Genomic DNA, 72,089 nt, shown 5'->3' with positions numbered 1-72,089 from the left:
GCCACAAATTCATTTGAAGACTATCAACGGTAACAACATATTTTGGGAATTGACTTGTAAAAGGTTGAAGTTCACTGGAATTAGTTCAAGCAGCCAGGGATTGGTACAAAATTTTAACACCCTGGGTGGTTTCTGCATTTGCTCCCACTTTACTCACAACACAGGTGGTAGCAATACCAAACCAAATTAATCACATACAATGACAGAGTATGATAGAGGGAAACAAAATGTTAATCACTATTTCGGTTTCAGATATAAGATCTCAAGAACTGAACTGGAGCAAATATTTCTAACCTGATTGGTGAATTCAAGCTAAGGATTAGTACTATCAGGAGAAAAATTAGTAGTAGGATGTGGGGACTTGGGGTCAGGATGATCCGAATTAATACCAGTACACTGTAACATACTGCTTCAGTGACTCCCTTTAGAAACCAGGACCTTGCCTTCTGGGCTGTATCACTGAACATTTCCAGTATGTAGTCTGTCCTCCAAATTTAACACAAAGCTAATTCCTTTTTTGAAGCCTTTCTGTTTCCCACAGCCAGAAACAGTTCCTCTCTCCCTTATCTCCCGAAGCATTTTTTCCAACTTTCTTACGGCATTTAGCAGTTTATACTATGTATTCTGGTTCTGTATGTGCATCCCTCACTTCTTCCATTAATCTGAGAGCTCATAAAAATTACACCATTTGCATTCACCACAGGGCTTGGCCATGGACTTGCATATCATTGCTGAGAGAAGTCTCAATAGCAGCTTAAGTACTATTGAGGACCTCAAGATGACAAATTTTCTCCATCTCTTCTAAGGCTGAATTGTCATATGCAATGTGCTTTATGACTATGCTTTAGTGAGTGTTACAGAATTTAGAATTTGTACTACTATATATATGCACTAAATATATACTATTATTTCCATTATATTATTTAAGGGAGTGGAGAAGGTTTTTGTCAGTGTTAACAAGCACTGGGCATCTTCCTATATCAAATATATGTGTTAGAATAGCAGAGGCTGGTTTTCATTAATAAGAACTGAGAAGATATTTGAATATTTGTTTTTAATAATTATAATGATTTGTGCAAGCTGCGTAGCTTAAGCTAATTTCTAAGATTACATTGCTTAAATTCTTATAAAATTATAATATTCTCCTACAAAGACAAACTAACACTCTACATATTCATTGTCTATAAACCTAAAATAGTAATGAAATGTCTTAGGAAATAGAGGCAAAATTCATGCTACATTCAAAGCAAAACATTTTCTGTGATTTTAAGTATGTGCAAAGAGATTCTTAGCAGCCCGTACATTGAAGTTGTGATTTCTAAGTTATGTTCCAAGGAATTCCTTTTCTTATTTTATCCCAGGGCTATCTTTGTTTTTTGTATTATTATGGATTAGATTTGTTTGGAACATAAAAAACAGAATTGATCTTCCCTCCTTGAATAATGCAGAAGATAATATATGTAGGAAACTTTTTCCAAATCATGTCTGAGTATATACCTTTGAATTTTACTTGAAACCATGTCATTCCATTCAAAACTCTGAATTAAGATGCACTATTTTTTGCTCAAGGCTATTTTAAATTAGGCTAATAAATTGCTACTCTCTGCCTTGCATGATAATGCATTATATTATCTACTGATGTACGTGTATTGCTTGACTCTAATGGTGTGGAAATTAAATGTTAGACATGGGCCAGATGTTCCTATAGATGAATATGAAGTATGACTCTGGCATAGTTATGTCTCATCAGGACAGAGAGGAAGAATGCAATAACCAAACAATAATAATAACCACCCAAGAATGCCCTGATATTGGTCTCCAGTAAGAACTCACACCATGCAAGCCTAGATCCTTAGTCCCTACCTTTGAGGAGTGTTCTAAATGTCAGCAGTATTTGCACCTGTTCATGAGGAAAGAGATGTTCTTTCCTAAAATATACAATAAAATAAAGTTGTGAATATACTACTATTTGGAGGGGTGTCCAGAGACAGTAAATATATGTTATCTTTATTTGGCAAACAGGAGCAGCTTGATTTGGCACCTCCACAGGACCATGAGATTCCACGGGTCATTCCTCTGCTCTGCACAGCTCCCAACAGGGTGGGAGGAATAGGTGACTTGGGGGAAGGGAAATGGCAAACAAATGGGCCTTATGGTGAATTTTAATGAAGATTCTCTGCTGGCTTTAGCCCCATTGGGAAAAAGAAAAAAAGAAAGAAAAACCCATAATCTCCTATTTGAGGTTAAGTTACAAATGGGATAATGATTCAAACAGTAGCAACATCTCACAAGAATGAGGTGGGGTTAGGAGGGCATATAGGATGTTTGCTACTGCTGCTGCTTCTACTAGTGCTAACTAGATTACTAATAATATGTAGCTATATCTTTGAAAATAATCAGAGAGATGGTGATAGAAGACAAATACATTGCATCATCATCCACTCAGTGAGAAATGGCTTTTGCAGATTTGTGCTGATGGATCTAAGGTGTGCACCTCTGGAGGCTTTGAGGTGGATACACTTCAGTTGTGGATAAAGAGGTGAAGAAGGACATCTATGGTGATGCTCAGTAATATCTGTGAAGAACTGTGGAGACAGACAAATAGTCAAAGGTGAGGTCAGCCCTTGCAAGTATCTTCTTTTAAAAGAGTTGCCAAATACCAAGAGGAACATCATGGGAAAAATGCAACGTGAAGAAAGAGGAGAATTTATCACTGTAAGAGTTATTTCAGCTGCCAAGTGTTGCTATCAATTTTTTCCCTCTTTAGTGGTTCATTTGAAATATGGGATAGTGAGGGATTCATTGCTTTGTGCATTGGAGGTTTGTTTGTGTGTTACTTTTCATTAACAGTCATATTTCCTTTCTGATTTATGTGAATTCTTTTATTTGTTTGGCATTGTTTCTGATTTTTAGCCCTATGAACACTGATTTCTCAGGAGTAACCTAATTTCTATCTTTTTCTTTTTTATTTCCATATTATGTCACCTTCCAAAAACAAAAAATTGGTGTCTTGGAAATCTTTTCCTTATTAATCATAAAGGTAAAGTAGAGTTTCTCTCTAATGAGAGTTTTGCACTCAGATGAATGTTACACCTTCTGGATCTCTCTCTCAAGCTATGTGTAAGCAGAAACCTATTGTTTTTCCATTTAACAGTATGATTGATTACATATTTCATTCATTCCTGTTGTCATCAGTTCCAGGCAAATTAAAAGTGTGTATTTCTGCCTGTCAGGATAATGGAGGCAGTGGAAATAACTTTCTAGAACCCTCATATTTTGGATAAAATTGCTTTCATTCTCCTTAGCCCTGGAAGTTTCCTTTTCTTATCATCTAATCAAATCCACTGTCATCATAGAAGTGGATTATTTGCAGAATTTCCGTTGATAGGTTGATGTTGGCATTTTTTGTGCCGGGTTATTTTGCCAAATTAAAAAAATGGATACTTTCTGTGTTAAGCACAAACTCCGTCTTGCTCTTGGATTGGCCATTTCTTCTAGACCCACACTTCTTCAGCACTGGCAGAGTAAGTGGATGGTGGGCCCAGGACAAAAGGCAAAAGGAGGCCACTTTGCCCAGCATTTGCCTCCTCAAAGAGAGTCACTGGCAGAATCTAGACTAATTCACTAGTTATTTTATTGGGGTTGAAGGCTGAAGCCCTAATTGCCCTTGTGCTCTAGACAATTACTTCCTTTGAGGTCCTGAAGGAGATGACGACCATGGCAGGATAGGATGGGAACCCAGGATCCTGAGTGATGGTCGGATATTAGGTATTGTATAGCTAGAGTAGTATTTGAGTAAAGAACATACATTTGAGAGTTAGTCTCAAAATGGAGTCACATCATTATCACTTACTAGCTGTGTGGTCATGGTTAAGCTGTTTATACTCAATCAACCTCAGCTTTCTTATCTGTCCAGTATATGTAATTATAGTTACTACTTTATAGCAGTGGTGTATTAAATGAGATACTCCATATAAAAATGTTCAGCTCAGGGCCCAGTACAAGGTACACCCTCAATACACATTATCTGCTATTAGTAGAACATTAATAATAATCATAATACCATTAGTGAAAGTTAGAAAGGATTAATTTTAAAAATTCAGTCAGACACTTGGGCTGTTTGGGACAGTCAGATAAAATCAAGCATCGACAAACTCCCTCTTCTACTTTATTTTCCACGTCAGATTTATCATGACCCCTGTGAAATAGGCACCACATGTTTTATTAGGTGATCATGACTATTCAGTGTTTACTTTGGGTTTAGCTGGAACTGACTTAATATTTTTGGAAAATTAATTTTTATTTTTCAACTCCACTGTAACTGGTCAGTACCTATCAGTTAAATCAATAAAACTAATCAGATATGTAATCTAATGATATAGAGGCTGCATGATAAATACAAGCATTTTTCCTAAATCCAACAAATCTTGGTAAATTGCAGTCTTGCAATGTAATTGGGAAATTGAGGGTAACATATGAAATAATAGTGCAAAAATAAAAACTATGCCATGTACAAGAACTTTGCCTTTAAGACTATTTTGGGATGTACCTTTCCACCTATGTCTTGGTTTTTTGTTACTGTTTTTCTATGAGAATTCTGGACCTATTATAATTGCTTACTTTCATGTCAAACACTGCTTGCTTAGATTTGCCCAGAAATTATTATATTTGAAGTCTGTCTTTATGTCAACCCAGAATATGAAACTTCCATTTGTCCTGTGACATTACTATTATTTTAAGGACTTAGGTTTGGCAGCTTGCCCATAATTTTTCTAACTTTTGACCTTGGCCTCCATTTTTAGCTTTGCTATTCTTAATTTCACACTGACAATTCCAAAAGACATTGCCCAACATATTGGTATTGGCATGGCATTTATATTATGTTTTACAGTTTATCAACGGTTCTCCCATGTGATCAGTTTAGTCAAATGTATGATAAGGCACTAAATTATGTAGTGTATAAAGGGCAGGAGTTTTAAGAGTACAGATAAAACAAATCAGTAAATGATGGAGTAAGGAAGACTTTATAAAATGGGGAGAAGGGAACTGGGCATTGAAAGTGGGGTGAGATAGTGTTTATATTTCATAACATCTAACTTTATTAATTTTCTTTTAATTTAGTTTTTATATAACATATGAATGTGTGCTCCTTATATAACATTCAAAGAAAACAAAATATATACAGTCCTCCCTTTAAAATCTTCCCAATACTGTTCTCTTCTTCAGAAGTAGCTACTGTTAAGAATTCAACATACATCACTTTAATTCTTATGCATTTTCACACATAAATGTGTACATGGATAAGCAAACATTTTAAATAGATAGGACTATATTCTATTTTATCCTACAACTTTATTTTTTCCATTGACAATATAACTTGATAGTTTTTTTTCTTATGCATTTTTGTATACCATAATTATTTTTCAGGTACCATAAAATTTGCTCTTAAGTTAAACCACTCAGTGGGTTTTAGCACATTCACAAAGTTGTGTAGCCATCAATAATACTAATTACAGAACATTGTCATCACCCAAAAAGAAACAAGGAAACTTCTTATTTATTATTCTTCCCTTCCCCAAACCTCAGGCAAACACTAATCTAATTTCTGTGTGTAAGAATTTGCCTGCTATTGGCATTTTACATGAGTAGAATCTGTAGCCTTTTGTGTCTGCCTTTTCTCACACAGCATGTGTTCAAGGCCTATCCACGTTGTAGCTTATATCAGTAATTCATTCATTTTTATGGCTGAATAATATGCCATTGTGTATATATACCAAATTTTGTTTATCCATTTACGATTAATGGACATTTGTGTTGTTTCTACTTTTTAGCTATTATGAATAATGCTGCTATGACTATTCATGTACAAATGTTGATATGGATACATTTTATGTACATTTGTTTTCATCTCTCTTGCATATGTGCCTAGGATTGGAATTGTGGGGTCACATTGTAGCACCCGGTTTCAGGCATGATAACACTAGCTTTAAGAAAATGCCATACTGTTTTTCAATGTGGCTATACCATTTTACAATCCCATCAGATATATTGGAAGATAACCACACATCCTTGTTATTGTCTGTTTTTCTGATAATAGCCTCTAGTGAGGGTGAAGTGGCACCTCATTGTGGTCTTGGTTTACATTTGGAATAATGATGTTGAGCATCTTTTCACATGCTTATGGGAATGTGTATATCATCATCGGAGAAATGTTTCTTCACACACTTTGTTTTGTTGTTGAGTTGTAAGAGTTCTTTATATATTTTGGATACTAGATCCTTATCTGATATACAACTTGCAAAGAGGTTGTCTTTTCACTTTCTTGATAATGTCCTTTGATGTACATTTTTACATTGTTTAATGAAGTCTAACATTTTTTGTTTTTACTTGTACTTTTGATATTATATGTAAGAAACCATTGCCTAACTCAAGGTCATGAAGATTTATGCATATCTTTTCTCATAAGAGTTTAGAGTCTAAGCTATTGCTTTTAGGTTTTTCATCCATTCTGATTTAACTTTGGCAGAAGGCGTGAGATAATTTTAGAATCGGCTTGCAACTTTCTGGAAATAAATCAGCTAGGATTTTGATAGGAATTGTGTTGAATGTGTAGATCAATTTGAGTATTGCCATCTTAACAATATTCTTTCATTCTATGAACATAAGGTTTTTAAAATTTATTTAGTCTTAGTTTGCTATTTTCAATGATGTTTTACAGTATTTGGTGCATAAGTCTTACACTTCTTACACTTTTAAAATTATATTATTAATATATTCTCTGACACTATTGTAAATGAAATTGTTTCCTTAATTTTTCAGATTGTTCATTATCAGTGAATAGAAATACAATTGGCTTTGGTGTGTTAATTTTGTATACTGCACCCTTGTACAACTTGTTTTTAGCTGTTTTTGTTTTGTTTTTGTGAAACCCTTGAGATTTTTATATAGAAAAAAAAGTCATAGAGATTGTTTTACTCTTTTCTTCCTAATCTATATATCTGTGTTATATTCTTGCTTAAATGCCCTGGCTAGGACCTCACTTAAATATTAGATAAAAGTAGCAAGAACAGACATCCTTGTTTTGCTGCTGACCATAGGGAGCATGTAGGTTTATCATAAATATGCTTTATCTGATTGAGGAAGTTATTTTATATTCCTAGTTTGTTAAGGGTTTTTAATCATATAAATGTGTTAAATTTTGCCACATGATTTTCTTGCATTCATTGAGATAAAAATGTATTTTTTGTTATTTATTGTATTCATATAAGATATTACATTGATGGATTTTCATATGTTGAAACAATTATGAGTTCTTGGGATAAAACACACATGATCATTGTGTACAATTCATTGTAAATTCTGCTGTACTTGGTTTGCTAGCAATTTGTTGAAGATCTACAGTCATAAAATATATTGGCCTGTAGTGTTTTTTTTTTTTCCCTTGTGATGTCTGCATCTGATTTTGATAGCAAGGTAATACTGACATCATGGAATGAGTTGGGAAGTGTTTCCTCCCCTTCAGATTTGCTTATAGGCTCTTTATTTTTTCAGAAGAGTTTGTGAAAGATTGGTATAAATTCTTCTTTAAACCTTTGGTAGAATTCACTGATGACAACTGGTCCTGAAATTTTATTTGTGAGAAGTTTTTTGATTATGAATTCAATCACCTTACTTGTTCTAGGTCTCCTCATTGGAAAAAAAAATTAGGTCAGTTTTGGTAGTTTGTGTCGTTCTCAGAATTTGTCCATTTCATCTAGAATATTGAATTTATTGGCATGCAGTAAATTTTGTATATAGATGTAACTCATTCTTCTAAATTTCTTGGTGATATTCTGTGGCATGGATATGCCTTAAGTTGTTTAGCTGTAAACAGTTTTTCTCCTGATTTTCCCTATTATGGGCAGTGTTACAAGTAACAAAAAACAAATTGGTCTCATATATTTGAGCATTTTTTTGGCTAGTGATTTATTCTCAGACTTTTATCTTTCTCTTATAATATATATGCAATATTGATGTTTTAGGCATTCTGTTTCTTTAGCTTTTCAGGCTATTATGTTTAATCACATAATTTTCTCACTTTCATGTCACATAGAAGAGGTAATATTAAGTGTTCTCCAAATTCTGTTTTATTTTCCACTTCTTAAACACACAGGAATACTGTACTCCCTACATTCTCTTGCAGTTAGACCAGGGCGACATGACTATTTGTGGTCAACAGGCTACACACACTGGGGTTTTTCACTTTTAGTCCAGTGGAAAAAATAAGCAAGAATGAGTCCTCTATATCAGCAGTCCCCAAACTTTTTGGTACCAGGGACTGGTTTCAAGGAAGGCAAGTTTTCCACAGTAATGCTTTCAGGATGAAACTTGAAACTGTTCCACTTCAGATCATCAAGCATTAGATTCTCATAAGGAGCATGCAACCTAGATTCCTCGCATGTGTGCAGTTCACAATAGGGTTCACGCTCCAGGAGAATCTAATGTTCCTGCTGATCTGACAGGAGGTGGAGCTCAGGTGATAATGCTTGATGGCCTGCTTGCTCACCTCCTGCTGTGCAGCCCAGTTCCTAACAGGCCACAGACCGGTACTGGCCTGCAGCCCAGGGGTTGGGGATCCCTGCTCTCCATTCTTTGTTTGGATGATTGTTGGGATTGCCTAATAAGATGGCAGAGTTACAAGATGGTGGCTGTCTGGCTCTTTGAGCAACGGCTTTGGAAGAACTTCTTTTTTTTTTTTTTTTTTTTTTTTTTTTTTGAGACGGAGTCTTGCTCTGTCGCCCAGGCTGGAGTGCAGTGGTGCCGTCTCGGCTCACTGCAAGCTCCGCCTTCCGGGTTCACGCCATTCTCCTGCCTCAGCCTCCCGAGTAGCTGGGACTACAGGTGCCCGCCACCACGCCTGGCTAATTTTTTTTTTTTTTTTTTTTTGTATTTTTAGTAGAGAAGGGGTTTCAACGTGTTAGCCAGGATGGTCTTGATCTCCTGACCTCGTGATCCGCCCTCCTCGGCCTCCCAAAGTGCTGGGATTACAGGCTTGAGCCACCGTGCCTGGCCGGAAGAGCTTCTTATACCAGGATGAGCTTCCTGACTTTATCAGACTTTGTTGTACTGATATTGAGGCTCTGGGATAATTTGCTACTATCACAGGACCTTGCTAATCCTGACTGATAGAGTATCCATTTACTCCTCTAATCCTTACCAGCCTTCATTTATTTTGTTTTCTTCTTCCGTCTTTCCCTAGACAATCTCCTCCCGCTGTGTACAGCAACTATATGGTGAGTTAAACAAAAGAAGTGATGGCTAGAAGATAGAATAGGTGGGGCTTAAAAATTATGGTGGGAAAAGGAAACTTCACATTTTTCTTGGAAGTAACAAACAAAGAAGCTCAAATCTCAGTTACTTAGGATTGTCTCAGAAGTCTGACTAAAGTTGATTTTCTTTGCCCTTCACTATGGAGTAGGAGACTTGTGTTTTTTTAAATATTTACTTTTTTTGGATACATAATAGTTACACACACTTGTGGGGTACATGTGGTATTTTGATACAAGCATACAATGTGTAATGATTAAATCCAGGTAACTGAAGTATCCATTATCTTAAACATTTATCATTTCTGTGTGTTGGGAACATTCCACATTTTCTTTGCTATTTTTAAATAGTCAATAAGTTGTTATTATTGACTATAGTCACCCTACTGTGCTATCAAACACTAGGTAATATTCTTCTATCCCCTGCCCTCACAAACCTTTCAGCCTCTGGTAGCCACCAGTCTATCCACTGCTTTTATGAGATCTGTATTTTTAGCTCCAAGTTATGAGTGAGAACATGTGATATTTGTCTCTCTGTGCCTGGCTTATTTCACTTAACATAATGTCCTCCAGTTCAGTCCATGTCACTGCAAATGATAGGATTTCATTCTTTTCTTTATGGATGAATAATATTCCATTGCCTATGTATATACACCACATTTTCTTTTTATCCATTAATCCATTGATGGACCCTTAGGTTGATTCCATATCTTGACTATTGTGAATAGTGCTGCAAAAATAAAGACGGGAAAGTTTAAATATCTCTTCAATATACTGATTTCCATTCTTTTGGATATATACCCAGCAATAGGATTGCTAGATCATATGGTAGTTATATTTTTCGTTTTTGAGGATCCTGTATATTATTTTTCATAGTGGCTGTGCTAATTTACATTCCCACTAACAGTGTGCAAGTGTTCCCCTTTCTCTACATCTTTGGTAGCATTTATTTTATCTATTTTGATAACACATTTTAATGGGGTGAGATGGTATCTGATTTTGATTTCCTTGATGATGTTGAGCATTTTTTCATATACCTGTTGGCCATTTGTCTTCTTTTGAGAAATGCCTGTTAAGGTCTTGTGCCCATTTTTAATCAGATTATTTGGAGGTTTTTTGTTTTGTTTTGTTTTGTTTTGTTTTTGCTATTGAGTTTTGAGTTACTTATATATTCTGATTAGTAGTCCATTTTTGGATAGTTTGCAAATATTCTTTACTAATTTTGTATCTGGTGAGAGATGGGGCCTAATTTTTCTAATTCAACCTAATTCTGTAGGTGGTTTCTTCATTTTGTTGGTTGCTTCCGTTGCTGTACAGAAGCTTTTTAGCTTGATATGATCCCATTTGTCAATTTTGTAGTTGGTGAGATAGGAATCTAATTTTATTGCTCTGCATATGGATATCCAGTTTCCCCAGCACCATTTATAGAAAATACTGTCCTTCCCTTAATGTATATTCTTAACAACTTTGTCAAAAATGACTTGGCTGTAAATGCAAGGAATTATTTATGGGTTCTCTATTCTGTTTTATTGGTCTATATGTCTGTTTTTATGCCAGTGCTATGTTTTGGTTACCATAGATTTGTAGTATATTTCAAAGTATAGTAGTGTGATGTTTCCTGCTTTGTTCTTTTTGCTCAGGATTGCTTTGGCTATTTGGGGTCTTTTCTGGTTCCATGTGAATTTTAGGATTGTTTTTTCTATTTCCGTGAAGAATGTCATTGGTATTTGACAGGGATTGCATTGAATCTGTAGGTTGCTTTGAGTAGTATGAACACTTAAATAGTATTAATTCTTCTAATCCATAACATGAGATATCTTTCTTTTTTGTGCATTTTCTTCAATTTCTTTCATCAGTGTTTAGTAGTTTTTATTGTAGAGATAAAAACTTTAGTCAAGTTTATTTCTAGGTATTTTTTGTGGCTATTGTAAAAAGGATTGCTTTCTTGATTTCTTTTCCACATCGTTCACTGTTGGCATATAGAAATGCTAATGATTCTTGTATCCTGCAAATTTACTGAATTAATCAGTTCTGCCAGTTTTTTTGGTAAAGTCTTTCAGTTTCTCTAAATAGAAAGACACAAACAAGGACAACTTAAATTCTTCCTTTCCAGTTTAAATGCCCTTTATTTCTTTTTCCTGTCTAATTGCCCTGGCTAGGACTTCTGGTACCCTGTTGAATAAAAGTGGTAAAAGGGGCATCCTTGTCTTGTTCCAGATCTTAGAGGAAATGCCTTCAGCCTTTCCCCATTCAGTATGACATGAGCCGTGGGTTTGTTTTATATGGCTTTTATCAAGTTGAGGTATGTTTCTTCTATACCCAGTTTGTTACGAGTAATTTTATGAAAGGATGTTAAATTTTATGCTTTTCCAACAATGATTGAAATGATTTTTGTCCTTCATTCTGTTGTGTGATGTATCCTTCATTCTATTATGTGATGTATTATGTTGATTGAATTGTGTATGTTGAAACATCATTCTATCCCTGAGATGAATCTCATTTAGTTGTGTTAACGATCCTTTTTTTTGTGTGTGTGAGACAGAGTCTTGCTCTATCACCCAGGCTGGAGTGCAGTGGTGTGATCTCGGCTCAGTGTAAACTCCACCTCCCAGGTTCACACCATTCTCCTGCCTCAGCTTCCTGAGTAGCTGGGACTGTAGGCATCCGCCACCATGCCTAGCTAAGTTTTTGTATTTCTAGTAGAGACAGGGTTTCACTGTGTTAGCCAGGATGGTCTCGATCTCCCGACCTCATGATCCGCCCGCCTTGGCCTCCCAAAGTGCTAGGATTACAGGTGTGAGCCACTGAGCCTGGCCTTAATGATCTTTTTAATGTGTTAGTAAAGTTGGTTTGTTAGTTTTTTGAGGAATTTTGCATCTATGTTGATCAGGGATATTGGCTTGTTGTCGAGTCTCTGGTTTTTGGTATCAGGGTAATAATAGCCATCTAGAACAAGTTTGGAAGTATTGCTTCCTCTTCAGTTTTTTGAAGAGGTTGAGTAGGATTGGTATTATTTTTTCTTTAAATGTTTCATAGAATTAAACAGGGAAGCCATCAGTTCCTCAGCTTTTCTTTGATGGGAGACTTTTTATTACTACTTCCATTTCATTACTCATTATTGGTCTGTGCAGGTTTTCTATTTGTTTATGGAACAACCTTCATAGGTTGTATGTGTCTAGACTAAATTTATCCATTCCTATTATGTTTTCTAATTTATTGGCATATAGATGCTTGTCATAGTCTATAACGGTTCTTTGCATTTCTGTGATATCAGTTGTAATGTCTTCTTTTTGTCTCCAATTTTATTTATTGGTTCTTCTCTTTCTCTTCTTAGTCTAGCTAAAAGTTTCCAAATTTTCATTATCTTTTCAAAAACCCAACTTATTTTGTTGATCTTTTATATTTTTTAGTCTCAATTTTATTTACTTCTGTTTTGACATTTATTATTTCTTGCCTTCTACTAATTTTAGGTTGGTTTAGGTTTAGCTCTTTAAGGTGTGCCATTAATTGTTTATTTGAAGTCTTTCTACTTTATGATGTAGCCATTTATAATGAAAAACTTCCCACTTAGTACTGCTTTTGCTGTATTCCACAGGTTTTGGTATGTTTTCTTTCCATTTTTATTTGTTTCAATAAAATTTTAAATTTTCTTCTTAATTTCTTTGTTGACCCATTAATGGTTCAAGAACAAGTTGTTTAATTTTCATGTATTTTTATAGTTTCCAAAGTTCTTCTTGTTGTTGATTTAGAGTATTATTCTACTTTAGTCAAAAAAGAAACTTGATGTGATTTTGATATTTCTGAATTTGTTAAGACTTGTTTTGTGGCCTAACTTATAGTCAATCCTGGAGAATGTTCCATGTGCTGATGAGAAGAATATGTTTTCTGCATCTATTTGGTGAAATGTTCTATAAATATCAGTTAAGTTGATTTAGCCTAGCATGTAGCTTAATTCCAATATTTCTTTGTTGATTTTCTGCCTGGATGATCTGTCCATTGCTGAAACTGGGTTGTTGAAGTCCTCTGCTATCATTGTATTGTAGTCTATCTTTAATATTTGCTTTAAATGTCTGGATGATGTATTAGTCTGTTCTTGCATTGCTATAAAGAAACACCTGAGACTAAGTGGGTTATAAAGAAAAGAGGCTTAATTGGCTAATGGTTCTGCAGCCTCTCCAGGAAGCATGGCTTGGGAGGCCTCAGGAAACTTACAATCATGGCAGAAGGCAAAGGGAAACAAGCACATCTTATGTGGCCAGAACAGAAGGAAGAGAGAGAAAAATGAAGGAGGTAACACACTTTTAAACATCCAGATCTCATGAGAACTCACTGACTATATAGTACCAAGGGTGATGTCACTAAACCATTCATAAGAACTCCACCCCCATGACCTAATCACCTCCCACCAGGTCCCACCTCCAACACTGGGATTACAATTGAACATGAGATTTGTGTGGACACGAGTTTAAACCATAACAAGTGCTTGAATTTTGGGTGCATATATAATACAATTGGTTGCATATATATTTAATACAATTAAATACAGTTGTTATATCCTCTTGCTGAATTGACTTTTTAATCATTATATAATGACCTTTTTCTCTTCTTACAGTTTTTGACTTGAAATTTACTTTAAGTATAGCTACTTTTGTTCTTTTTTGGTTTCAATTTGCACAAAATATCTTTTTCCATCTTTACTTATTTATTTTTCACCCATTTTTACTTTCAGTCCACATGTCTTTATAGGTAAAGTGAGTTTCTTGTAGAGAGCACATAATTGGGTCTTATTTCTTTTTTCAGCTACTTCATGTCTTTTAACTGGAGAATGTAGTCAATTTATATTCAGTGTCATTATTGACAGGTAAGGACTTACTAATGCCATTTTCCTAGTTGTTTTCCAGTTGTTTTGTAAACCTTCTCTTTCTTTCTTACTGGCTTTGTGGATAAATGATTTTCTCTGGCAGTATGTTTTAATTCATTTTTTCTTTTTAGTGTATCTGTTAGATTTTTGCTTTGTGGTTATAATAAGGGTTGAAACAAACATATTAGAGTTGTAACAAGTTATTTTAAACTGATGACAACTTAACTTTGATCCCAAAGAAGACAGAAGCAAAGAAAAACTAAAATACTCCACAGTTTAACTCTATCCCCCTAGTTTTTGACTTTTTGTTGTGTCTATATATCTTCTTATAATTCCTATCTCTTAACAAACCTACGTGGTTATTATTTCTTATAGATTTGCCTCTTAGTCTTTATACCAAATGTATGCATGGTTTACACACTGCAATGGCAGTATCAGATAATTCTGTGTACTTAACTTTTACCAGTGAGTTTTCTACCTTTAGGTGATTTCTTGCTGCATGATAGCATCCTTTTTTTCCGTTGGAAAACTCCCTTTAACATTTCTTATAAGATAGGTCTGGTGATGATTAATTCCCTCAGGTTTTGTTTGTCTGGGAAAGTTTTTATTTCTCGTTTGTGTTTGAAAAATAGCTATGCTGGGTACAGTTTCCTTAGTTGGAGCTTTTATTTCCTTTAGCACTTTGGATATGTCATTCCCATTCCCTCCAGGCCTCTAAGGTTTCCTCTGAGAAGTCTATTGCTAGATGTATCAGACCTTGGAAGTTATTTGCTTTTATCTTGCTGCTTTTAGGATCCTTTGTTTTTTGACCTTTGGGAGTTGATTATATGCTTTGGGATAGTCTTATATGGATTGTGTCTTCTTTGATGTTCTGTGAACTTCTGGTACCTGGATATTAATAATTTTCTATAGGTTTTGAAAGTACTTTGTTATTATTTATTTGAATAAATTTTCTACCCTGATCTCTTTATCTACATCCTCTTTATGGACAATAACTCTTAAATTTGCCTTTTTGAGACTATTTTTTAGATCTTGTAAGCATACTTTATTCTTTTTAATTATTTTTATTATCTTCCTATTTTTAAATAGCTCATCTTTGAGTTCACTAGTTCCTTCTTCTGCTTAATTCTGTTGTTAAGACAGTGTTACATTTTTTAGTTTATCTATTGAATTTTTCAGCTCCAGTATTTATTTTTTAAAAAATGTCAATATCTTTGTTAAATTTCTTAGATAGATTTATGAATTCCTTCTCTGTGTTATCTTGAAGTTTGCCAAGCTGCCTCAAAATATTTATTTTGAATTTCCTATCTGAGAGGTTATATATCTCTGTCACTCGAGGATTGTTCACTGGTGCTTTATTTAGTCTGTTTGGTGAGGTAATATTTTCCTGGATGTCCTTCATGCTTATGAACATTTGTCCTTGTGTGGGCATTGAAGAGTTAAGTATTTGTTCTAGTCTTCACAGTCTGGCCTTGTTTGTTTGGGACTCAGTTTCCTCCTCCTTGGGTGATGAAGTCTCCTCGGGCCCAGGGCTTGTCTTAATGGCATCAACAGAATTCTGCCCTGTGCTATGTTCCAACTGTGACAGGGTGGGACTGAATTCCAATGCCAAGTTCCAAACTCACTTTGCTCTGCCTCCTCCAAGCAGATTTTCTCTCTTGGCTGTACTGCTGGGAGTGGGGGTAGGGGTGGTGTAGGGAACATGAGAGACTGTCCTTCCTACCCTCTTCAATGTGTCCTTGTTATTATGCTAAACCTAGGTACTCTGATCACTCACCTGATACTTTTGGTTTTTATGAAGGTGATTTGCATGGATAATTGTTTGATTTTATGTTCCTTCAGAGGATGAGGGAGGGAATTTCTGAAGGGTTCTAGTTGGCCATCTTGCTCTACCTCCTTCAGTAGGAGTCTTATCTTTGTAGCTTGGTCTTCCCAATAATTTTCTATGGACTTTTAATAATTATGTCAAAAATTAATTTACCAAAATAATTTTGAAGCAATAACATGACAATTTTAAGTGATAGTGCATATTCAACCTAAATTAAATTAAGCCAAACTAAAAACTGGGAAAAAGTTATTAAAAAATTGCATCTAGCAATTTTAATTTGACATGATTTTAATGAAAGCAATAAATTACTTGAAACAAATTATTACCATTAATATTCCATATAGATTATTTAAACAACTTTTCTACATATGTTGAGAGGGAAATAAAAATTGAGACAAAATTTTGTAGAAGAGAAAGAAAAAGACAACATAATTTCTAAGTAATATGCTTGGATAAATGCTATTTTAAAAATAGCAGCTAGTAGTTTTAATTTGACATGAATATAATGAAAAATGCAACTAAGGTGAATGAAAGAATTGTAGGACTTCATATTGTCTTCATCATATCAGGTAATAGGTACAAAAATGTCCCTCTAAATTAAAAAAAATTAAACTATCAATAACTTGTATTCAGCATAGATTTAAATTACATATTTTAATTTCACTAATCATCATTAATTAACTCCTCTGAAAGATGATATAATTAAGAACCTCTATTTCTCTTTTCTTCTGAGTTTGTTGCTTTTATATTTAATTTGTGATGGTTTATTATATATCTGTTCTACTCTGCAATAATAATTACCTCAGTTGTTTTATCTTAGGTCATACTTAAATGAAGTAAGTGTTCAGCCACCTGTTATATAACCATTGGTTTCCCAATTTCTCTATTCTTTATTATGATTTATCTCTTCATCAGATGCATTTAATCTTCAAGTAGGGTTTTTTTTTAAGTTTCATTGTTGTAAAATTTCATTTATCCTGTTATTTAATGTGTAGAAATGCCTTTCTGTTGTATTTATAACTGAAGAGCAATTTGCTATATATAATGGAGACTTTGTTACATTGTTTCTGAAACCCAATATTTATTCTGAGGCCAATCAGATTTCCCACTTGTTATGTAACTTGCTTTTTTTTTTTTTTCCTGAAACTAAGTGTTTTATCTTAATTTTCCCAGACTCATCAATTTCTGAATGCTTTTATTTTTGAAATTTAATAACTAAGTATGTTTTATAGTATTAGCTTTTTATTAACTTTTCTTGGCATGTGCCCTATTAACTGAAATATTTAGTCATTCATTTACTTTAGGTAAATTTCCCTCTTTTATATCTCTCATTATTTTCTGTTCTATTTGTTGGTGTCTTTACTTCAGTAGTATCAATAGCCCTATAATAGCCCTATGGTGGATGCACTATAGTTTATATACCTATTGTCTAATTATTTAAACCTGTTATCTGTTTATTTTTATTTACTATAACTAAATAAATCATTATCTCCATGATGACTTCTGTTTCCTGCTGCTTCTAATTTATCTATACTGTTTGTTTTGTATCAGTTTTTTCTTTTTCTTATAATATTCCTTTTCTCATAATTCTGATCTTTTATTACATTATTGTGTTTTCCTTGTTTTACTAAATCTATGTCCTTATTGGATTATTCAATAAATGCAAAACACCAGCAAAGGAATTTTAGTTCCCTGGATTGTATATTCTTCCAAATTGGATTATCTGTGCTACGTTTTAAAATCAACGCCTTTCTCCATTTATATATTAATATATTTTTATTTGGGGGCTGTAATATATTTTCATCACTCTCAAACCATTTTTTTCCTCTTGTACCTTTGTTAATATCTTATATTTACTAGGAAATGGTGTATGTGGTTTCTCCCTGACATCACTCTTACCTTATCTGGGATTATTTATCTTCCCCCTGTGTACTAGAAGGTACAGAGAACAGACAGAAGAGAGTGGGAAGCACAGCTGGGACTGATTGCAGTCTTTGAGGAGGTCCTAGGTTTACTCTTCTTGCTGAGATCCCACCAGATGTTCTTCATTGGACTCCATTACACCAAGCTTGGCGTGAATTCAAGTCTTTTGGGCTTTGGCTCACTTCCCTAATTTAGCACTGTATGCTGGAGCAAGAGAATCTATGGCCCTTCCTGCTCCTGCCAAGGTCCAGATGTGATTTGTAGAGCATCCACTAAGTGTTTTATCTTGATTTTCCCAGACCCATCAATTCATCCCTTCATCCCACTCCTTTCAAGTTACAGAGCATTCAGATTCAGGATTTGTGTCACTTCTTATATCCTCGGTTATCCTCAGTGCCACTTCTGGAGGTGGAATAAGAGTTGGGAATTCTGTTGACCTGGCCATGACACCAGAATTTTCTGTTACTTCACTGGTCATCATTTTTGAGGTTATAATCCTTCCCCATTTCTTCCTGCTGATGGGAAAATTGGCAGAGTTGTTTTTGTTTTGCTTTTGTTTATTGGAGGAGGAAGATTCTGTACCATAACTTTACAGCACCACCATCCCACAGATAAATAACTATTTTCAAATGTATTTGTGAGATATGCATCTTAAGAGATTAGAGCAAAAATACTAATGTATAAAAATAAGCAAGCAAGTGCATGAAACACCTAACTTCGATGGCTTGGACTATCAAATATTAACACTTATCAACATTTAGTGTCCATTTTGTACAAAATACTAGGCCTGGTGCTATGAGAGACATAAAGGTGCATAAGTTGGGACAGGAAAATGGAAAGAGGCAAATATGCTTAGACAATTGTATAAGGAAGAATTAATTACTTCCAATAACAAATCACAGACAAAATGTAAAGGTGAGTTAAAGTGGGGAGACAGTATATCCAGTTAAGGGAATATCAAAATGCATAATGAAAAACATGACATTTATAATGTATTCCAAAGATGGTCAGGGATGGGGGCAGGTACATTTAAAGAAAAGAAAGTAAAAGGATAAGCATTAGATATGAAGGTAGAAGAGCATAGAGTGTAGCTAGAAAAGAACAAGCTATATAATATGCAAATAATTTTACACACATTGGAGCAGTGAAAAAAGCTGAAAGTGGAACATGTAGATGTAGTGTACTTAACTGAATGTCGGAGTGACTTAACTCTATAAGGTAATGGAGAATAAAAACCACAAGTAGTTAATAAGCAAGAGTACAACATGAATAGGCTAGTGAGGATAAACATTAATCCAGCAGCAGGATAGAGGTTGAATCCTGGGAAAGTGGAAAAAATGCTACACTGGGTGTCATGAGATTTAGTCTCTTGGTCCAGCTTTGCCACACTACCCATATATGTGAGATTAAGTGAATCATTTGACCCCTTTTGGTCCCATTGAGCTCTCTGTAAAATAAAGATGGTGAACTTGGCTTCTAATATTTATTCTAGCTCTAAATAGCATAGGCCTATATGATGAAAACATGGGAAATATGGAAACTCTTTAGAATATAACATAGGTTTGGCAAAAAATAAATGGAAAAATAAATTACAAATGAAGTGTTTATAGAAAAAAATATTTTATATGCAAGGGAATTTACAAAGGTAGAGTCAAGAAGTCAAAGAAATTGCATGAAAAGATGACTCCAAGTTTCTGATTTGGGCTTATTAGGAGAATACAGATGACTTTCAGAAGAAGTGTGAACATCAAGCTGAGGAGCTTTTTTGAAGAGCAGGATCTTTCTATCAACATGGGATAGTGGAAGATTAAAGTAGTGATGACTACATATAGAAATACAAAGTTGAAGTGAGAGACGGAAGTCTGATACTGCAAAAGAAAAATGTAAGAAACTTAGGACTCTATCAATGAGTTCGTTCAACTGTAGAAATGCACTAGGGACTGAATGGTGTCCCCCCAAAATTTGCATGTCAAAGCTCTAATCCTCAATATGATGATCTCCAGAGATGGAACTTTGGGGAGGTAATTGGGTTTAGATGAGGTTATGAGGATGGGTTCCTTACGAAGGGATTAGTGCCCTTATAAGGAGAGGCCAGAGAGTGCTCACTTGTTCGCATATGCTCTTGTATTCTCTCTCTCTCCTCAACAACCCCCACCATATGAGGACACAACAAGAAGACGGTTGTCTACAAGCCAGGAAGAGAGCCTTCACAAGGAACCAAATCAGCGGGCGCCCTGATCATGAGACTCCCAGCCTCCAGAACTGTGAGAAATAAATGTCTGCTGTTGAAGCCATCCAGTCCACAGTATTTTGTTACAGCAGCCTGAGCAGATTAAAATAAAGAAATGTAACTTGTGAGACAGACAGAAAGGTAAGAAAGAGAAAACACAACATAAAGTCTATGCTTAAAGGAGTGCTTATTAGTAGTTAAGATGAGCTAGGCAAAATATAAATGGTAGAGAAATGAAAGATGACAACACTCATAACTTGCTCATTCATGCAACAGATACTTGCAGAGTATTTATTGAAAGACCCTGCACTGGTACTTAGGAATCAAACTTAAATCCCACCTTCAAATCTGACAGAGATAAGACATAGACTGTTTTTTATTTGGGTAAATTATGCATACCCATTAAAAGATCTGTAGATAAATGCCTTTGGATTTCTAAGAGGGGAGATATTACTTTCAACTGGGAGAAACACAGGAATATCATTTTATATACTAAGTAGCATTTGGTCTGGACCTTATAGAGAAATAAGATGTTCACATGGAGAGAATGCTGTATGGGGAACTCCAGATGGAATAATTGGTATTAGCTCTGGTCCCAGAGTAGCGACTATCTTCGCAGGAAACCTCAGGTGTAATCTTATGGAGCTCTGGAAAGACTGTAACGAAATAACTATTTATGGAGACGGCTGGCAAGGTTAAGGACATGGACAAGGGACATGAGGGGCCTGGGGACAAGCAACAGTGAGAAGTCACTCCCAGGAAAGAGTGTTCAGGGAGCCAGTGAAGAGTGTAGCCATGTAGAAAGAATGGCCTGACAGAGCGTTCATCCTAGAGGGATGCAGCTGCTGCAAGAGCCATGATGCTGACGCAGGAGGAGAAGAGGGAGGAGGAGACAGGAGGAAAAGCCTCAGCCTCTCCTTTCCCACTCTCCAACCTCCCTGCCTGAACTCTCACCAGCTGATCCCAACAAGAAACCGTCAGTAGGAACAGCTCTGGAGCACAGCTTGAGGTAGAAAATGGAGCAGGGTAGGGACCAAGTGGAAAATGATTGCCATAGCTACTGAGACAGGAGAGAAGAAAATGTGTATATGAGAAAGCAGTTTGTTTTGGCTAGAATAAATGATGCATGAGGGCAAAAAGCCACAGTGTGCTTATAAAAGTAAGTGGTAGCTGAAACTCATCAGAATAATGACAAAATAAAGGGAAACGAAAAAACTTATGAATCTGGTGCTTAACTCATCAGGGATGTTTGGCGCCTTTCCTGGAAATTACAGATAAAAGCAACAGGAGTGGAGAGAAATGACATCAGAACATAAGAGGTACCACAAAATATGAGTTAGTTTTTAGAAATGTCAATGTAACAGTGGCCAAGAAGAGGCAGCAGGGAGAAAGCAGTACTCTGATTCCTCCATCTCACTCAATGAGGTGAACAGGAAGAATGCCATTTATTTTCTCAGACAAAAGCAGCATAGTGTTCAGACACTTGCTTGGATCAGGAGGGACAGGCTACTTCCATGATTGGGGTCATTATGAGGGAAGTAGTTAAGAAAAAAAATGAAGGACAGGAAATAGGGGAACTATTTTTGGGACTAGTAGAAGGAAGGCAGCAGTGGAGCGGGGAGAGGTGGAACAGAGCTAAAGAGGAAAGAGAGAAGGAAAAGGGATGGTAGAGGATGGGATGGTGATTTTTAATGGCAGGATCAGAGAGTCACGTTGTCGGAAAGTTGAACAAATATATATTAGCCGCCGTGGGAATTCTAGAGAGGAAAACCAGCCATGAGACCTTTCTAAGTATACACTCTTAAGAGAAATCTTGATGTAGTATTCGACCTCAGAGGTTAGGGAATAGTGGGTTTCGGGAAGGACCTGGAGGGTGGTCAGCTGAACACAGAGGTGTGCTGCAGCCAGCTTGCGCCAGCTCCTGAGAATCAATTGTGCACATCTCTTTCCAACTCTGGGCTCTGTGGCTTCACATAAACACCAAAATACGTCATGGTAGGTGTAGTTCTACCCATAGAAACTGGCAAATGCTATAGATGAGGGTTCCCTTCTCACAAAGTTAACTATCAACCCCAGAGCCTATTATTAAACTTTTACCAGCACACCACTGATCTGCTGCAGCTTCAATTTGAGGACAGGTTGTTGCAATGAGCATTGAGGAAGGTGTTGCATGAGAACATGTTCATGAAAGAAGCAGCACCCTCTGCCAAAGGTCACCGGGTGAGTGTGTGCTGAGCAGGTGCAGGCATAGTCCTCCTTAAAAGACTGGAATCAGTGGCTGTTCATTGATTAGAACTACATTTTGATCAAGCTGAGAGAATTCCAGGTGACGCAACCTGGAATAAGCTAAGCAAATAAAAATAAGTCATCAACAACCTGTCAGGCATGCGGAATTCAGTGAATAGAAAATTAACCCATTCCTCTGAACTAAGCAATGCTTGACTTAGCTTCAGTGAGCCTTACAAGTGGAAGCTGGCACTTTCTTCCTGTTTGTGTCTACTGCAAGAAGTAAAAATACATACCACCTACCTGAAGCCTGTCATGGTACTTGCGTTTCTGTAGGAATATTTTCTACAACATCTTAAGTTACTGCTAGAAATTGCCAGCAGTTGTGTCTGTGTTTTCCCATTTTTGAAAGAAATTAATACTCACAATGCCTCAGAGTTGCTCCTTCCCACCTTCTGATGCCTTGTCCTGGGCTTAGTGGATGTAAATTAACTCTGCTGCTGAATAAAGAAAATTTTATTCTAGGAATACAGTGCTGAATACAAAAAGAGGGTCATCAATTTTGTCTTTCTTTTCATTTTATCTCCTCGACCCTTTTCTCCTTAACTATTCTTCTAATTTTTTTCTCTAGCTGACATGTTTTCCATGTCTGTCACATACACAGGGTTTCTTAGGGACTAGAAATGCATAAGAAGTTTAACAAGGGGCGATTTGCCTGCTTAATGTTATTGTTCACATAGCACAGTCATTCATCATCAATTCAATAATGTTTGTTAATCACCTTGATGTGAGAGACACCGTTCTAGACATATTATATCCTACAGAGCAACATCTCATAAGGTATATGCTAAAACAGAGAGAAGACACAGACTTCAGGCAGGTCCATTCTGCCCTGATTTGGGTTTGAAATCAACAGCTCCATATTTGTTTTCATTTTTAATATAAATTTCATCGTGTATAGTTAGTATACAACGCGATGTTATGGGATACATATATATAGTAAAAAGACGACTATAGCAAAGCAAAGTAACCTATTTGTAACTGTATTAGTCTGAATACTCTTGAATATTGACCATGTGAATGTCTGTCACTTAATTATTTTCATTTTCTTAGCCTTACATCTTGAGAAATATTAAGTTCTCAGAGTGGAAGCAGTTCAGATGAGCTATACTGTAGGAAATACACTGAGATTACTATAAAGGATACTTGCAGGAGAGCTGTGTGCATTTCCTCCCTCAGTGTCAGCCAAATACACATATCAAGTTGGGGCAGTGATACAATTAAAATGTTAGTTGAAGGATGCCTACAAGACCAGGCACAAAAGTGTCACCTGCCTGACATCCCTACCATCAGCCTCTCCTTCTTCCTATTATAACAAAAGGCTTTCTTAAAAATATAAGTAATATTTACCACTTATAAAATTTTAGTTTCAGCTGTGCAAGGTAGCCCTCACCTGTAATCCTAGCATTTTGGGAGGCTGAGGTGAGAAGGTCGCTTGAGACCATCAGTTTGAGACCAGCCTCGGCAACTTGGTGAAATCCTTTCTCTATGCACGTGCACGCACACACACGCATGCACACGTGCGTGCACACACACACATATTAGCCAGGCATGGTATGAGTACCTGTAGTCCCTGCTACTAGGGAGGCTGAGGTGGGAGAATTGGTTGAGCCCAGGAGTTTAAAGTTGCAGTGAGCCATGATCACACCACTGCACTCCAGCCTGGGCAACGGAGTGAGACCTTGTCTCTAAAAAACAAACAAATCAAAATTTAGTTTCTTAAAGAACATCTTAATAGGGCTCTGAGCCATTTTTCAAATCACATGTATGTTTTCACAGGAAATAGGGCAGGGGGATAGGAAATAACTGAAATACAGGCTGTATAGAGGAATATCCGCATGGGAAGACAGAAGTCAGCAAAAGAGCATGGTATGGAGGATGGTCTAACTGAGAAAGAGAGACATTACTAGAATATAAGATCTGCTGCAGTTAGAAGAGACCCAAAATAACATTGTGTCAAATGGAGACAACTTTATCTCTGTTGTTTAATGGCCCAGAGAGACATGGGCAGGGCTAGCATTGTGAGTCGGCTCCATGGGGTCATCCAGGGACCCAGGCTCCTTCTACCTTGTTGCTCCACATCCCTAAAGTGTTACTCTCCCTCCAGGTCTCACTACTATGGGCTGAAAATTCCCAAGTTTATTACACCTGTGCTTTCAATCAAGTCTGCTCTGCCAAGCCCCATTGCCACTCTACTTGGTCACATCCCTGGTACAGCCTTCTTGTCACTACTAGATACCCAATAGGTGGCAACACTGGCACTGATGGATCCTACCGGGTTCTGACAGGCTCTAATGCCCACTGACTGTCTGTTTTGCTAAATCTGTAGGGTTATCTGTGGTTAGGTAGGGGAAAATGCTTCTTTCTCTTCTGGTTACACCATGGTCTAAGAGTTTCCAAAGTAAGATTGTTTATCCAGTGTTCTGTAAATTTTTCTCAGAAAAAAACTAAATAAAATAATTTCAGCTTTAATGGACAGTCCCTATTCTCCACTGCTCTAGATATGTATCCAAGAGGAGCTAAGTTGTAAGATACACATGGAAGATAACAATCACGCTGTGTTCAGAATCACTTCCCCTAACTTACAACTATATCTCTATTATAGTAAGCTCATTTACCTAGGCTCCCCATTCCCCCAAACAAGATCTCCTGTCCTCATCCTACCCTTCTAAATATCTTCTGTTAGACCTTCCCCACCAGTTCAGTGGCATGCTCTGATCACTTATATTTAAAGTGAAGTTCAGCTAGACACAGCATTGGCACAAGGAAATAGGTTGGGGCATAATACTTTGAAAATCGTAACACATGAGAAACAGAACAATGCATCAGTTTGTTCATTGGGAGCCCCTCATAGCATGAGGTATACTATTCAAGACAGTAAAAGTGTCTCAAATTGTGACATCTGTATTATTCAAAGTAGCCAACTATTGGATATAGCATCCTGCTTGAGTGTTGGGTCTATTGATTGAAAGTTCTATTATAATTCTAAAGTGGATTTAATCTACCATGTTGTAAATGTCAGTAAATATTAATTTTGAAACAAAAATGTCATTTTTTAACAATACAGCAATAGTACTCCTTAGTATTTACACAAAAGAGTTAAAAACTACAATAAGATACTATCTCACACCAGTCGGAATGGTGATTTTTAAAAATTCAGGAAACAACAGATGCTGGCAAGGCTGTCAAGAAATAGGAACGCTTTTACACTGTTGGTAGGAGTGTAAATTAGTTCAACCATTGTGGAAGACAGTGTGGCGATTCCTCAAGGATCTAGAACCAGAAATACCATTTGACCCAGCAACCCATTACTGGGTACATACCCAAAAGATTATAAATCATTCCACTATAAAAACACATGCACACGTATGTTTATTGCAGCACTATTCACAATAGCAAAGACTTAGAACCAACCCAAATGCCCATCAATGACAGACTGGATAAAGAAAATGTGGCAAATATACACCATGGAATACTATGCAGCCATAAAAAAGAATGCGTTCATGTCCTCTGCCGGGACATGGATGAAGCTGGAAGCCATTATTCTCAGCAAACTAACACAGGAACAGAAAACCAAACACCGCATATTCTCACTCATAAGTGGGAGTTGAACAATGAGAACACGAGGACACAGGGAGGGGAACAACATATATCAGGACCTGTCAGCGGGTAGGGGGCAAGGGGATGGAGAGCATTAGGACAAATACCTAATGCATGCAGGGCTTCAAACCTAGATGACAGGTTGATAGGTGCAGGGAACCACCATAGCACATGTATACCTATGTAACAAACCTGCATGTTCTTCTGTACATGTATCCCAGAACTTAAAGTAAAATTAAAAAAAAAAAAAAACTTATGTCCAAACAAAAACTTCCACACGGTGTTTTAGTTTCATTCATAATTGCCAAAAAGTAACCAAGATATCCTTCAGTGGGTGAATGAGTAAATAAACTGCAGTACATGCAGACAACAAAATATTATTCAGTGTTTGAAAAATGAGTTACCAAGCTACAAAAAGACATGCAAGAAAGTTAAATGTATATTACTAAGTGAAAGAAGCTAATTGACAAAGACTACATACTGCATGATTCCAACTAGATAACATTCTGAAAAAGGCAAAACTACGGAGACAGTTAAAAGATCAGTGGTTTCCAGGAATGAGAGAGAAAGAAGGGATGAATAGCTGAGCACGGAGGATTTCTAGAGCAGTGAACCTACTCTGTATGATACAACAATGTTAGACACGCCATTACACATTTTTCCATACCCATAGAATGCACAACACAAAGAGTGAACCCTAATGTAAACAAACTATGGACTCTGGATGATTACGATGTGTCAATACAGGTTCATCAATTGAAACAAATGTAGTACTTTGGTGGATATTGATAATGGGGGAGGCTATGCATTTGTGTGGGGAGAGAGTATATGGGAAATCTCTGTACTTTGCACTTAAGTTTGCTGTGAACCCAAAACGAGTCTAAAAAGTCAAGTCTACTTTAAATGAGGGAAAATGTAGTTCATCTGAAACAACTGTTAATATCCTCAGTGCAATCCAGATTCCAACAACACAAATACAGCCCTAAAGTCCACCTGTGGACATTTCTATTCCCAATTTATAAACACCAATATTTTGTCAATAATAAATTATATAGATGTAGGTAAAAATTTTGTAAAAGTTTCCTGAGTAATTTAGAGAAAACAAGAAAAGCTTCACACCCTTCCTTTTGGGGGATCACAGGAATATATCCCATATGTTCCAAACCTGAGATATTAAATAAAAACAACAATCTGGATGAGAGCCTGCCTCTAGGGAGCACAGGGGAGACTGATTAAATGTTGGAACACGCCAGTGTATGGCAGCAATATGAAATGCATTATATCATTTTAAACTCTAAAGTAACTTTTAAGCAGACATTATCATTCTCACTTTATTAAAATTTTGCATGAGGTAAGGTCAGGATCTGATGTTACAAACACGTTTTATTTTGTAGTCTCATTCTCCAGGTACTCAAATTCCCTGGTTGTAAAAAGAGACAGCATTTTTATCCAGCTTATTTGTCAGGATTATATGAAAAAACTGAACTTGGCCAGTGGCCTTGAATAGGAGATAAACCTGTAGAAATAGTCCTATGAACTAGAAGTAGGAGAGACTATAAACGAGGCAGAACTGGAGTTGAAGAATCCTCAGAAAGGAAAGCAGCATTACAGAACCAAGAGAGGATAAGAAAGGCAGTTATGGCAGGGCATTCTGGCTCACTCATGTAATGCCAGCACTTCAGGATGCCAAGACATGAAGATTGCTTATGGCCAGTAGTTCAAGACCAGCCTAGGCAATATAGTGAGACCTGTCCCTACTAAAAAAAAAAAAAAAAAAAAACAAAGGAAACAAAAGGAAAAAAATGCAGCCATATTCTCAACTGGGAGGAGAAGGTTGAAGTAGGCTAGAGATGAATATATATACATATATTATATATACATCATATACATATACATATATATCTTTATCTCATAAATATATGATAAAGACGAAGTTGGGCCAGAAGTGGAGGCTTCCACCAGTAGTGGGCCAGTGACAGGGGTTGGGGAGTAGTGGTGATCGCAAACCATGAGGAGGAGGAAGGAAGGGATAGGAATACAAAACAATTTTTTATGTTTATTTTTCACTCCTGAGTCTCAGCTCCAGCTTGAAACTCATCTCACTCTCATCAATTGGTGTATTAATATGGAAAGTGGCATAATTAAAGCAAAAGCAAGCTTGCTTCTGAGGCTTTGAGCCTAAAATATTGGGGTGACTCTAACATTGGAAACCTGATCACTTGCTCAACACCAAGATCAGGGTCTTTCCAATCAGCCATGTCACTGCCATGGAGTAGGAACATAAAATAATGATTTTCAATAATTTAGGAACGTTGAAACCAAACTAACATTAACTTTTCTTTGCCTCTCTTTCCCCTCTTCCTCTGGCTGAGTTACAGGTTTCTGGTTCCCATCTTTTTGTTCCACTCCATGGATGAGAATTGCCCGAAGTTGCAGTGGTTCTCAAGCCTTACTACATATTAGGCTCACCCAGGCAGGTTTTAGAACTGAAAAGCCTGGCCCTACTCCAGAGAAACTGAACCCAAACCTAGGAGATGGGGAAAGCCTGAGCAATGGTGTGTTTACAGCACTCCCCAGGTGACTCTAATATGCAGCCAGGGTGCTAAGCATCTGTCTATCTGAACCATTCAAGGGAAAGCAAAAGGGTAGGATGTTATTTATTTAATTCTTGACCAGGTTTCCAATTCTTATGTATGAGCTAGGGTCTTTGTTGTGAGACAATTTGTCTGTCAATAAAATTACCTTCCAAATGTTTTGAAGACTGGGATTTTTTGTTCTTAGCACAATGAACAGCATATGCCATTATCAAAGTACCAACAGGAATCTGGATTTAAACCAATCTGGCATTTTTCCTTTATATCTTTTTTTTTTGTCAATTCATTATCATATTCTCTAAGAGAAACAGCAAGAAGTGAGCATTTCCTCAGGGTAATCACTTGAATATGAGTGCCAATAATTTCATTCTACAAAAACCAGATACTCAACTAGAGTCTGCTAAGAAGAAAAATAAAATATATTAAATTCATAAGAACAACTTCCAAATACTGAAACTTTAACATTATCTCTGATTATAGGTCGTTGTCATATCTAGGGTGTAACCAGCAATGTCAAAAAGCCATAGAATCCTGGAAAGTGCTCCAGCACTAGAAAATGACAAAATGAAAAACTTACAAAGAAATTCCTCTTCCTAGAAATACAATACCTTGTTAAAAATAAAAATCATTAATTTTTGGAGGGGAGGTGTGTTCCAGGACTCTGTCTTATGACTAAAGTACTTGTTAATTGGATAAAAGTAAAAAGAATATTAAATCTCAGTATTTGATGGCAGAAGCCAAGGATGTTTCCCTAGATACAGTCTCCGTTTCTCTTCCCCCTGGGCATCCTGCCATAGGGATTGCTGAGGATGTACATTTGTGATGATGTGCACATCTGGTAAAATGACATACGTGTGACCTTCAGTATTTTCAACGTGTGTGCAGCTTGTAGATTGCCTTTGGTGTTGACTTTCCTTCATCTAGGATTTGCAAGAAATTTCCATAGTTTCTAGGTCACTTCATGGAGCTTTTCACAATCTCTAATTTTAATTTTTAGACAGATATACAAATGTATTCATCATAGAAAAAAGTCCAGAAATCTCACCTGCTATAGAAAGATTTAGGAAAATTAAATTTAAATGTACTCAACTTGTTCATAAGACTCCAGCAGTTATTCCCCACTGATAACTTTTGTGTACTTGCCTGGGTTCACTGTCCCTGAGAACTATATCCCCACCTAGTTTCACATGTAAGGAGCTTGGAAGTTACCACTCTGTCCTAATAACATGGAGAAAGCAGAACAAACTGAAAATATCAACAACGCTTCTTGAATCTGTAAGACAGGTGAGACACAGGGCGAAGCATTGCCCCCAAGATTGGAGAGACAGGTGAATGCAGGAAGTCACAGCTTACTGGAGCAGAGACTCACAAGCAGAAACCTCTGCAGGAATCAGTACCAGGGAAGGAAAATATCTGAACTGTAATTGACAAATTGCTAGAGGCCCCGTGCAGGCAACTCTAAGACTTAAAAACTCTAGAGGGCACCCAGTCATAGGGGGACCCTCCCAATTTTGTGAGATTTACCTCCAGGATCTTGTCCAGATTCCCACAGTAAATAAGGGAGAAAACAAATCCCTTCGGGCTTTTGGCAAAGGTAGGGGTATTTATGTAAGCATATTACTTTAAAATTACCTTTTTCTCTCTCATCTACATATTTTCTGTTTCAATTTTATTTATTTCCCTCTCAATATATATAGAGAGATTGCTTAAATAATCTATAGGGAATATTAGTGATAGAGATTTCTATTTTAAGTAATTTATTGCTTTAAATAAAATCATGTCAAATTAAAATTACTAGATGCAATTTTAATATTTTCTTTCCAACTTTTAGGTTCAGGGTACTTGTGCATGTTTTAATTTTTTAATTTTTGTGGATTCATAGTAGGTGTACATATTTATAGGTTATGTGAGATATTTTGATACAGGCATGCGTGCATAATAACACTAAGATAAATGGGGTATCCATCACCTCAAGCATTCATCCTTTGTGTTATAAACAATCTAACTATACATTTTGTTATTTTTAAATGTACAATTATTTTTTACTATAATCACCTTGTTGTGCTACCAAATACTAGATCTTATTCATTCTTTATAATTATTTTTTTGCACTCATCAACCATCTGCACTTCCCTCCCACCACACCCCCACTACTCTTCCCAGACTCTGGTAACCATCCTTTTACTCTTTATCTCCATGAGTTCAATTATTTTAATTTTTAGCTCCCATAAATAAGTGAGAACGTGTGAAGTATGTCTTTCTATGCTTGGCTTATTTCCCTTAACATAATGACCTCCAATTTCGTCCATGTTTTTGCAAATGGTGGGATCTTCTTTTTTTATGGCTGAATAGTACTATATTGGGTATATGTACCACATTTTCTTTATCTATTCATCTGTTGAAGGACACTTAGGTTGCTTTTAAATCTCATTAAATAGATCAATTATGTGTTGCAGGAAATTGGTGCACAGATTATTTTGCCACCCAGGTAATAAGCATAATACCTGATAGGTAGTTTTTTGACCCTCACCCTCCTCCCACCCTCTACCCTCAAGTAGGCCCCAGTGTCTATTGTTCTCTTCTTTCTGTCCATGTGTATTCAATGTTTTGCTCCTATTTATAATTGAGAATATGCAGTATTTTGTTTTCTGATCCTCTGTTAGCTCACATGGGATAATGGCCTCCAGCTTCATCCACGATGCTGCAAAGGGCATGATTTGAGGGCTTTTTTTATGGCTATGTAGTATTCCATGGTATAAATGTACCATATTTTCATTATCCAGTCCACCATTGATGGGCGTTTAGGTTGATTCCATGTCTTTGATATTGTGAATAGTGCTACAATGAACATACACATGCATGTGACCTATCACAGAACAATTTATATTCCTTGGGGTATATACTGACTAATGGGATTGCTGGGTCAAATAGTAGTTCTGTTTTAAGTCCTTTGAGACATCTCCAAACTGTTTTCCACAGTGGCTGAACTAATTTACATTTCTACTAGCGGTGTATAAGCATCCCTTTTTCTCTGCAACCTCACCAATATCTATTATTTTTTGCCTTTTTAATAATAACCATTCTGACTGGTATGAGATGGCATCTTACTGTCATTTTGATTGGTATTTCTCTGATTATTAGTAATGATGAACATGTTTTCATATATTTATCTGCCACTTACATGTCTTCTTTTGAGAAGTGTCTGTTCATGTCCTTTGCCCATTTTTTAATGGGGTTGGTTTTTGCTTGTTGATTTGTTAAGTTCCTTATAGAAGCTGGATATTAGACCTTTGTCAGATATATGGTTTGTAGATATTTTTTCCCATTCTGTAGGTTGTCTGTTTACTCTGTTGATGGTTTCTTCTGCTGTACAGAAGCTCTTTAATTAGCTCCCACTTGTCAATATCTGTTGTGTTGCAACTATTTGGAGGGACTTAGTCAAAATTTCTTTGCTAGGGCTGATGCCGAGAAAGGTATTTCCTAGGTTTTCTTCTAAGCTTTTTATAGTTTGTGGTCTTACATTTACATCTTTAATCTTTCTTAAGTTAACCTTTGTATATGGTGAAAAGTAAAGGTCTAGTTTCATTCTTCTGCATATGGCTAGCTAGTTATCCCAGTACCATTTATTGAATAGGTAGTCCTTTCCACATTGCTTGTTTTTGTTAGCCCTGTAGAAGATCAGATGGTTGTAGATGTGTGGCTTCATTTCTGAGATTTCTGTTCTGTTCCATTGGTCTATGCATCTGTTTTTGTACCAGTATCAGGCTGTTTTGGTTTATGTATCTTTATAGTGTCATGGAGTATAGCAGGCATGGCTGGGGAAGCCTTAGGAAACTTACAATTATGGAGGAAGGTGAAGGGGAAGCAAGCACATCTTCACAAGCTGGCAGGAGAAAGAGGAGTAAAGAAGGAAGTGCTATACACTTTCAATCAACTGGATCTTGTGAGAACTCACTCTCACAACAATAGCAAGGGGTAAATCCACTCCCAGGATCCAGTCACCTCCCACCAGGTCCCTCCTCCAACATTGGGGATTAATTCAACATAAGACTTGGATGGCAACACAGAGCCAAACCTTATCAGGTAGTGTGATGCCTCTGGCTTTGTTCTTTTTGTTTAGGATTGCTTTGGCTAGTTGGGCTCTTTTTTGGTTCCATATAAATTTAAAAATACTTTTTTGTAATTCTGTTAATAATTATATTGGCAGTTTGCTAGGAATAGTGTTGAACCTCTGAATAGTTTTGGGCCGTATGGCCATTTTAATAGTATTGACTCTCCTACTTCATGAGCATGGGGTGTTTTCTGATTTATTTGTGTCATCTTTGACTTATCTGAACAGTGTTTTGTAGTTCTCATTGTAGAAATTTTCCACATCATTGGTTAGATATTTTTCTAGCTATTTCATTTTCTTTGTGGCTATTGTAAATGGGATTGTGTTCTTCATTTGATGCTTAGCCTTGATGTTACTGGTGTACAGAAATGCCACCAATTTCTGCATATAGATTTTGTATTCTAAAACCTTGCTAAAATCTTTTATTAGTTCTAGTAGCCTTTTGGCAGAGTCTTTAGGGTTGCCTAAGTATAGAATCATGTGATTGGCCAAAAGAGATAATTTGACTTTCACTTTTCTATTTGGATGCCTTTTATATCTTTCTCCTGCCTGATTGCTCTGGTTAGGACTTCCAGTAATATGTTGAATAGAAGTGGTGAAAGTGAGCATCCTTGCCTTGTTCCAGTTTTCAAGGGGAATACTTCCAACTTTTGCCCATTCAGTATGATGTTGGCTGTGGGTTTGTCATAGATGGCTCTTATTATTTTGAGGTATGCTCCTTCGATAACTAGTCTGTTGAGGGTTTTTATCATGAAGGGAGGATTTTGGATATTATTAATCATTTTTTTCTGCATCTATTGAGATGATCATATGATATTTAATGCTGTTTATGTGGTGAATCACATTAATTTGTGTATGCTGAACCAACCTTGTATCCCGTGAATAAAGCCTAGTTGATCGTGTTGAATTAACTTTTTGATGTGCTGCTAGATGCAGTTTGCTAATGTTTTTTAAGGATTTTTTCATCTGTTCATCAGGAATATTGGCATGAATTTTTCTTTCTTCATTGTGTCTCTGTCAGATTTAGGTATTAGGCTGATGCTGGTTTCATAGAATCAGTTAGGGAGGAATCCCTCCTCTTTGATTTTTTGGAATAGTTTCAGTAGGATTGGCACCAGTTCTTTGTACATCTGGTAGAATTCAGCTGTGCATCCATCTGGTCTAGGACTTATTTTGTTTGTAGGTTGTTTATTACTGCTTCAATTATAGAGCTCGATATTGGTCTATTCAGGATTTCAATCTCTTCCTGATTCAATCTTAAGAGATTGTGTGTTTCCAGGAATTTGTCCATTTCCTCTAGATTTTCTAAATTGTGTGTATAAATTTGTTTATAGTATTCTCTAAAGAGCTTTTTTATTTCTGTGGGATAGGTTTTAATATCATCATTGTAATTTCTGATTGTACTTATTTGGATCTTCTCTTTTTTCTTTGCTAGTCTAACTAGCACTCTATCAATCTTGTTAATTTTTTAAATAATCCACTTTTGGTTTCACTGATCTTTTATATGGATTTTTGCATCTAAATTTTCACAAATTTTTCTCTAATTTTAGTTATTTATCTTCTACTAGGTTTGGGGTTTGTGTGTTCCTTTTATTTCTAGTTCTTTTAAGTGCAAAGTTAGATTGTCAATTTGAGATATTTCTAACTTCTTGACGAAGGCATTTATGGCTATAAACTTTCCTCTTAACACTGCTATAGCTGCATCTCAGAGATTTTGGTAAGTTCTGTCCCTATATTTGTCAATTTCAAATAATTTTTTTTTAATTTCCGTCTTAATTTCAATGTTCTCTCAAGAATTATTTAGGAACAAGTTGTTTAATTTCCATATGTTTGTATAGTTTTGAGAGGTCTTTTTGATATTTACTTCTACTTTTCTTGCACTATGGTCCAAAAATGTGCTTAGTATGATTTCCCTATTTTTTTGTTGTTGAGTGTTGCTTTATCACTGAGTATCTGATCAATCTTAGAATATGTTCCATGTGCAGATGAGAAAGATATATTCTATAGTTGTTGGGTGGAATGTTCTGTAGATGTCTCTTATGTCCAGTTGGTCAAGTGTTCAGTTTAAGTCCAGAGTTTCTTTGTTAGTTTTCTGCCTTGGTGATCTATCTAATGCTGTCAGTGGGGAGTTTAAATCTTCACCATTATTGTGTGGTTGCCTACGTTTTTCCATAGGGAAAGAAGAACTTGTTTTTTAAATATAGGTGCTCCAATGTTGGGGGCATATATATTTAGGATAATTCAGTCTTCTTGTCAGATTGCACCCTTTATCATCATGTAATGCCTTTCATTGTCCTTCTTCATTTTTATTGATTTAAAATCTGTTTCATCTGATATAAGAATTGTGACTCTTGCTCTTTTTTGTTTTTCATTGCATGGTAGATTTTTTTTTTTTGCCATCTTTTACTTTGAGGCTGTTGGTGTTGTTACATGTGAGATTGGTCTCTTGAAGACAACAGATGATTTGGTCTGATGTTTTTATCCAGTCTATCTTTTACATGGGGCATTTAGCCCATTGACATTCAAGGTTAGTATAGATATGTGTGAATTTGATCCTTTCATCCTGTTGTTAGCTGTTTTTTACATAGACTTGATTGTATCCCTTGCTTTATATTTATGCCTGTGAGCTACGTGCCTAAGTATGTTTTTGTGGTGGCCAATAATGGTCTTTTGTTTCCCTGTTTAGCACTCCCTTAAGGACCTCTTGTGTAAGGCTGGTCTAGTTGAAAGATATCAACTTAGCATTTGCTTGTCTGGAAAAGGACTTTACTTCTTCACTTATGAAGCTTAGTTTGGCAGGATATAAAAATTCTTGGTTGAAATGTCTTTCCTTTAAGGATGTTAAAAATAGTACACCATTCTCTTCTGGCTTGCAAGGCTTCTACTGAGAGGTCTGCTGCTACCTTGATGGGGTTCCCTCTTTATGTAAATTGACCCTTCTCTCTAGATGCATTTAAGACTTTTTCTTTTACATTGACCTCTGTGAATCAGACTATGTGCCTTAGAGATAGATAGTCATCTTACACAGTATCTAGCTGGGGTTCTCTGTATCTCTTAGATTTGCATGTAAAATCTCTCTAGTGAGATTAAGAAAATTTATGTGGACTATGTCCTTGATATAGTTTGGATATTTATCCCTGCCCAAATCTCATGTTGAAATGTAATCCTCAATGTTGGTGGTAGGGCCAGGCAGGAAGGTGACTGGATCATGGGGGTGGATTTCTCATGAATGGTTTAGCACCATCTCCTTGGTGCTGTCTTTGTAATAGTGAGTGAGTTCTTGCAAGATCTGGTTGTTTAAAAGTGTGTGGCACCTCCTCCTCTCTCTCTTGCTCCTGCTCCCCAGTGTGAGATGTCTGCTCCCCCTACACCTTTCACCATAATTGGGAGCTTCCTGAGGTCTCCCCAGAAGCAGATACCTGTGTTATGCTTTGTATACAACCTGCACAACTGTGAACCAATTAAACATCTTTTCTTTATAAATTACCCAGTCTCAGGTATTTCTTTATAGCAAAGCAAGAATGACCTAATTACAGTCCTCAAATATAGTCTCTAAGTTGCATATTCTCTCTCCTTCTGTCTTAGGAATGCCAATGAGTCATAGATTTGGTATCTTTACATAATCCCGTATTTCTCAGAGGTTTTGCTCATTTTTAAAAATTCTTTTTTCTTTCCTGAGTTGATTTGAAGAAGCAGTCTTCAAACTCTTGAGATTCTTTCCTCAGCTTTATCTATTCTAATATTAATATTTCTGATTGTAATATGAAATGCTTATAGTGAGTTTTTCAGCTCTAGAAGTTTAGTTTGGTTCTTTCTTTAAATGGCTATTTAATCTCTCAGCTCTTGGATTATTTTACTGGACTCTGGATTTGGTTTTAACTTTATCCTCAATCTTGATGAATTTCCTTGCCATCCAAATCCTGGGATGCTGTCTGCCACTTCAGTTACTTTAAAGTGGTTAATAACCATTGTTGGGGAATTAATGGATTCATTTGGAGGTAAGGGGACACTCTAGTTTTTTGAATTACCAGAGTTCTTGCACTGATTCTCATCTGGGTGGTTGGTGTTCCTTTAACTCTGGTTTAAGTTAGGTATAAGCAGTTGGCTTTGTTTCTGTTGTTTTCATAGCGCAAGGGCTCTGTACAGGACCTTTATGTGTGGATGAATTCTTGCAGTTGGGTTCACAGGTATACATATTAGCAGCAATCTTTATGGTATTGTCTTTTGGGCTGCAATCCAGTAGATGTCACTTAAGAGTAATGGTCAGTAGCTAGGTTAATACCCACTCTCACAGCTCTTTTGTATTTTCTGACATTCAAAGTGTGCTCTGTGGTTGAGATGGGGCATAGCCTCCTCACCAGGTTCATTCCTGGGACTTGGGGGAGCCACTTCTGATCACTGACAATGCACCCGCATTGCTTTTGTTAGGTGTTCTGGGCTGTGGGGCTCTCTCAGGCAGAAGCTGCAGCAGGGAGATATGCCACACCATTTCTAGACTGGCCTTGTAGAGGAAGGCATGCCCCACTCCTGCCCTGGCCCAGGAACCCATGCATCTTGCCCTTCTCAATGCTCTGAGGGTCGGGGTTCTCGCCTGCTCTTCTGTCAGCCACATATCTCCATATTCCCCAGCTGAGCACCACAGCCCTTGGGACACCAGAACATCCCACAGCTTGGGGTCGGGTTCCAGCTGCACAGGGGGATCTTATGTGCTCCCAGGTCACCAGGAAAGTACTCAGGTACAGAAATGCACTCAGTATGGCATGACAGGGCTGCACTGTGCACCTGCTCCTGCAGTTGGCTAGCCCTGGGCCCTGGGAAGGGCTGGTGGGCAGGGGATCTTGCATCTTCCCATTGGAACAGATGCATCCTAGGTCCAATGGGGAGCTAGCCCTGCTGTCTCCTGGCTCAGAGGTCAGTTGAGACTTCCAGCTCCCGGAAAGAGATGGGGAGCCCTGGGGGATGGGCGTCCATGGCCACTCTCTGGCGAAGTTGCCCAGCTCACGAAAGCTTCCCAGCTCTATGTCATCTGAAGCCTGTCTCTGTTTCTGCTGAGAGGCAGATCCCTATGCCTGCTCACATAATCACAGGGGATGCAGAGTCACCTGTAGCTAGGATCTAAGAGGTCCACAGTGAGAGTGAGCCATCTTTCAGTTCCCTCACTCATCCTTTTCCCATGAACCATTCAGGGCCAGAAACTACTCCTAGTACTCCTAGTACCCCACTCAAGGGTCTAAACTTCCTTCTTCGTTAGCTTCAGCTTCAGTATTGTTTCCACATCCACTCTTGGCATTTTCTATCTGAAGATACACCCAAGTTATGGTGGTTTACTCAATAATTTTGTCTCCTTGGTGGGAGCAGCACTTCCTGGTTGTATCTAGTAGGCCATCTTGTCCCACCTTCCTAGGCACATTATTTTCAAACTACAGAAAACTGAAGATGAAGGAAAAGCCCTGAAAACGTCAGGATAAAAACACTTTACCTTTAGAGGAACAAGGAAAATAATTATATATGACTTTTCCTCAGAAATAATACATGTAAGAAGAGAGTGGAAGAGATTTTTAAAGTGTTGAGAAAAAAAACCCCACTAACCTAGAATTCTGCACTCTGCAAAATTATCCTCCAAAACTGAAGATACAGGAAGACTTTCTCAGAGAAATAAAAATTGAGGAATTTGTTGCCAGTAGAACTGCCATGTGAGAAATGTTAAAAGAAGTTCCTTAGAGAGAAGGAAAATAATATAGTTCAGAACTCAGATTTACCTAAAGAAGAGTGTTAAAAAAAAGAATGAGTGAAGATAAAATAGAAATTCTTGTTTTTCTTATTCTTAATTGATTGAACAGACAACAGTTTGTTCAAAATTCATAATAACAGCAATGTATTTGATTATTGTCCTTGTCTATTTTCTGCAGTTATAACAGAATACCAAAGACTAGGTAATGTATAATGAACAGAAATATATTTGTCACCGTTCTGGATGCTGAGAAGTCTAAGACCAAGGCACCAGCATCTGGCAAGGCCCTTTCTTCGTGACTTCTGGAGGGGAGGAACACTGTATCCTCACATGATATAAGGTGGAAGGGCAAGAGACGAAGTACACTCCCTCTTCCACCTTGAGAATTTTTATGAGTCCTCATCTCATCTATGGGAGCTCTGTCTTTATTACTTAATTACCTCTTAAAGACCCCACCTTTCGATACTATTACATTGCAGACTAGGTGATTAGGTTTCAATCTATGAATTTTGGAGAGGACATAAAAATCCAAACCATAATAATTATGTGTGCTTATTTATATATAATATATAGTTGTAAATATACACTACAAACTCTAGGGCAACCACTAAAAATAAAAATAGAAGTATAACTGATATGCTAAGAAAGGAGATAAAATGGTATCATATAAAATGCTCGATTAAAACCACATACAGCAGAAAAAAGGACAAAAATAAGAACAACAAGAAAAAGAAATAGAGAACTGTTCCAAGTAAATATTAATCTAAATATCTAAATATCAATAATCACTTTGAATGTCAGTGGTCTAAATGATCTACTTAAAGAAAAAAGATTGTCAGAATGAATTAAAAACAAGACCCAACCATATGTTGTCTACAAGATACCTACTTTAAATATAAAGATACACATAGATTAAAAGTAAATGGATGGAGAAAGATATACCATGCTACACACACACACACACACACACACCAGAACAGACTTCAAAGCAAGGAGAGTTATCAAAGAGAAGCATTACATTACAATAAAGCAGTCAATGCTACAAGAAGACATAACAATTCTTAATGTGACAACAGACAGTCGAACTGTGTGAGGCAAAATCTCATACAGCTGCAAGAAGGAAAAGGTGAACTCATTATTATAGTTGGAGACATCAACACCCCCATCAGAAACAGAGAAATCCAGCAGGCAGAAAAGCAGCAAGCATATATTTGAATTCAACAGTACCATCAGTCAGCTGGATATAATCAACTTCATGCAACAAAAGCAGAAAACACATTTTTCTGAAGCTCACATAGAGCATTTACCAAGGTAGACCACATTGTGGGCCATAAAACATACCTGAACACATTTTAAAAAATAAAAATCATATAAGTTCTGCTCTCAGACCAAAATAGACTTACAAACTAGAAATTACCGAAAAAATAAATGAAAAATCCCAAATACATGAAGATTAAACAACATACTTCTAAATAACACACGAATTAAATAAGAAATCTCAAGACACATTCAAAAATATTTCGAACTAAATGAAAATGGAAAACACAGATTGACATTTGTGGGAGGTACAAAAGCAAAGTTTACAGGGAAATTTATAGCACTGAATGCACACATTAGAAACGAAGAAAAATCTAAAATCAACAATACAAGTTTCTACCTTAGGAAACTAGAAAAGGAAAAGCAAATGAAATCCAAAGTAACAAGAAGGAAAGCAGTAATAAAAATTAAAGCAGAAATCAGTGAAATAAAAAACCTGAAATCAGTAGGGTAAAGCAATAAAACCCAAAGCTGTTTCTTTGAAAATATCAATAAAATTAATAAGCCTCTTCCATGCCTAATATGCAAAAAGAGAAAGGATATAAATTACATCAGAAATGAAACAGAGAACAATACTACAGATCCTGTAAATATTAAATGGATAATAAAGGAATAGTATAAATAACTCTATGCTCTCAAGTTTGGTAATCTAAATGAAGTGAATCAATTCCCTGAAAGATACAACTTGCCAAAAATTCCACAAGAAGTAATAGACAATCTGAATTATCATCTATCGATTAAAAATTTGAGTTTCTAATTTTAAAATTTCTAAAACACAAAGCATCAGGCCCAGTCACTGGTAAATTCTACCACATGTTTAAGGGAGAAATTATTTCAATTCTCTGCAATCTCCTTCAGAGGATAGCAGCAGAGGCAATACTTCCTAACTCATTCTATGAGGCAAGAGTAACCCTAATACTAAAACCAGCAAAAAGTGTTAAAAGTAAGGAAAACTACAAACCAATACCTCTCATGAACACAGATGTAAAAATTCTCAAAAAAAAAAAAAAAAAAAGAAAAAACCTAGCAAATCAAATCCAACAATGTATAAAAAGAAGTATACACCATCACCAAGTGAGATGTATCCCAGGTATTCAAGACTGGATAAACATTTAAAAATCAATCAATGTAATCTATCACATTAACATTATAAAAAAGAAAAATCACATGATCATATCCATAGACACAGAAAAAAAGAATTTTAAAAAATCCAATACTCATTCATGATAAAAATTCTGGAATGTCTTTAACTTGATAAATTTTTTTTTTAAATCTACAAAAACCTATAGCTAACATCTTAATTAATGATGAGAAACCTGAAGCTTTTCCAATGATTTGAAAATTGTGAGGAAGGCAAAGATGTCTTCTCTCACTACTACTTTTGAGCATCATATTGAAAGTACTAGCTAATGCAATAGCACAAGAAAAGGAAATAAAAAATATACAGACAGGAAAGGAAAATAAAACTTTTTTTGCAGATAACATAATCATTTATGAAGCAAATCTTTAAAAATTGATGAAACAAAAACACTATTACACAATTATGGCAAATTGTAGGATATAAGATTCATATACAAAAGTCAATTGCTTTCCTATATACCAGCAATGAATAAGTGAAATTCTAGATCTAAAACACTATGCCATTTACATTAGCATCCCCCAAAATTAAATACTTAATTATAAATCTAATAATATATGTATAAGAGCTATATGCAGAAAACAACAAAATTTTGATCAATGAAATCAAGAACGAACTAAATAAATGGAGAGCTATTCCATGTTCATAGTTAGGAAGACTCAATATTTTCAAGATGTCAGTAACTCCCAAATTGATATATAGATTCAATGCAGGCTGGGCTTGGTGGCTCACACCTGTAATCCCAGCACTTTGGGAGGCTGAGGCGGGCGGATTACGAGGTCAGGAGATCAAGACCATCCTGGCTAATGCAGTGAAACCCCATCTCTACTAAAAAATACAAAAAAAAAAAATAGCCAGGCATGGTGGTGGGTGCCTGTAGTTCCAGCTACTCAGGAGGCCGAGGCAGGAGAATGGTGTCAACCAGGGAGGCGGAGCTTGCAGTGAGCCGAAATAGCACCACTGCACTCCAGCCTGGGTGACAGAGCGAGACTCCGTCTCAAAAAAAAGAAAAAAGAAAAAAGAAAAAAAATAGAAAAAATAGATTCATTGCAATCCTAACAAAAATCCCAATAAGTTATTGTGTAGATATCAACAAAATGATTCTAATGTTTTTATGGAGAGGCAAAAACCCATAATTCCTCAGGCAAAATCAAAGAAGAACAAAGTTTGAGAACTGACACTACATGACTTCAGGACTTACTATGAATCTATAGAAACCAAGATAATGTCATATTGGTTAAAGAATAAAGAAATAGATCAATGGAAGAGAATTGAGATCCCAGAAATAGACCCACATCAAGATAGGCAACTGATAGTCTTTCAGTGAATGGTGTTAGAACTGGAGAGCCACATGCAAAACAGTGAACTAGACAAAGACCACACACACTTTACAAAAATTAACTCAAAATGCATCATAGACACCTAAGTGAAAAAAAGAAAAACTGTAAAACTCCTAGAAGATAACATCAAAGAAAATATAAAAGACTTTGGGTATGGTAATGACTTTTTGAATAAAACACCAGTCACAAATAATGAGATAAAAATTGAGAAGCTACACTTAAAAAACCCCCAAAACTTCTGGTTTGTTAAATACAATGACAAGAGAATAAGAAGACAAGCCACAGACTTGGAGAAAATTTTGCAAAAAGACACATATCATAAAGGACTATTATATAGTCCTATTAGTATGATTATATAGGTCTTTATCACATGTCTTTTTGCAAATACTTTTATATCAAAATAATATATTAATATATAAAATAATATATATAAAATATATCAAATAATATATCAAAATACAACTATTTTGATATATTATTTATATCTATTAAAAATTTGAGTTTCTAATTTTAAAATTTCTAAAACACAAAGCATCAGCCCCCAAATACAACTATTTGGATATATTATTTACATATATCAAATATATTAAAAACTTTAAAACTCAACAATAAGAAAATAACCTGATTTAAACAATAAACAAAAGACTGCAACACACATCTGACCAAAGAAGATATACAGGTGACAAATAAGCTTATGAAAATATGTTCCACTTCCTATGTCATCAGGAAAATACAAATTAAAACAATAATGAGATAGCAATACACACCTATTAGAATGGCCAAAATCTGTAACGCTGACAACACCAAATGCTGACAAGAATGTGAAACAACAGGTACTGTCAATCATTGCTGGTGGGAATACAAAATGGTACTGCAGCTTTGGAAAACAGAAGTTTCTTACCAAACTAGACATATTCTTACCATATGATCTAGCAATTACTCTCCATGGTATTTACTCAAAGGAGATGAAAACTTATGTCCACACATAAGCTTGTGGACTAAACTCATACTCAGGTGTTTACAGCAGTTTTATTCATGATTACCAAAACTTGGAAGTGACCAAAATGTCCTTTAGTAGGTGAATGGATAAACTGTGGTACATCCAGACCATGGAATATTATTCAGTGTTAAAAAGAAATTAGTTATCAAGCCATGAAAAGACATAGAGGAAACTTAAATGCATATAATTAAGTGAAAGAAGACAATATGAAAAGGATACATACTTATTATTCCAATTATATGACATTCTGGAAAAGGCAAAACTATGGGGACAGTAAAAAGATCAGTGGTTGCCAGGAGTTGGGGCAGGGGGCATGGATAGAGCACACAGTATTTTTAGGGGAGTGAAACTATTCTATATGACACTATAATGGTGGATATATGTCATTATGTTTCGTCAAACCCATAGATTATACTGTGGTAAACTATGGACTCTGGGTGATAATGATGTGTCAATGTAGGCTTATTAATTCTAACTAATGTACCACTCAGAAGGGGGATGTTGATAATAAGGCAGACTATGCATGTGAAGGGGCAAGGGTCATATGGAAAATCTCTATACATTTCTCCTATTTTGCTGTGAGCTTTAAATCTTCTAAAAACATAGTCCTTAAATAAATGAAAAATAAAGGAACAAAAGAAAAAGGGAAGGAGGGAGGGAGGGAGGGACTGTGTCCCATTTTATCATAAAAAGTGTAGGGCAAGTAGATGCTTCTACAGCAGAGAAGGACTTTGGGCTCATGAATTACATGCTTCGTTATGGTTGGCTCAGTAAAGATCCTTTGCAAGACGGAAAAATATTTAAACCTTGGTCCTCCTTGTGAAATACCAGACAGTGGAAGAACAAATTTAAAAAGATTTCTATTTTCTTTTTGTGAAATATTCAGCAATTTCTAAAATATTTGCAAACATTTAGCTCTTATCTTTAGTATAAGCCTACTACCACCCACTTAGGGATTAGAAGCAAAAGTGTTTATTATGCACTGAACATGGCATCTAGAATATATGATAGAAGAGACTTAATAAATGTGGATTACTGACCTCTTTATTTCTCAGAAATGTAAGTGAACACTACACAGGACTTTCAAGGAGCAGAATTTTGAAGCTATATCTTAATACCTTATTATATTTTTCCCTCAAGCACTGAAGAAGTACAGGATGAAGCCAGTTCTTTGAATCTGAAAGGCAAAATCAGATCCCTATATTTTTTTAAGTTGGGATGTGTAATCTGGTGCTTCTGGGCTGTTTTTATCTAGGATCTTGATGACCTGTTATGAGTGTGCTTTAGCGACTTTGAAAATGGATAACATCAAAATGCAATTTACTGTACAGAAACGGCATGAAACAATGCATCTTTCAAACATGCTCTGAAATGCTGATCATGATGGTGTCACAAAAATTAACAGTAAATTACAAAATAAGTACATGATAGCATAGCAGTGCATTGTTAAATGAAAATGGGTAGGGGAGAGAATGAAAACATAATAGGCATCTTCTTTCTGAATTTCTTATTGCCAAATCTTAAATGAAACAAGAGGCATAATCACAAGTACATTAGGAGCACAGCCCAGAAATTGTTCAGGACAACGTGCTTTTAAAAGTTGAAGGTCATGTCACTTTCTCCATTTTGGCCTCTATTACACTCATGAAGACAAAGGTAAGTATGTTTCTAGTTAATAGAGTAGCCACAAAATCAATATAGAGAAATAGTAAATACATAGTGCAAATGTTACTTGAAGGAAATACTATCAAGGAAAAGACACTTTCAGAAAAAGAGAGGACTTCAGAAGCAATTTTGTTCAACTGTATTTTTATTGGTGAGGAAAATGAAGTTCTGAGATGTAAAGGACATAGGGTATTTTATGTGTGTGTATGTATGTGTGTGTGTGTGTGTGTGTGTGTGTGTGTGTGTGTGTGTTTTCAGCGTAGAATTGAACCCAGGCCCTGTAAGATGTTAGTGTTTCTCTTACCTTTTACATCCTATTGGATTTAAGAGCGTGAATTGAAAGGATTTAAGCATAGCTACAATTTCCTTTCTATAATAGGGCTCGTAGAAAGTCAGGTGGACTTTCGAAAATAAGTGAAAGGCAATTTTCAGCAATGAAAAGGTTTTGATTCTAAACTGTCTCTATTTAATAATCTGTAATTCTGCTCACATCAAAAAGAATGTCAGAAGAGAATTAGAGATGGGTTTTTCACATGAGGCTTAAGTGGATGTGGTTTGATAGAAAACAATCATTGTATTTTCTAATTAAGTTTATACAATTTGGCAACCATATCCATTTCCCAAAAAGAATTTCCTGTGGATTCTACAAACTGGAAGTCAGAAATAATACTGCTCAAAAGTCTCTCCTTCCTTTCCAAATTCCAGTTTAAATTTGTCTTCTTGACACGAAAATCCAAGCAAAGCTTTGCCCAAGCCTGAAAAAGCTTTATATGAGGTTCCAGGGAAAAACAAGGCAAAATAATACAAACAGCAACTCTGACAGCAGAGACCAGAGCTCTGCTCTCTGTGATTTTCCTGGCTGTTCAGTAAAGGTCTTGATGCCTGGTGATGAATAGACTGCATGTGTACAGTAGAAGATAAAAATGATCTCCATTGGCCCTTTCCCAGCTACAGACGCCATTGCCTTGACCTTAAGCATCATATTACAGCCCCAGTTTGCTGAAATGCTCCAAGGCAAAATACTCTGTATCACTCTGCCTCAGTGTGGCGAGAGGCTCCTGGGCCTGGGAATGTGCTCATATTTGGTGATGTCTTCCTGCGTCACTAAAGCAATCAGATGGATCCAGATTGAAAAGACAATAAGGGCTGAACAAAAGCCGATAGGGCAAACAGATGGGTAATAATCCCCTCTTCTATCATTCGTGTCTATAGAGAATTATTCAGCAAAATTGAACTCTGATGAACAGAGCCCAAGATAGCTTTATGCAATGAAAATAATGGGATTCTTCCTTTCTATTTCTTCTGTGCTCTGAGAGAAATGGTAAAATGATATTCTTATTCATGGTAGTAGAAAAAAAAAGGATCTACTGATGTTTGTTACAGTCAGTAGTGTGATACCAGAGAATGAGAACTTTATTCAGTCAGGCTCCCTTTATCATGAATCAGGATGTATATGGGAGATCTGTCGACACCTCTGTCAGTTCCCAGGGCCTCCGATCTGGGATAGATAGCGCCTGGGGAAAGAAACGGAACATCTGCTTTTCTAAGTTGACTCTGGAAATCAAGAGAGCCAAGTGGATAATAACTTCTCATTCAGTAAGTTTTGAAATAATTTCAGTAAACTATGATTTGAAAACCTGTAGCGATGGACTTGGGAAAAGGAAGTCCCCCATATCTAAGGATGTGGAGGCTAGAAAGTGGGCAGGTTATTTGCTAAAATGAGAAGTTCATTGGTTACTTTCATATTTTATGTACCCCCTTCATCCCAACTGCATGCCTCTGAAAGAGTGTTACAGGAACTGTGGGTACCAGTGGCAGTACCTCTGGTGAGGCATAAATCTAGTACTGCTTACCACTGCAGAGGTATCCCTAAACAAATGCTATTGCAGTCTTGCTGGGTGTAGGTTTTGTGGCCCTGTTTTCCCCTGAAACATAGCAGAAAACATCTTTTAAGCTTAGGTTTTGAGTTATCACGGTCTGTGTTTCCACCAAGGGAGAGTGAGTAACGAGCCACTTATGAGAGATACCTGTCAACCAGACAATCTAGAAGAAATTATTTCAGAATAGATGAGTAATATCTTTACCTTTGCTTTTGGGCTGCTGTTCAACAGAGGTTTAAAAAGGGTAACTGGGATAATGTCCTATTTTATCCCATGTCTGAAAAAAAAATCTATTTCTTATCAAGGATGTTTTTTATTAAAAATAACAGCAGCTACTACTTCTTGAGTTATTGAGTCTTAAGGATACATACAGATTGAGTATTCCTTATCTGAAATGCTTGGGACCAGAAGTGTTTTGGATTTGTACTTTTCTTCCATATTTTGGAATATTTGTAGATATATATCTTGGGGAAAGGACGTAAGTCTAAACACAAAATTCATTTATGGTTTTTATACTTTCTACACATAGCCTGAAGATAATTTTATATAACATTCGTATTAATTTTGTGCCTGAAACAAAATTGTGTTGAGTACTTATGTGTAGAATTTTCCACCATGGTATCACGTCAGCACTTAAATAATATTGGATTTGGGAGCATTTTCGATATCAGATTTTTGGATTCTCACTCTGTATATATGTATATGTATATGTACACACACACACACACACACATACACACACATTCACACACACTGTTAGAGATTAAGTGACTTGCTTAAGATAATGCAAGTAGTGAACTTTGGGGCCCAGGGCTGCCTGACTCCAGATCTCAAGGTCCTTGTACTAAAACCAAGCTAGCTTATCTCTGGCACTCAGTTGCAATTGATTCTACATTGCCTTCTACTCTTACCTTCACATTTCCTTTACCATACTGTAAGTTCCTCATAAGCAGAAGCTATATCCTATATTTGTCACTCCCATGGAGCCAGCACCTAGCAAGTGTCATTACCAGACTTCATGTGATGAAAGCCTGTTCCATACATAGAGTGATTATTTGTCAGTGTCATGAGACCTCAAGCCTTCACTGGGTTTGAAAGATAGGTGGAAATAGCCACTCACAGATTACTGAGGTCCTTGCATGCCATATGGGGCTGAGAAAGCTGTTCATTGCATATCCATATGTGCCCTACATTTTCCAGCCCTCAGCTGCCTTTGGGACACGACAGTGCTGAGGAATGGACTGTGAGCAGAAATGACATATGTCACATCTAGGCCATGGCAACTAAGAATCAATTTCCCTTCTCCATTCTTCTCTTCACACACAGGGTGACATGAGATGATAGTATCACAAGATAAACTCAGCCTGAATTTCTCAGTGATCAAATAGATGAGAACTCTTTCATCAGACTTTGCTAGAGAAAGAAATACACTTTTGTTCCCAAACCATTGAGATTTGGGGGCTTATATGTTGCTGCCACAAACCCTGTCCTTTTCTTGTCAATATGCCATGCTATAAAGTTTGGACTTTTAAATATTAACCAAGTCAGCTCATTAGAAGCTTTTATGCAAGGCAGCAGCAATCTAAAGTATCTTAACTATCAAATTAGCTCTTTTTAAGTCATGCCTTCATATTTTCTTTCCTTCCAGCATTTTCCAGGGTCTTTTACTTTTCACTTATTCATTCAACAATTGATTGTTAATTATGTTATCTGACTACTACTGTATGTCTGGTGTGGGACATTCAGGTCACTTAATTATTTGTTAAATATTGAAGTAAAGCATATCATGTACCAGACACAGTTCTAGGGTGCTTGTCAAACATTTAATCTAGAAATGCTAGAAGGCACTATCATCACCCTCATTTTATATATTAAGGAAACTGGGTCACAGAGAAATTAAGGAACTTGCTCAAGAGCTGGTAGTAGGAAATATTGAAACTTGAAAACAGCCAGACTTGGCTTCAGCACCTAAGCTCTTAACCAAAAAACTGTATTGATGATAGTGTTATAGTTGAATCAATGCAGGAGATGGAGTCCTAACAGATCATCATGGCCAACCCGGTCCTTGCCCATGGGCCTTACTGAAGCTGCTACTTCCCTCCTATTTTATCACAAACATCAGCTCGGCTTTAAGACCAGGAAGTTCTCAGGAAAATGCTGAGAGAACTCTCAGGGAATGTATCCCATCTCTACATTCCTTTAATATCTTCTTTACCTTTCCATCAAGTCACTGCTTGTCCCATATCTTTATTTAGTTAGTTAGTTATATACAACATTTATTCATATTAGTATGCCCACAGTATTTATTTCACAACATGAATATGCAGAGTAAATGCTTTACAGATGATGTAAATGAAGAATGAGTAAACTAATTAATACAAGTTAAGCCATAATCTACTGCTAAAATTTTGGGTATTTCTGTCTACCCTACCCTATAAATGGCAGGGTAGACAATACATAGCAGTAAATATATCTTTTTTCTGCCTGACTATAAAGCCTAATTATATAACACTATCAATGAGTGTTATTTAATATCTTGTGTTGTTGTTTCCAACTGTGGAGGGATCTTTTACTGTTCTAGTACTGAGAAAATAATAATAGAGGGCATATATTGAGCATTTACTGTGAGTTAGGCAGTTGCTATGGACTGAATGCTTATTTCCCAAAATTTATGTATTGAAGCCCTAATTCCCAATATGACGACACTAGGAGGTGGGGCCTTCAGGAGGTAATTAGGTCATGAGGATGGAGCCCTCATGAATGGGATTCCTGTCTCTTAAAGAGATACGAGAGAGAGGATCTTTCTCTTTCTCTACCATGTAAGAATACAGCAAGAAGTCACCCATCTGCAAACCTGGAAGCAGGTCTTCACAAGGAAACGAATCAGCCAAGTGTTAGTTTGTTCTCACACTGCTATAAAGAAATCTAGACTGGGTAATTTATAAAGAAAAGAGGTTTAATTGGCTCCTGGTTCTGGAGGTTGCACAGGAAGCACTGTTGTTTCTGCTTCTGGGGAGGCCTCAGGAACTTTCCAATCATGGTGGAAGGCAAAGGGGAAGCAGGCCTGTCTTACACAGCTGGAGCAGGAGCAAGAGAGAAGGAGGGGCATGCTACACCGTTTTAAACAACCAGATCTTGTGAGAACTCTATCACGAGAACAGCACTAGGGGTATGGTGCTAAACCCGTCATGAGAAACCACCTGCCGCCATGATCCAATCACCTCCCACAAGGCCCCACCTCCAACACTGGGATTACAATTCAAGATGAGATTTGCATGGGGACACAGATCCAAACAATGTCAAGCTAGTAGCTTGATCTTGGATTTCCCTGCCTCAAAAATGGAAAATAAATGTTGTTTATGCCACCCTGTCTATGGTATTTGTTATAGCAGCCTGAACTAGGACAATAGTCTTGTAAGGACTTTATGTATAAAAATGTATTTAATCTTCATAATAGCTTGATGAGTCATATTCAATCAATTCTCATTATTCACAGTACTTACGTTCTGTACAAACAATGAATTGGACTGCTGCTCCTAGAAAAAAATAAATGGTCAGTTTCCTTTGAGCCCCTGGTGACAGCATTTTCATCAACTGAACAATATACAGCCCTGTTTTATGTGTGCTTGTGTTTAAAGACACCTCATGTAACATATAATGTTGTTTTATTTACATTAAACTCATGGCCAACAGCACTATAACTCCTGCCTGAATAAAACTTATCTAACACATGTATTTTTTCCATAAAACACACCACGGCCTTCCTGCACACAGAAGCACTAGACAGACAGCACTTTGGCACTACACTTAGGGCCAGTTTAGAAGGTGAAATCACCAACAGAAATGCACAAAAATGCGAAAATGTGGCATCACCTAGACTGTGGAAAGGACACGTGTTTACAGCATGTGAGCTGAAACCAGAAAGCAGAGCATCGCCTTGTTTGACCTCAGCTGGGAGCATGTATATCAGGTGAATAAAATTGTTCACAGCTCTGTGCATATCTTCAAATAACCATGAAAGTGCCACAAGTATTGATTTTGGAGTTATAAATTGTAGTGAGCAGACAAATTTGCAAATATGAAATCTGTGAATAACGAGTGTTAAAGATGAAATATTTGTGCCCTGAATTGATAGGTAGGTCCCCTATCCCACAGTGTGGATGTATTTGTAGATGGGGCATGTAAGGAAGTAACTAATGTTAAATAAAGTCCTAAGTGTGGGGTCCTGATCAGATACGACTAATTTCCTTATAAGGAAGAGACACTGGAGAGTTTTCTCTTTCTGCACCTCATGCTCTGAAGAAAGGCCATGTAAGGACACAGTGAGGAAGGTGGCCATCTGTAAGACACGAAAAGAGCCCTCACCTAAAGCCAGATTAGCCAGAACCTTGATCTTGGACTTCCCGACCTCCAGAATTTTGAAAAAATACATTTCTGCTGTTTAAGCCACACAGTCTAGTATTTTGTTATGGTGGCCCAAAGCAGACTAAAACAGTAAGTACTGGTTGTACTATTGTAATTCCACTTTAAGAATAAGGAAACTTGGGCACAGGGATGATATGTAACTAATACCTGACTTTCCTATCTACTGTTTAATGGACCTGGTTTCAAACCCATGCAGTCTGATTCCAGATGATATATTTTAAGTGCCAGAACACTATGCTAGACTACCTCCTTGAACTAGACCATGTGATGAGGCTGCCGTTCCCTTTTGGTCTAAATTGGTCTGTGAAATCATCAGGTTGAGCTCTGAAGCACACTTCTTCCTTTCCTGACAAAGCAGATTCTCTTTGTATCTCTCCGACTCCTCGATAGCTCAAGATATAAAAAGAGAACACCAACATGACACATTCTGTTTTAAAGCTGAACACCGCTTCTCCCAGCTGCCAGCCAGCAGAGTCAATCTTCTCCTGGAAATTTCCTCTCGTTGACCATGTTGTATCCATTAACTAGGGAGAAAGTTTTCCCAGTGCATTGTCCATATTACTGCATTGTCATAATTGAAACCATTAGGTTACATTCTTTCCATATGTGAGAGTGTAGCCAATGCGCCTCATTTGGTGATACTTCAGTTCCTTGGTTCTTAATGTGTTTTGGGTAATGGACCACTCTAAGAATTTGAGGAAAGTTATGGACATATTGCCCCAGAAAAAAAAATGCACATGCAAAGTGATATAGGAGCTTTTGCACAAATTTCAGGGACCCAAGGACCAACAGAAGCCCACTCTCCCTTCTGAAAGCCCTTGCTCTAGTAATACTATTTCATTTACACAGAAAGGATAACAGCCTCTATCTACAATCTATATAGTGGTGACAACAGCAAATGGAAAATCTACTTTGGAAGACTTGGCGTTTATGTGAAGCTGTGTTTCTGGCTACTGCAGAACCTCTTGTTACATTGTATCATGCTTATCTTCATCAGGTATTTCAATATTTCATCTTTATTCCCACAGTCCGTTAGCTGTTTCCAAGCCCTTCTCACTAAGAAACGGGCAAAGCACAACATGTACTTGAAAAGAAAGAAATGCTCTGCTTCCCTTTAGAGGGGCATTGGTTTCTGAACCTTGGGAAACGGGTGATGTTACCACACAGCCAGCCAAAGTTTCCAATGGCAACTGAAAGCAGAATAGCAAGAAACCAGTTCAACAGCTGACACCAAAATGCTTTTCCATATGTAAAGCTGTCTTAAACCCACAAGAGACACTGAGAATAAACTTTGTGCTTTCTTTTCTTTTTTGCTTAATACCAAATGGGTCAGGGAGAAGCGCTGGACGCTTTTAAAAATGTACTTATAATTTTGAATCCAAGCTGTGCAAGTACCCATTGGAGACAACTGTTCTCTCATGGCCTGCTTTGAATAAACAATCACAGCTCTGTGTGATATTACTTCTTAACCAGATTCTAGCATTGAGCTGTTGGCTCGCCATGGTTACTTGCATTCTAAACCAGTGGCTCCCTTTCCTTCCCCTTGGCTAAGATTTCTGCCTACTTGGCAGTGGCTCCCTCTCATTTGAACTTTTGCCCTCTTTTAATCTCCACCAAATTTTAGTCTAAAAGAACCTTTCATGGGCACCTTTTGTTACTCTGAGTTTCTTTCTCGTGTGAGAACCAGCTTAGGGAGCTGCTTACTGGAAAACACTCAAGGGCCTGTCTTCCTCCTCTGTGAAGCCAGCAGTGACAGGCTGTTTTGTGTATGTACTTTTCTCCCCCACTTTTTTTTTTTTTTTATTAAGGAAGCACAAGATGCAAGCTGTTTGCTGAAAACAAAATGTTTGCTTTCAAAAGCAAGGGAACACACACATATTTGCATATGTCCGTGTGGCTCCACTATTGTCTGACTCCAGGGCCACTCCTCTTTATTTCTCCAGCATATAGCTCTTTCAAAACTTATTTCAGATCAAAAGCCAAGCTAATGAAAAGTTTTAGTTCTTCCTAACTTCCCACACCAGTCACAATTCAGCAAGGCCTTCCAGGACCTCAACATCCATGGAGCCCGGTCCTCTTTCCAAAGAATAAACAACATTTCAACCCCTCTTCCCATTTGATGGTTAGACAATCTGCTTCCTATATAAATGGAGTCTGCCATTTTATTCAGAACCCGCGGCTTCATCCTGTTAATTCTCTGGATTCTCTCCTCAGCCTGGACTCGTAGCCACTCAGCTTTGTGCTATCGTCCTCTCCTCACCCTAACTGTGCCTAACCAAAGCTATATCAGTTCCTTTCCCAAAAGCAAATCCACCGTCTCTCTCTCTCAGTTTATTTTCCTGAGCCTCACAGCATGGGGGTCTGTTCACCAAAAAATCTGGTGTTCACTCCAGCTGGAACCCACCCTGATGCCTGGTAATTCAGTTCTGCAAATTCTCTCCCACCCTTTGCAAAATATTGTAGACCTCTCCTTTCTCTCTGCCACTCTCAATAATCTTCTTGCCTCTTGACTCAGAAGATAGGGGTTTACTGGCTCAAGCTACTAATTTGTCCCACACTCACTCTTTTTTCACACCCTGGTAAATACTCAGAAGTTGCCATCCAGTCTTGGAGGGGAAGTGAAATTCCTCTTTCCCAAAGCCAATCCCATCTTCGTGAGCTCAGGCCTTCCAGATGCAAAGGGACTATGCTTTATATTTTCTTCACAGTCACAGCCATTTATTCCCAACCAACTCCTACTCTTCTGCCTTCAAACATACTTAAATGTTTGAAAAACAAAAACAAAACACTTCCGAGCAAGCTTTCTTGTTCCATATGCCCTTCTCACTACCATCCAACTTCTTCCCATCCTTATAACTCCACACTTGAATTGCCTGCATCTGTCACTTTTATTTCTTCATCTCACCTCCTCTACTCTCTTATCTCTCTTTTCTCACTTTCAGCTTCACCACCATTCTAAGAATTTTCTTATGAAGGCCATCAATAAAAATAAGGATGTTTCCTTCACCTTCAGTGTCTTTGTCTTCCATGCTGCAAATGGTCTGCTTTTCATAAAACTCTTGTTTTCTGTTTATCCCATTCTCCTGATTTCCTTCTCCTTTTATGCCTACAGCTCCTTCAGCTGTTCCTCTCCCCAAGGCTCTGACCTTAACTCAGTTAAGTTTATCAAACATTTCTTGGACATTGACTCCAACAAAATGTGGAGTAAAACTTTTTTTATTATCTGGAGATTTTAGCTCAAGCTTCAATTCTTTTCAAGTACATGTTGTGTTTTGCCCCTGTTTCTTAATGAGAAGGGCTTGCAAGTAATCCTGAGGAGAATAGGAAATAGGCAGAGCTCTCAGGCACTTGGTTGCTAAAACATAGAAATACTTCTAGAGAACTGATAAATAGCCACTTCCCTGATTCCCACCAAGAGGCCTTCGCCTCTTGCCTGGAACCCCTTGATTTCCTAATGGTTCAGAAACTAAAAGATTAAATTCTAAATCATCAAGGCCTTTACAGAATACTGTTTCAACATTATGGTCTGAATCCATCTAATGACCTGCCATAGGAGCCGTTAAACACACTGGCCGTTAAACACATTGAGGACCACCACTGTCAATAAGTGCTTCTGTGTTCTAAAGAGCGGCCAGCAATCCTTCAAGTGTTTACTAAGGGGTGATCAAACTGGAACTTATTTCTCCCACTTACCTTTTCCATCTATCCAGTATAAGCAATAGACAGGAGTTCCTAAAAAGAGACATAAGTTGGAGAGAATTATCTGCCTAGGGACAAGAGCTGTTACTAGGGGCAAATGCACATGAAGAAAAGGAAAGAGGGCTCTCCCCACCTAACCAAGTAAGGGGAGCTCTGAAAGAGACCTTTGTAGAGATTTTGGATGTCTGCCAAAGAAGAGACACCAGATTGTCCTCTCCAATTGGATACTTTCAACTCACAGACAGTTTTAGGTTTAGTCAGTACATCAGAGTTTGATGAGGGAGGCCTTGGGAGCACTTGACATTTAGGAGGAATTTATTTGTGTCCCCTGAAGTTTGACAGTATACATAAAAATAGATACTGGTGTCTGCTGCCAAACTGGAAAAAATCAGAAGATAAAAGGCTGGCTGGAGCTGTCTTCCATGGCAAGACAAGGAAGGGAGAGTGGAGCCTGGGGGCAGCAGACTACCCAGAGTCTGGCATGGAAATGAGGCATGAGTTTCCTTTAGTCCAAGTGAGCTTAGGCTGTCTCTATGGGATCCTACTTTAAAAAGTGCTGGGGGTGAGTGGATCCTAACAGGATGGATCCCTGTGGACAAAGACTGAAAGGATGTCACTCTAGGTCAGCTGGAAAGCACATTACCCATGTCATCAAATAATAACCTGGAACAATCTCAGTGAACAATGTTTAGAGATATTGGCTGAAGAACTCAAAAGGAAAATAAAGGGAGAAAAAAGAAAAGTTATCCATGACAGAGCAGTATTTAGAAGGTTGCTCTAATGGAGAACACACTAGGCATTTACTATCAGCCAAGAAAGAACTACAAAAAACAGCAGCTAAATAAAGGCTTGAAAGGCTAAGAAGGAAATCTGAAAGTTGAGAACATGGCCCCTCCCCTACTACAGGCCCAGAGCCATGGGTCTGGCTTGATCTGTGAGAAGAAAGATATTCAAATCAAATCAGAAGTGAGACTGGAATTTTGGCTTAACCTTATCCAGAAATTTTACTTCCTGAAAGTGTCATATGTATCTAAACATTCTTATAATTGAACATTTCTAAGAAACTGTGGAATCGTCTCAGGAAATCAGATGAAGGAAAGAAAGATATGACCAGTCAGGTCAGAAAACGGGGATTAGAGAAAAATAAAGACATTTAATGTGTATATCCCTGCTCAATAACTAGTTATACATGTTTACAAATACCTAGTTTACTGATACACTTTTATTGCTAACTGTCTGCTTTTTTGTTTATGTCTCTTCCAGTTGCAAGTGATGAAATCCTAACTCAAATAGGCTTAAGCAAAAGAGCTCACATAACAAAGATGTCTACAGGTATTTTAGATTCAGAAATAATCCAGGACCTCAAAATGTTATCAAGGTCCTGACTTTCTTGTTATTTGAAATCCATTTGTCTCTGCTTGGCTTAATTTTGCATGCATATTCTTTCTCAGTTGTAGGCATGATGGATCATACCATGCCAGCTTAATAAATCTTGCACACACACAAAAAAAGTGGGGTGGCATAGCAGCAAATTTCCATTGAGTTCTCTAACTGACCTATCTTGGATTCTGTCTTAACTCTAGAGCCTGTGGTATTCTAATTGGTGAAATGTGCATCATATGCCCATTCCTGTGGTTGGAAAATTAGGGTCAGCCTCACATAAACCATGTGAAATGAGTTCCCCCAAAATAGGGGTTCTATTAAGAAGAGGGAATATTGAACAACCCAAAGATATTAAAACAAACATAACAGAAATCCATTAGAATATCCTCATTTGTAGCTTCTTCCAGGTTATCACTCACTGTCTATTTCTCCTTTCAGTTCTGTCAGGTTATGCTTCATGTATTTTGGGGCTCCCTTATTAGGTGCACATGATTTTACTATCATAAAATGTCCTTTTTCTCTAGCAACAAATTTTGTTCTAAAGTCCATTTTGTCTGATATTAGTATAGCTAAAAAATGAGGTAAAAAGACAAAGAAAACTAGATGATGGATTATATCTGGAGAGTGTTATTGAACAGATGAATATGATTTTGAGATTTGCGGTTTGGTTGTCAGGGTATGGCTATTCACTGAGATTGGGACAGAGAAGGAACAATAGATGTGAACATTAAAGAGATGAGGGGTTTTTTTGTAAAATATATTATTAGTTTCAAGATCTGTGAGAGAACCAAAAAGTCCTTGGTGGCTACTTCAGAACTGTATTATTATCTAATTATTTTTATGTAATCCTATTTTGAAATTTCAAGCTTTATGTGGTCAAGACAATAGTCTACTTGAAATTTTCTCATGCTTTGTGCAGAGTTGAGCTCAGATTAGATGAAATGCTTTTAAATGGAAGGATTGATTTAGAAAACTTGATGTTGGGCTGGGCATGGTGGCTCATGTCTGTAATCCCAGCACTTTCGGAAGCCAAGGCAGGTGAATCATTTGAGGTCAGGAGCCCGAGACCAGCCTGGCCAACATGTTGAAACCCTGTCTCTACAAAAAATACCAAAATTAGCCAGGCATGGTAGTGGGTGCCTATAATCCCAGCTACTTGGGAGGCTGAGGCAAGAGAATCAATTGAAACCATGAGGCAGAGGTTTCAGTGAGCCAAGATCATGCCACTGCATTCCAGCCTGGGCAACAGACTAAGACTCTGTCTCAAAAAAAGAAAAGAAAAGAGAAAGAAAGAAAACTTGATGTCCTTATGAGTGTCTAGCCAGTCTGAACAAGATTTAGTTCCCTTAGCCTAATGGGTTGCTTTTTCTTTTGAATCATGGGTCATTGAACACTCTGCTTTCTTTCCTTAGAATGCCCTTCTCTTCTTTCCATACAATTCACTTGGCTAAGCCTACTTGTCTTTCAGTCCTCAGCTATCTCCTTCTACAGAAAGCCTTTTCTAATGACTTAAGATTTTCTGTGCAATTTCTTCCATTTACCCCACTGCAGTCCTTTTTGCACTGCATTGTTTAATAGCCTTTTCCATGAAGATAGATATTGCTTCGTGTTTATTATCTTAGTTGATAGCATAATACATGGAAATTCAAAAAATTCTTTTTGAATTAACTATTGAACAGACGTATTTAGCTATAAGGAAAGAACTATCTTTCTAATTGCTTATTTTACACTCCTATACCAGAATATCCAGGCACTGAATGTATTGACTTTTGGTCAAAACTTAGGAAAAGAAAACAGTTTCAGATAAAGAGGAATGGATATCTCCAAAGTAGATGTCCAGAGAAATATAAAAAGAATTTATTTATGGAAGCTACATCAACTAAATCCTTTTCTGGAATTGAAATTCCATTCATCTCTCAAAGACGCCCAGGAATACGAACTAAGTTGGTTTTGAGATGATTGGCTGATGCCATTATCCAAGTTTGGTATCTTTGGGGCGCAGTTATCAATTACACAGCATATTTCATCAAAGCTAAGATAGCGTTCATTGTAAAATGCACCATTATTTTATGTACCTTCAAAATAGTAAAGGAAAACCTGATAACAGTTCTGTGACAGTGACTAAGAAATATTGATTGTAAGACACACTTCAATTTTAGAGACACTAAAATGTGAAAAAGATGTGTGTCTTGAACACAATTAAATGTTAGATAACACATGAATTATAGAATGTGGAAGGACCTAAGACTTAATCTACTCTAGTCTCCACCAACTTATAAATAAACTAAGAACTAAAGATTTGTAAGTATACAGGTACACAAAAATTGGGGAAATCAATCAACCTTAAAAACCAGATGGGCTGGTTTGTTCCAGTGTCAACATTTTATATTTCTGTTCTAATACTAATACTAAAAAGAGACCTAGGAGAATATATGTATCATCAAATGACAAATGTCTCCTTCCTATGTTAGAGATAGCTAATTTACCTCAACAAATATGTTACTTTAATTTTCTATACTCACATGCCTGAATCATAGTATCTCTTCCCAGTGAGTCAAGGGTTTTCCTAGAAAGAAAGACTTGAATCCAGGGTTTGATAGTCAAGCAAATACCTAATGAGATGTATACCAGATGGTACATGTAACTATTTTCCTGCCATTTAATAATATCTCATTTAGGCCAGGTGCGGTGGCTCACACCTGTAATCCCAGCACTTTGGGAGGCTGAGGCAGGTGGATCACAAGGTCAGGAGTTCGAGACCAGCCTGACCAACATGGTGAAACCCCGTCTCTACTAAAAATACAAAAATTGGCTGGGCGTGGCAGTGTACGCCTGTAATCCCAGCTACTCAGGAGGGAGGCAGGAGAATCTCATGAATCCGGGAGGCGGAGGTTGCAGTGAGCTGAGATCGCATCATTGCATTCCAGCCTGGGCGACAGAGTGAGACTCCGTCTAAAAAATAAAAATAAATTTAAAAAAATCTCTCATTTAATATCAAAGACCATTTCCATGGCATGAGACACTCAATATTTCATTAGAAGAACAAATCAAACTTGCTATAATTATGAATTTTGAATTCACGATTTCTAATGGCAACTTTAGACTTAGCTTTCTTCAGTCAATTTTAGTTTCCTTGACACATAATGCTCCAGGTTTTGTTTTAAAAAGCCACTTATTCCCTTTCTCTTTCCTTCATTTCCCCCTTCCCTTAACACCACAATTGAAAAACTCTCCCTCAATTCCACCTCCTCTCAAATTCCCCTACCTCTAGAACCTCAGGCCCTCCTTTCATTACATTGCTAATAACAAAAGCATCTTCATTTTCTCTGGAACTCATGCAGAAGAAACATTTTAAGCTCAACTAAATAATTATCCACCTACTTTATATTTCCTAAAAGAAATCCTGATTGACTGAAAAATCACCAGGCTGTTGTCACCAGAATCCTTAATGTGAAACCTTCCTTACAATCTTTCTTCAACTTTCTGTTTTTGATGTGGGAAGTAGCAAAATTAAGGGAATTTGTGAATTTTATGAGAAAATGCCACCAGATAAATGAAGGTACATTTAATTGAACAAGTCATCATAAATGCATTCAGTATATGAGTGACATGACAAAGGAAACCACAGAGTGTAAGAGGTGCATGGTTGTCTTTCAGTTTGCCACCAACCCTTAGAGTGGGCTGCAAGGTACGCTCAAGGGAATGCACTCAAGGTCAAGATCACAGCACAGGCAACAGTTGAGAGCATGGTGGGGGACAGGTGGAGGTGGGAGCAGCTTAAGAATGACTCACCAAGGCAAGTGAAGACAAAGCCTTTCTCAGCAGGCCTAAATCCCGGTTGCTTCCTCACCTTCATTTTGCAAAAAATACCCTTTGCTTAGAAAGGATAAGAAGAAACCATGATTCCACTGAAGAAGTTCTCTGACAAAACAACCTCAAGATTGTCAATGGATTCTTCCTGCTTGTGAATACATAATATACAAATATTTATATATACATGTGCACGCATACAAAACCAGTATTTTAAATGAGTATAAAGCCCTTTCTGAAAGCAGGGCTGGCCCCTGAGCAAAATAGTAATTTAGCAAAGTTTGACTTGCTGTCTTCTCACTTCTTTTAATGCTACCTTCTTGCCCCTTATCTTACTCAAGAGTCTCATTCCTGTTGTCTCTGACAGCTTTAAGCTCCTCCCTGTTAATGTGCTAACTAATAACTAAGTGTTCTAGCCTATTCAAGCTATAACAAAACATCTTAAACTGGGTAATTTATAAGCAACAGAAATGTATTTCTCATAGTTCTAGAAGCTGGGAAGTACAAGATGAAAATGCTAGCAGTTTTGGTGTTTGGTGAGGGCTCTCTGCTTTAATGATGGAGCCTTGGCCAGGTGTGGTGGCTCATGCTTGTGATCCCAGCACTTTGGGAGGCTAAGGCAGGAGGATTACTTGAGGCCAGGAGTTCGAGACCAGCCTGGGCAATATATCAAGATCCTATCTCTACAAAAAATAAAATGTAAAAAAATATATAGCCAGACATAATAGAACATGCCTGTAGTCCTAGCTCCTCAGGAGGCTGAGACAGGAGGATCCCTTGAGCCCAGGAGTTTAAGGCTGCAATGAGCTACGATAGCACCACTGCACTCCAGCCTAGGCAACAGAGTGAGACCTTGTCTCTAAATAAATAAAGATAGTGCCTTGGTGCTACATGTTCACATGGCAGGAGGAGCAGGGGCACTCCCTTCAACGTTTTTCAGAAGGGCATTGATCCCATTCATGAGGGCAAAGCAGTCATAACCTAATCACTCTCCAAAAGGTTCTACCTCTTAATGCTATAACAATGGGTATTAGGTTTCAACATATGAGGTTTATGGGGGACAGCGTCATTCATACCACAGCAGTAAGTATTTGAAAAGTGCTGCTATATCTGAGGCCTTTTTAGAGAATATGAGAGGGTCTTCAAGGCTGTGAGTAAGTCAATGTGAAATGTGGACTTGGGAACTGGCAATTTGGAAATAATCCTATTCTTTCTTGACTTCAGCAGCTTGATAGCTAGGAGGGGTCTGTTTGATATATCTTTTTTTTTTTTTTAACTGGTAATGGACATTATCTATAGATATTTTAAAAATTGAGGGAGCTGGAAAAGATTTTGACAGTCATCTCAAACCATGTCTACATTTTATACATTTGGTAACTGAGATGTAGAGAGGCAAGAGAGTTATTGCCAGAGGCCATCCTCATTCCCATCATATTTCCAGATCAGTAGTTTCCAGAAATTCTGCCTTGGGAAAACTGACACTGATTAGAGGTTTGAATTTTTGGCACTTAGCAAGCTAAATGATTTAGCATGTGTTATCTGAGAAGGCTGAAGATATAGGTCTAATTTATGGACCCTCATGTTGAAGGGACATCTAAACCAGTTTGTTTTTGTCCATCAGTAGGTCAATGGTTGCTTAAAAGAAGGGTTTCAACTTCATCATATGGTGCCACAAGCCCTGGATAACATATATCAAATGCCCACGTATTGAAAAGAAGCTGTCTGCTCCATTCCTCTAGATAAGAAGGCCTTGGGAAAATCTTTTTGGCTATCTGCTTTTAGCACTATGGCTGACTAGGTAGGTGCTCTGAAAACCTCCTGTTACTATCTATTACATACGACAGAGTCTTCAAAGCATTGTTTGCCTTTAAATTGGTGGAGATTTTCAAACCTTCTCCCCAAATTCCTGCCGTGTGAACTGCAGTGAAGAACTGGGATCAGAACAATCAGGGGTCAGGAGGAACAGGGTGACCTAAGGTAGATTAGGAGAGGACCAATGCTGTTGGTCACTGAGTCTTGAGCAAATATTAAAGTAGGGACTCTGAGTCGAGAATTCTTGAACTGACCCAAGGTAAACAGAAGTTTTCTACCATTAATGACAGAAGCCATAGTCAGAAAGCATACCCAGACTGAAATAAAGCCTTCTCAATTTTTGACCTGCAGGATTTCCACCAAAGAGATCAAGTAATGTGCTCACAATCAAAGATCATTAGCAAAGTAGAAAGGAAGCTGTATTAGTTATCTATTGTAGAATAGCAAATTACTCTAAAAGTTAAAGTTTTATAAAATGACTATAAACATTCATTATCCCTGCCATTTTCTGAGGGTCAAATAGGAGAACTTAGAATTTGGGGAGTGGGTCAATGTTTGTCATTAGGGCACTGATCTCATTCACAAGGGCAAAGCACTCATAACCTAATCATTTTCCAAAAGGTTCTACCTCTTAATGCTATAACATTGGGTATTAGGTTTAAATGAGGGTTTCTCATAAACTTACGGTCATTTGAAGGCTTGATGAGTGCTGGAGGATCCAATTCCAAAAGTACCCACTCACCTGCGCTGTATTGGTGTTGATTATTGATTGGCGACCTCAGTTCCTCTCTGTGTGGGCCTCCCATTAGGCCAGCTGAGTGTACTCGTGACATGGCAGCTGGTTTCCATCAGAGTAATTGATCCAAGAGAGAGTACGTCAGGAAGGAGATATTCTTTCCATGTCCTAACCAGAAATGAAAACAGGGGCAAATTCCTTTGTAATCTTGGGGAAAAAAAGGCTAACCATAAAAAAAAAATCCAATCATATTTTAATATTTAAATTAAATTTTTAGTATTTAAGTTAAAATTTTTATATTTTAATTAAAATGAAAAATTGTGTTCAGTAAATACACCATCAGAGAATAAGAAAAATAAATGGCAAACAAAGGAAGATATTTATAAGTCACTTAACAACAAAGGATTAATATATTCCAGAATACATACATAATTTCTACAAACCAATAACACAACCCAACAGAAAAGCAGGCAAAAGCCAAAACACACTTAAGAGAAACAAGCATGGCCAAAACAGATATAATGAGGTGCTCAACCTAGCTAATAATCAAGGAAATACAAGTTATGACCATAATAAGATACAGTTTTACACCTATTTAATTATCTCAGATTAGAAGATCTGACAATACCCAGTATCAGAGAAGAAGTGAATCAATGGGAAAGCCAGTAGGCACTAAATTGTTACCATCACTTTGGAAAACAACTGAGCTTTCTCTTGTGAAAGTGAATACTTACATATTGTCTCTACCCAGCAGTTGTATTTCTAGGTAAGTGATTTTGACCCCTAGAGTACCTTTGGCAATTTCTGGAGACATTTTTGGTTGTCACAACTTGGAGACACTACTGACATCTAGTGGGTAGAGGCCAGGGATGCTGCTAAACATGTTATGATGCATAGGACAGTTTCATACAACAAAGAATTATCTGGCTCCACACATCAGTACTGCTGAGGTTGAGAAACTCTGTCCTAGGTATACGTGTTAGTGAAACTTGCATATATGTGCAACAGGAGATGTAGAAGAGTGTATTCATGACAGCAACAGCTAACTGGAAGCCATAATTCTCCTTTAACAGGAGAATAGATAAATCAGTTGTGACATAGCTATTCCATGGAATACACATGATTGAACTATAGCTACAGACAACCATGATGCAAAGTGAAAAACAATAAATTTCATAAGAAGATATCCCATGTAATATGTTTAACGAACTGCTCAAAAAGAAGCACAACTGAAAAAATCTGTTATTTAGGCCTACCAACAAGCAAATGACAAGAGTATAAAAGTAGAGTAAGCAATAATTACACAAAAGTCAAAGTACTGGTTACTGTTTGTGCAAAATGAGAGGAATATTTCATCATGGAAGTGGGGGATAAATACAGGGAAGCATTGCAACCATGTTTGAATATTTTGATTGGATGATAGGTTCACAGTTGCTCATTACACTATCACACTTTATAACTTACATCAGCAGTTCCCAACCTTTTTGGCACCAGGGGCAGGTTTCATGGAAGACAATTTTTCCGCAGACCAGGGATATTAGGGACAATTTGGGGATGCAAGGGTATTATTAATACATTTATTGTGCACTTTATTTCTATTACAACACTTAATGAAATAATTATACAACTCACCATAATGTAAAATCAGTGGGAGCCCTGAGCTTGTTTTTTTCTGTTTGTTTTTGTTTTTTGCAACTAGACAGTCCCATCTGAGGGTGATGGGAGACAGTGACAGATCATCAGGCATTAGATTCTCATAAAGAGCACGCAACCTAGATGTGCAGTTCACAATAGTGTTCACGCTCCTATGAGAATCTAATGCCGCTGCTGATCTGACAGGAGGCAGAGCTCAGATGTTAATTCAATCAATGAGAGGTGGCTGTAAATACAGATGAAGCTCTGCTCACCCACTGCTCACCTCCTGCTATGTGAGTTTCTAACAGCAACCAGTACCAGTACCAGTACCTATCCATGGCCTGGGAGTCGAGGACCCCTGACTTACATATACATATATATACATACATACATACATACATACATATGTCACATATATTCTTTTGTACTATTGCATTAAAATGTAAATAAATAAGTAAATAAAAATCACTAATCAGGCAGACATGGAGAGGTAGATTGTACAATATAACCACACAAGGAACTACCTGAAATTACAGCAACCAACTTGCTTTTGTCCTTTTGGAGAGGAGATGCTGCTCTTTTTATGTTAGGACTAGGCTCAAAATCCTAATCCTAACATGAATTTATCTCATGAGTGTAATTTATCTCATGAGGTCTGTCCCAGTAGCTCACTAGAGTAGCAACCATCACATCAATATTGTTGACTTAAGTACCCCTTACCTTTAAGTTATGTTGGCAATAAACACAAAGAACACAAAGCAAATAAAGGATAGCATGGGGATTGTTAAGACATTTCTCTCTCTATATATATACACTGTAGTCATACACTGGTAGGGGCATAATACCATATGTAACAACAGGGAGTAGGTGGATGATCTGCCGGATTTCTTTGTTTCTTCAAGAAGACCCTGATTCTTCTTAAAAGCCAAATTTTCACAATCATGTGCCTTTAAAGCACAAGTTGGAAAACTGAGACAGCCCAAGTGATTTGGAGTGCTCGGGCCACCTACCAGTTTTAAACAAAATTGTAAAGATTTCCTGTCTTTTTCTTTCTTTCTTCTTATTCTAACCAGGCTTTGCAAGTGCCAGCCTGCCTCTATTTCTATTCTCAGCCGACTTTCAAATAATCCCTGTTAGAGTGTTAATTGAAAAGCAAGGTATTAACTGATTATAGCTTAGTATGATCCCTCCTAGGGTGATTTTATTTTCATAGGGGACTCGTAAAGGTTGGTGTGGGTAACAGGGAGTGAAAGCTCAGAGATGACCTTCAGGAGGCTATAGCTAACTCCAACACCTGACGGAGCAAATAAAAAATATTTGTTATGCAGCCTCTGAAAGGTTGGCAAAACCTTGCTTCAGGCCCTGTTTAAACACCCAGTCTCTGTCTACTACTTTTGGAACTGAACTGCAATAAAACCTCTTATTTTCCTGACCCAAGAGGAAATATTTTATAAATTATAGCATAGAGAATTATTTGGCCAATATTTAGACCTGAAATACCCTGAAGAGTGAGAAAGGTAAGGAAAAGAATAGATTTGGAGAAAGCACAAAGGCCAAAGTCAATCAACAAAATGCTTAATAGTGTAAAGAGAAAAAACTTTTAAAGTGTCCAAGCATAAATGTCAAGAGTATTTCAATAAAACCCAAAAGGCTCGAAGTTGAAGCAGGTATGAGAAAAGGGGAATAGAGAAGATCCCCAAGGAGAATACAAGCATGTGGGATGTGGATCTCTATTTACACAATAATTGTTCCACCACCTTCCTGTTTCACAGTACTTAATATTAGCAACTGCTTCGCCTGATAAGAAACGGTATCAGCCCTTTATAAAAGAGGTATCCCTGAGTCAGGATGTTTAAGCCAGCAAAAACTGGTCACAGCTGAATCCAAATCCAAATGTTCAATAGCTGTTCTTAAACTTCACTGTGCATAACTCGTCTGACAATGTTCATGTAACATGAAGATTCCAGAATCACAGCTGAGGTGATTCCAGTGCAGCAGTTCTGGGGCATGGCCCAGGAGTTTACAGTTTAGGAGCATGCCAGTTGATTCTAATGTAGGCAGTGGGCCACTGTGAAACAGGTTTCAGAAAGCCTAACCTAGGGTTTGTATTCAGTGCTTGCACCCCTCCTTCCATCTCTCAAACTGCCATTTGCTCCAGCAACATTCCTGGACAAACCAGCTTTGCTGAAGTTGAGACTGAAAGCTCCTCTCCTCATTGGCACCATGCATCTCTCACCTTCTGTTCCGAGTGGGTCACCTCCTACGCAAGCTGCTGCGTGTGACGCCTGCAGGAACCTACTCTGTGCTCACACAGGGGCAAAACTGGAAATGTGAGGAGGGCTAAAACTCCCAGGGGGATTCCTTGATCAATGGAGGCAGGAGCCAGTAGGTAAACATTCCCAAGTTGCCATTCCTCAGGACAATTTTCTGAAACTTACTCTGTATAATTCCCCCAGAGGGTCCTAGCAGGAATGAATCCCAGTTGCCCACAGGGATGGCCAGCTATATAACTCTTCTTCTCTTCCCAGTCCAAAAGTAAACTACTTATCCAAAAGTAAACTACTACATGGGAGCTCTTGCTGCAAACCCTGCCATCTGAGAAGAACACAAGCTCAGGGAAGGTTCACCTGAGAGACTGGCTCTGGAAACCAAGAGGGAGAGGGTGAAGCAGAGGGACAAAGAGCCCTTGGTGTATTCTTCCCATGCAGCCTCACTCAGAGTAGCCCCATTTTGTCTGTTTTGTGCATTACACTTCTCGTTTTAGTTTCCTTAAAAATAAAATTATGGAGATAAAAGGCATTTGAAAATAATCAGTCTAAGAAAAAGGTTCAAATCTTGGCAGCAAGAGCCCAAGATTTACCACTAGTACAACCTGAAATCAAGTACATAATATCCCCAGCATTTGTTTTCTTGTCTACATGACAGGGTTGTTGAGACAATAACACACGATTATTATTAACTGATAATATAAAACAAATAGGAGTATGTCATGTGGCCCAGACCCAATCTCTCTCTCCATGCAGTTGTCATCAGGCTCGTTTGATTCCGTGATTTTGTTCACACTAATAAGCCACTGGACACAAGTCACACATACCCTAAAGTGGTTAGTTAGAAATCTTACGATGTTTGTGCAAAATTTGGCTTCATCTGTTGATGCTGCATCGATATGAGTTTGCTGTTAATACACGTTTCAAGAAAGGAAAGGAAAGGAAATGGAAGGGAAAAGAAAGGAAGGAAAGGGAAGAAAAATAAATTCTCACTAAACACGAAGCAAAATTATATGACTTCTACATCCTGTCTAGGATACAGGTGCCCATTTGGTCCACTCTTATTCTCTCTTTTCCTCCCCAGTTTCTTTCCTGGGTTACCTGGTAGTCTGCTGCCATCCATGTACTTTCCTCACATTAACACTAGGCATTTTCCTGGATTCTTCCATAGGTTCTTCTGACGTGGAAGTGCAATATAAACATAAAAGCCTTGTTTGTTATAGCAGAAACTATGGATCCACAGACTTTTCCATTTGTTCCCAAATTTTGCTCTGTAAGAACAAAATAAAACAGAACCAAAATGAAGCTATTATGCCTCATGTGTGATATCCATATATTCAAATAATTTTCATTGAGGTATAACATGCATAGAAAAAGAGTACATAAATCATAAATGTACAGCTTGAGAAATTTTCACAAGATATATCCTCTTGCGTAACCAGCACACAGGCCAAGAAGATTACAAGTACCCAATTACCCTCCCTATACCACTCTCAGTCATTACTTACACTCCAAAGAGAGCTGATATACTGACTTCTAATACCATCAATTTACTTTGCTTGTTTCTAAGGTTTGTATACATAGAATCACAATTTATACTCAAATATATCTGGTTTAATTCAATATTGTAAGATTCATCCATATCATTACTTATAGTAGTAGTTTATTTTCATTGCTATGTGTAGCATTTACTTGTATAAATATAAGACAATGTATTCATTCTACTGTATTGAACATTTTAGTTTTTCTAGATTTTGCCTATTTCAAAGAGTGCTGTTATGAGGATTCTTGAATGTCTTTTGCTACATCATGCTTGCAGTGCTTTGGGGAAGGTACTTAAAGTGGAGTGCCTGGGTATATAGGTTTAACTATGTACTCAAATGCTTTCCAAAGGAATTGGAAATTAACAAGATCATTTAAAATGTATATGTTAATATGTAGGGCCACATACACCCCAGACATTCTAGGAAAAAAACAAAACACCACTACCATCAAAGTGGAAAGACACTACCAAGTATGACTTATTATGAAACTACACTAAGCAAGACAGTGTGGTACTGTTGCAATAGTCAAATAATGGAATATAACATGGAGTCAAGAACTATCCTTCCTTCCTTCCTTCCTCCCTCCCTCCCTCCCCCTTTTCTGTCTTTCTTTCTTTTGTTCATTCTTTCTTTCCTTCTTTCTTTCCGTGTAGATGTTAATGTGTGTGTGTATTCATTTGTATATTATATACAGATTTGATTTACAACAAAGATGACATCATTGACAATTGTGGAAAGAATGGTCTTTTCAATACATAGTATGAGGTCAATATTATATCAATTTTGAAAAGAATAAATCTTAATCCCTGTCTCACACCACATACAAAATCAATTCCATGGTCTATCTGAGGTTTGCACTCTTTACCAGGTGTATACAGTTCATCAGAAAGAAATGAAGTTCCAAGGCTTAATCAGTTGCATATATCCTTTAATAAACTTTAATTTGTATTAAAATTCAAATGAGAACTCCTGATATTTTCTTTATTGAGACTAGTGGGGGTGGTTAATGGGTATTAAAAAAAATAGAAAGAATGAACAACACCTACTATTTGATAGCACAACAGGGAGTCTATAGTCAATAATAACAGTACATTTTAAAATAACTTAAAGAGTATAGTGGGATTGTTTGCAATTCAATGGATAAATGCTTGAGGGGATGAATACCCCATTCTTCATGATGTGTTTCTTTCACATTGCATGTCTGTATCAAAACAGCTCATGTACCCCATAAATATATACACATATTATGTACCCATAAAAATTAAAAAAAAAACAGTAATAAAAATCCTTATGTATATTGTAGATAACTGATTTTCTTCTCTCTGTTTCCCTTCTTTCCTTCCTTTTTCCCTTCCTCCTTTACTTTCCACCTTCCCACCATTTGTTTTCTCATTAATCTAACAACATACATCAAATATCAGTGGTTACAAATCAGTAGCCCACATGCCAACTATGACCTGAATAGTTATTTTAAAACACTTTGTGTTAAAAATAAATCCTGTTGCCAATATGATTGTGAGAATTTACATGAGATCCAATTATGGGGCATCTCTTGAAAATTTGGCAGATCTGGCAACTGCAGGCCAACAGTATTCCATAGCAACAGTCTGCTGGATTTTGTGAAACATTTGCCAGCTTAAGACAGGGCAACCCACTCAGGTTTACCTTAATCCTCACTGGGCCTGTTTCACTCAGGTCTATTTATTACCTGCCTGACCCCTGTAGGAATTTGCATTCAAGGTTTCTGTTACCATAAATGTTTGAATAGAGTAGTTAGACATAAAAACATGTTTCCAAAGAAATTATAGATGCATAAGTGTCAATATTGTTTTCTATTTATATACAGTTTTCAGTGTTCTACATATGGCAGCTAAAAAGATTCTTTCTTCTTCTTCTTTAGTTTTGGGCATAAATCCCTTCTTGTTTCCACAGGAACATTAGCTCAAATTTGCAGATACTGTGTGATACAGATAAAATTGTTGCATTTAAAACCATATGTCACACTGAACTGCTCAAGAGGCATCAAGCCTTTCTTACTTGCAGATCTTTAAAGATATAATTTTATGCTCAGTTAAGATGGAAAAGAGCATTAGGTTTGAAGATAAACCTATTTGCTGTGGAAGCACTCGCTAAATTATTTCACCAAATTACTAGGTAGAGAGACATTAGTAGAGCATGTTAAAAGTGAACTTTTTCAACTTACATATGTCTTCCTCCATATTAATCAGCTGCCAGAGATTATCATCTTGATAGTATCTGGATACATAATGATATGACAGACCTTGGCCCTATTTTTTTACACATTTGTATTTACTTTTTAAAAGTTGTAATAAGGATCTCAATTCTTTAAGTGGCTATGAATCATTTAAAATTGTATGGGAACTGTTGCTGTATTTCAGGCAATCATTATATTATGGTGATAGGCATAAAACTCTATTACCATTTCACAGAGATAAAAAAAAATCAACTTGAGTAATACAAAATAAAGTAGTTCACAACTGTGAAAAGTCCTTCAGGAATAAGATGCATTTCAGTATTACTATCCTTCACTCCCATACATATAATTTGTGCATCCTTTTCAGACACAGAAGCACATAATGGAAGTACATGTCTTGTTTTAAGAAAATATGACCCCTAGGGCCCTGTTCTCTTAAGAAGTATTTAATACATCTCATGCAAATAGAGAGTTTAAATGACAAGCACACTGAATTCAGATCTCGGATATACAAAACTGGCTCCATTCAGCTGTCTTATATGTGTATATAAATGTACCACATATATTTTTCTTCTTCTTCAAGTGAATATTAAAAGCCAAGTATGAAATAAAGAGGATTGGAAGTGATCAGAGAGAATATCAGTGAAAAATTTCCTGGCTCACAGGTGACCAGAACCCAGAACCCCGGTACCACTTAGCCAATCTAAGTCTTGAAAACAATGACAGTAACATTATGATAGTCTACACAGAATATTTACACTAGTAGTAAATAAACAGAATGAATAGTCGGTTTGGGGCACGTACACACATATCCAACGTAAGGCCATTTCGTACTTAGGAGAACCTAAAGCTCAAATTGCTCCCATCACCGTTCACTGGGACCTTATTTTCAGTTTCCAATTTTACTCAGATCTTCTCACTCCTACCTCCCACCTCTGGTCCATTTCCTCCCCTCTACCCTGTCCCAGGTGTTGATTTTGAGATCCACGGACTAAAAAGAAAACATGGCCTCTACTGTTCTCCCTCACATCTATATTTGCTTCTTCCATTGTCCCAGTTCACTGAATGAGATGGAAAAAGGGAGGTGGTACTGAAGATGTAGAACTGTAGTTAGAAATAAAAAATCATAAGGAAGACAATTTTTATAAGCTTCTCACAGTACATTTTCAGCCACTATTCCTTCCTCTGACATAAACTTGGTTCTGAGCCTGTTCCTCCAAGTTCTCCAGTCCCTAAACATACTAAATGTTCTTTCTCCAGTGAATTCCTTCTCTCTCCAGCAGGACATCCACCTTGAAAATTGATCTTCCATACTCAATGGCCTTATTTCCTTCTCTAACACCCAACAGGTACCCATCAGCTACTACTTTTTCTTGCTCTAAAAGTTTTCCCAAATCCTTGCTTTGCAATCTTCAGATGCCCAATCAATAAATACGTCACAAGTTTCAAACACAAAAGGTCATATGAAAGTTTCCTCTTATATTGGTCATACACTAATCCCAAATGAAATTCCTAATAAACCAGTTGTCATTCAACTCTTGCTTCCAGGTCATCAGTGTTGTTGAGGAAATTTGTAATAAAGTTTCAGAGTGGGACTTTACGAGTTTATAACTGTGAGCTTTGTAAGAAAGCCTCTGACTTTACCCCAGTTTTTTCTGTCCTCTCAATCCCCTTCTTTAATTTTCTTGCTGTCAAACTTTAAATATGAGAGTGGTGTGTGTATGTGTATGTGTGTGGGTGTTTGTGTGTGTGTA

This window comes from Pongo pygmaeus, chromosome 5 (assembly GCF_028885625.2).
Source record: "Pongo pygmaeus isolate AG05252 chromosome 5, NHGRI_mPonPyg2-v2.0_pri, whole genome shotgun sequence".
Lineage (NCBI taxonomy): Eukaryota > Metazoa > Chordata > Mammalia > Primates > Hominidae > Pongo > Pongo pygmaeus.
Note: the sequence above shows the minus strand (reverse complement) of the source record.